Genomic DNA, 71673 nt, shown 5'->3' with positions numbered 1-71673 from the left:
CAGAATGACACTGCTAATTGAACTTGTTCATTTTCAGATTAAGATCTTAAAACCCTATAATAAGCATATGGAATTCAATGTGTTCTTATACATCAAAGTACCCACCATTATATAAAACAACCCCAAAAATAAAATGGCTCAGCTCCCAGGGCAACTACATTAAAGTTCTGCTCACACTTGTATCAGTAATGATTATCTAATGACATTTACTATAACTCAGACAGAGGTTTGTCCTTACTTTAACTTTAATACTTAAAGTAGTATTTTTAGTGTAGTTTTTACTTTACTTAAGATCTGAATACCTCCTCCACCACTGATGAGGCAAGAGGCAAAAAGGAGATACTGGCACAATCGTGTCACAGTGGTGAAACAAACAGTCCATTATTTATCCACTGACAGAAAACTGATCAATAACAGCAAGTCATGTTTCAGCATCTCAAATGCTCCTTGGTTTTCTCATCGTTATAAAGGGAATATTTTGGGGTTTTGGACTGACAGTTTTAGGACATCACTTTGGTCTGTATGATGGGCCTGTGACTGGCATCTTACTAAATGTTCTGTGATTTCACAGCCTAAATCAACGACTGAATAAATAACAAGCAAAATAATAAAAATTTCAATAAATAAAATACGTTTGGGACCTTTCCTGACTACATTCTGAACTAAGTTGAATTTGAAGCAAAACTTGTAGCTTTTACTTAAATATTATCACTTAAACCAAATCAATGACTTCTTAGTTAAAAAATAAACATACTTCTATGTTCTTAAATATCAATGCCCTTTCTCCTCTTCACAGGGGATCATTAATCTGATATGCATCAGCTCTGCGGAGAGACCAGTGAACTTCTGTGACGGAGAAACATTTAGAGTCTCATAGTCTGTGTGTGAGGTCAAGCTGTCTGCCAACTAACACACCATGCATTATGCAGACACTATTGAGATATGCACACACACACACACACACACACACACACACGCAGAGATGTGAACACAGAGAAGGACCGAGCTCCTTCCTCTATCAGTGATAAAGTGAGTTGTCTATGTCGCAGCATACATTAATACCGTTCTATCATTTTACTCTGGCATCTTCATCACTGCTGAAGTATGTATATTTGTTCCAATTCCAAAAATACAAATATAAAAGCGTGGAATTGAAAGGGACAAAGGAGTGGCGCTATATTAGAGACACTCACAGAAACTCACTTATAGGCACTTGTTTAATTCATTCACCGGGCCTGAAGAACAGTATTATACACCCCATTCATTATTCAAGTCCTCTCCATTATCAAAGTGCCCAGAGAAATAAGATTAACCCAGCCAGAAATAACTCACTGTGGCGTGATTTTTTTTCTACAAAGCACTTAGCTGGTCGGGCGCAGGTCTGCACACAAACTCAGATTAGAGTATATGAACGTATAATCGCCATACAGTCTGCTGAACATAATAATCCTCTCCAAGAAAATGTGGCTGCAGTGTAGGAGACGGACGACATGGGGAACATAGGGAAGGGAAGAGGAAAAAAGAAGGAAAGAATTGTTAGAGGGAGGTGGGAGTTGAAGAACAGAGGAAGAAAGAAGAGCAATCAGAGCCAGGAAGAGGAGATGAAAAAAAAAGATCAAGGAAAAAGAAGGGAAACACAATAGAGTGACAGGAAGTGCAGAGGGGAAAAAAAGAATTAAGTAAAATAGGAAGAAGAGATTAAAGGAAGAAAATTAAGGTATGAACCAGGTGGACCAGGTAGGAAGAAAGAAAAGCTGGATGGAAGGAAGGAACAAATGAAAAGAGAGGATCAGAGAAAGAAATAGACTAAATCCCTAACGGTCAACATGTCTGTCTGTCTGACCGTCTTGATTTAGTTCCTTTCATTTCCAACTTGATCATGTCAAGGTGAGTGCGTCCCTGCCGGCCCTAAACAGTCTGACACAAAACTCCTGTGACAGCAGGAGCACCCAGAGGACCCACAGCCAAGAGGAGAGGAGGCACAAGGAGGCTACGCCCTCCTGGACAGGTCGAACATCCAATGAAATGTCAAATTTACACAGCTTGATAATTGGCTCCTGGTTCTGCCTGTTTTGAATACCAGATAGTGCAGTGTGGCTTCTACATTTGGCCGCAATCATGTGTGATGGAACTGCCTTTTTTAAATAAACAACATGCTAAGAGCTGCTGCTTCTTCTTTTTTTGTTTCATTGGCAAAAGTGTAGATGCAACCTTGGTGTATTGCTGCTACCAACTCTTAAATGTCTCTCTCCACCACCCAGAGTCCAGAAAATAGGACAAATAAAGTTGATGTAGAAACAGTGGCAAATGAAAACAACATACTGTATGTGTGGGCAGAGGAAACAAATTATTTTGTAGAAGAAGAACCTATAAAAGGTGATGGGCCGAGTGTTTATAGGCACTGTTTTAATTACAAAATCTTGCTAGGCCCTCTTCAGAATATTAAAAGTACAGTTTTGGGCATGGAAACATGCAGGACATTGTGTATTTTGTATACCAATATGGCAACATATTAAAATTAAAATTCTAAAATTCTAAGATGAATAATTAACACTTTATGAATAATAATCCTGCTGCTAACAAAGTATTTAGGTCAAGTTTGCCCAAAAAAAAAAAAAAAAAAAAAAAATTGCAAACAAAAAGAATGCTTAATAAAATTGCATGGAAACATATCTAGTACTTTGTACATTCTGCATTTCTGATCACCCCTCCAGGGTGAAAAACATGTACACAGGGAAGCAAAAAGAAGCTTGGTGTTGACACGCTCCATCACCCCAGAATCCCCTCAGTATACAGGGTACTGACTGAGGGCACACGGGAAAATAACAATGGCAGTGCCACTATCTTCCCTTCTCTTCCCCTCTCCCTCCAAGGGGCTGTGCTTTTGAAGACAGAGATGAAAACCGAGCCAGGCCACAGTGGGGCCCCTGAAGGAGGTCCCCTGGCAGATGCAGCCACCCGCCCCCCCCTTTTGCTCCCACTGGCCCCAGGCCCTGAAGACAGCCCCGAGGCTAACCGACCAGGAACACAATAAAGAAGCAGGAGAGGCAGCCAGTGCTGAGCGAGTATTTCTCTGTGTGTGTACAGATCAGGAGGAAAAACTCAACAAAATGATATTTATCAAGCTACTCTAAATACAACTGATGCTTGGCCTATTACACACTTAAGTACACACTTAATTAGGTTTATGTTTACATGATGCTGGTCAGTGAGATTTGAACTCTGAGACGCAGAGAGCATTCTGCAGTGGATACCTGCTGGAGCTCATCAGATGAGATAGAAGAACAGAGCTGCTGTGATATAGTTGAATAACGGGTCAGGTTATTTTGCCTTGAGGTGATTCAAGCTCATTTGCATACTTGCCAACATTACCACATGGGAATGGATTGATAGCCATGATAACAGATCTAAACAAATCTTATTTTATCCTTTAATGAGGCCACATGATACTACTGGTAATGCAGACTCCCTTTAAATTACTTAATTATCAAACATAACTGTACTGTACTGATGATATCTGTGAGTGATCTTTTTGCATCCTAAATCTATCTAGAATTTTATAATTAATAATTATGCTGCCAACAAAGTAGTGGTCCTTTGTCCTCTGCTAGTTTATATATAGATATTTAGGTATAGATATAGATATATAGATATACATATATAACCTAAATGTACATTCAACAAACATTTATTAGCAGTGGTGGAATCTATCATTTAGCTTACTTTTACGTTTTTTGAGTTATTTGGACCTGATCATTTCAGACATTCCTCATAACCTGCTACAGACTACATTCATGTTAGTGCATTAGTAATAATAATTAAATGATATAATACAAAATAAGAGACTAAAAGAGGTCATTGTGCAGTAAAATGAGAAGTTTCACCTAGGATACTTTAAATATATTTATTTCTACTTAAATAACTGAAGTAAACACTGTTTGGTCTATGGTCTCTATGCAGTGTATTGGCCCACTGAGCAGGAGGTTTCTTCTCATTACATAAACTGATCTGAAAGTTTACTTGTCCTTTGAAGTCCTTCAAGAATAACATGAGAGGAGAGGTTACACAAAGTATTGGGAATATTCCAACAGTTCTAAAAAAAGAGAGTGATTCTCTTTATTTAGTAATGAGGGAGCCACGGTTCAGTAGCACACATACACACAGCTGAACGCCATGCAGAGACCCAACCACCACCAAGAGGAAGCCTACTCATAGCTCTCACATTGCATCAAGTCACTGAGTGACGGGTACATTGTCCAAGGCAAGGGGGGAAAGAGTGGTGAAAAATGTTTCTCTCAGAGAGCTCACCACAGCCAGGCAGAGAGCATCTACACAAATGTATTTCTGGGGCGCACCTATTGGTTGAGTGCACTCCACGAAAACAGAGTTCTTCAGGAGTTCTTTGTGGGCTGAATGATTTACTGAATCATTCATATTTGAGCAATCATTTGAACTTCTAAACGTTTCTGTACTGCTATTTCTACGCACACGAAAATGACACACACGGTCCAATTGAGGAGTGACTGGTCAGCTGCTCACATAGGTTGGCACCAGTGCTCACACAATTTCTAGTAATTAATGTTACAAATTAAAAACATTCAAAAAATGAAAGACAAGTAGCTTGTACATTATAAATATTAGTTGCATTCAACATCTTTAGATGTGAAAAGGCCCTAAATGAGAACAGCGGGTATACTGTGAGATGACTTGCCAAAAGTACTTAGCTGTTAAAAGTACAAACTAAAATATATAAATAAAAATATATAACTATTTAATCAGGTGCATTTCTGTAATTTTTTTTATCAAAATGACACATAGTACGAAGCATTTATCTTAATGAATACAATTTTATTTTTCTGTAAATTCTGTACAATTGTATTTCAATGCTGCATGATATTACAATAAATATGTTATTCAAATAGATTTAATAATTTATGTTAAATACAGTTACAAATTAGTAAAACAAGCAGCTGTATCTGGTAGCCTTCACATTGGGTTTTGGTGGTATTCAGGAGCTGCTATTTTTTGGTCCCATGAAAGTTTCTGTGCCGGACACAACGCTTGACATGTTCCAAAAAGCTGGATACTTCGATCTCTATGCCTGTACTTGTCATTCCCTGAAGTGTATTTTCACACTGCACCTGAAAGACAAGAAATCAGACCTTCATAAATTTCTATTTCATTTGCAGTGTTGTACTCTAAACATTTAATCTTGGTGTCAGAGTGCTCCCAGTTCTTACATTTCTGCCAGTATTATACGCATGCAGGGTTTCCACAAGCACCTTCCTGTCCTCCTCTTTACAGACATCTTTTGTGTTACGCAGGACATCATGCACTTTACAAAAGAACCGATCCTGTATGGAACATTAGTAATAATGTATTAGCTTTTATAAGTAAAACAGACAAATGCTCTACAGAAAACAAACATACTGCTTAAATATCCAACTATGATGTATATTAATTATACTCCCTAAGTACATACTTTTGCTTTATGTTCTTACTAATCCCCTGCAAAAAGATTGGCTATACTATTATATATTTGCTTTTCGGAGAGGAAAATTATAGGAGGATCATTATAATGACAATTGTTATTCAGCAGGCCAAACAAATTTTGGATTTTATTTCAAGTTATAAAAAAAACAAATACATAAAATAAAGCAGCCACACAAATAAGTAACTGTGTAAAATAACCATTGTTTTTTTTTTCTGTAGCTTATGTTGGCTGCTAAGATGTTATTATAGTGCTATCACACTCCAGTCCGTGTTTGGTGCTTTCCTTAGTTGCTGATGAGAAATTATTATAGTAATGTAGTGTAGACTAACACAAACACAGGACTGTCTTCTGTAATATTCCTGGAGATGTTTTTAGACTAAATATATTAAAATGTCTTTTTTTTAGGCCCAAAACTACACAAATTAAAATAAAAAGAACTGTATGCTATATCAGAATCATTGGCTGTGTCAAGGCCTTGAAATCACATTTAGAACATATGAAAGCGGAATTTGGACTCATTTCCTTAGTATCTTTACAATCCTGGCTACTGCCCCGAACAATGTCCGTCACAAATACAAAATACTGGTTATATAAGGTTTATAACTGCAACAATTACATTTCCTTTACCAAACAGCCTAGCGCATACAACCAAAGTTTCAAAAACATAAAACTCTCCTTACCTCACATTTTCTGCTGCCTTTAGCCAGATGTGATACATCATCCACAAATGTCTGCAGCACATATTAGAATAATGAATTAAATTAATACTTCAGGTAGGTTTCTTGGAAAGAAAATGTTTTTAAAAGATAATGCATCCATACATGGAAAAAATAACAGTAAAAGAAAACAGTTTACGCTTTTTGGTTTTTTTTTTACCTGTGAACGAGATTCAATGCATTTTTCCACGAGGTCAAATATTAGGTTTTGCTGAGTAACGTTATGAGGACGAGCACTAACAGCAGCTGAATTTACCAGCAGAGCCACAGCAGATACCAGCAGAAGCATCTTCATCTTCATGATACAAGCTGTTGTTGAGCTCTTGAGGAAGCTATGTCAGAAAGCCCTTGAATTGATCAGTTTGTTATAAGGCTTCAACTGAGAACCTTTATACTTTTGCATTGCCCACGCCTCGGCCAAGCTTTACCACTCATACCAAAAAGGAAAAAAATGCTGTCAGTCGGTAATGTAAGATAAGATATGACTGATTATTGTGTGGTTGATGAGACACTTCACCAATACTGATGTATGTTTCTCTGAACTCAGTAGCCTATGTAGGGCAGGAACCAAACCATTCAAACAAAGGTCGCTTCCTGACAACAGAGATTGTCAGTAAGAAGGCCTATAGTCTGGTTGTTTCACAAGTAATTTAATGACAGAACGTCATCCCTTCACAACGAAAATGTCAATTTTGACCAGCATGGAAATACTTGGAAAGACTAAGTATTATTTTCTATCTTTTGCCACAAAACACCATTATAGCTCAACTGGTAGCAGCAATGATTATGAGAAAGTTATTATTATTATTATTATTATTTATTTGCTTCAAGAAATTAAACCAGCTGGTAATATAAAAATGAATAACAGTCGTAAGAGAAACTTAAATATCATTATATGCTGACAATTGTACGCTTTACTAATCAGATTACATTCTTCAGTTGTGTTTTAACAAACAGAAATAACAAAGGACTCAGGATAATATGCGGGCATCGGGACTTGTGGTGCCAACAAACTGAGCAAGCTGGTGAAGAAGGCTAGCTCGGTGGTGGGTATGGAGCTGGACAGTGTGGAGGCTGTGACTGAGAAGAGGATGAGAGGGAAGCTGAAAGCCATCATGGACAACCTTTTTATTATCCACTTTCAGCCACAGACTGATCCAGCCCCAAGCCTCAAACCGCTTTGCAGACTTGTTTGTACCCTCAGCCATCAGACTCCATAACGCCACAGCACCCAGTACATACAACCCCGGTTTAACTTTCAACCCACAAAGCCAACTATTTATCTTTCAATTGCACATATACAGTTTAGTCTTTTAGTCATAGGACACTGAAAATATTTTGCACACCACTTTACTGCATATTGTATATAGTGTATATATTTTTCATATTATGTTTTTCTAATATTCTTATTTTGTGATTTATTTATTGTACTTTTACACGTTTTAAACATTTACTACCTACCATTTAAAATACACTGTAAACCCAGATTTTGATTCAACTCAAAGAGATTGAGTTCATAGTACTTAAATTCCCTAATTTATTGACATTACTTGTTACTTCTGATCATTCTGATGATCTGGACACTGGATAGGGCAGACATGTGGGCTGTGTACCTATAGAGGGTGTTTGTAGCACTATGTTGTCATGTTGATGTGATCATGCCCTGTTCCTTTTTTCAGGACGTTGATGATGAGTTCGTACAATGATGTGCCAGTGCCATGAACAGGAAAACATCACTCCACACACGCAGTCCCTTCACCATAACGCATCCTCAGTGGGAATCATCTTGGAGGGAAACATTGTGATGGATGTTGAGAGCCTGCCCCCAGGCCATGTACATTGTATTCAACTACCCAAAATACATGAAGAACACTTTTGATTTTTTCAACAGGTACTTCTGGACTTAGGTAAGACAGATCTGAAACCTAAACTTCAAACACTCAAGAATCAGCTTGCAATGTAAGATCCAGCATCTCCTCTTCCCAAGCCGTCAGATGTGAGTTTTTTTTATTAATTGGCAGTAAAAGTAAAGTGAAGAGAGAGAGGGTAAGGAGACAGACTAAAAAAAAATGTTACATGGGGGATAGAGAAAGCATGGGGGGTTGTGAGGAGGGGAGATAGAGGGAGGAGGAGGGGAGAGTACGGGCTCCAGATGGGTATCTACTGTCAGTTTTATTTTTCACCCTTATTCTGTCTCACACATGCTTTTTTATTTTACCCAGAGAAACATTTTTTGTTAATGATCAAGTTCACAATTGCCAAGATGGAGGAGTGTGGTAGAGAGAGGAGGGGGGGAAGAGAGAAAGGAAGGTAGAGGTGGAGGGGAGAGTATGGGCTCTCCATACAGGTATCTGCTCTGTTATTTTGTTCATCCTCCCATTCTCTCTTCTTTCATTCTCACACACTTTTTTGTTTTTCCATGGACACATTTGTTATTTGTAAATGTTAAGATGCCAGTGTTCAGCAGGGCTGAGTTTTATCTTGCCAGTTTGTCAACCAAATTTGAAGAGGCGCAGTACAATATTGTAATGATTGGAGGTAAGGAGGAAGAGATTTTTTTTCTTTTCATGCCATCACTGAGGAAACGACACACTTAGAAGCCTATTAGGCCATGGCTTTGTTTCTTTTGTTGCTGAAAAAAAGACATGTTCAACAAAAAAAATTGGATCAGTGTAATGTTGCAGTTGTATGTATGTATTTTACACGGCTCTATTGATTGAAAGACATACTTTGAGTTTCAGGAACTAAAAAAGTTAAGTTGGGTCAGTTAGAATATACAATTTAGTTGAATTGGTAATGGAGTAATGTGTACTTAATAAGCTGAGTTAAATAAATGGGTGGGGAATGATTGTTTAAACTAAGTATCTTCAGTTACTGTAACTCGGTTATTAGTACATTCAACTTAAATGTTCTATTCCATTCCATTATGGGCTCAAGTACATTGAACGTAGTCTACTTCACTTATTCAACTAATGCTTCATTACTTAAACATTTTAAGGCAACGAGTTACCTTGATTTTTTTAAGTAGATTCTACTTATCCAGGTTTACAGTGTACCTGCTTTGATAATTTACAATCAATTTATAATTGTGGAAGTTAAGCAAGATCTTCATGTTTACAGCTGAAAAGTTAAGGTTAAAGGGTTAAAAGAATTACAAAAAAGGCACAAGACTGCTTCAATATGTGGATTTCAAATCTGATTTATTTATTTATTTTTCTCAACTAAAGTGAAAAGATTCCAATGAAGCAACAGGATTTAACAGTGTAACCTAAACTTCATTCCACTAATAGACTGATTAACCCACTAGGGGGCCTCCTGACCCCCCTTCCACGCACTCTCTGTGCTGCCAGCCAGTTGCCTTCAAGCGCCCACATGGCAGCCTCATTTTATTTTTGCTTGGATGCCCTGATACAAACTATTCATTTTAATCTAAATCATTACTTGTCCACAGGTTTACCCCATATCAAATAATTTTGTACAATGTAGAACCATAATGAAGAATAATTATGTGTATATTGATAAACAACAAATACATACACTCATAGGAAACATATCAGTAAAATCTGACTGGGCATGATGGTTTTGTGCTCTAATAGTCTAATGCTATAAAAACTTTAATGTAGTTTGAAAGCAGAAGAATGGTAGCAGTTAAACCACTGGCACATTTTCTGAGGCAATTCTTAAAGGAAGAAAAATAAATTCAGCAATACACTCCTTATCGAACCATCTGACCTTCTGTGTCTTCTTTACGTAATTTCAAATGCAACAAGGACTTCTTGACTTAGGGCCTCCAATATAAAGAGCCCTCAACGTCAAGGAAAAATTAGAATTACTGCCATGTGGTTTTATGCCTCTGCAGTTTACATTCATATCTGTCCTGACTCATATAATGCAGTAAGTAGTGAAGACCTTCACATGGAATCTGATGGAAGGTATTAAGAGTATTTTTTGGCAAAATGGAATCCAATCCAAAACAACTTTATTTGTTAAGCACTTTAAAAACAACCAAAGTTGACCAAAGTGCTGTACAGGAGAATAAATAGGACATCATAAATGTAAACAGTGATGGTGATGATGAAGACCACTGTGATGAATATAGACAGTGATGGCGACAACACTGGAAAGTTCCCGTGACAGACAACACGGACGAAGTCCGACGGCGATGAGCTCGATGTCCTCTTTCACACAGACGTGCCCGGCGTTACACCACCTGTTGTTTATGAGCACGGACAGTCCCCCTCCTTTCTTCATGCCGGTCGCGGTGGTGTCCCTGTCGGCTCGAACCGTCTGGAAGCCGGGAATGGTGACGATGGAGTCCGGTATCTGCTCGATGATTGCAGGGATGTAGAGTTTAAAGCTCCTCTTCTTCATCCTCTGTTTAACCCCCGCTCTGCAGCCTCACCGTCTCCTCCTCAGCTCCTCCGGTATGGAGGGTCTCTCTCCAGTCAGGATGCTAGGGGGCCTGGTCGGGTGAAAACAATGCGACTCCCCGTCGCCAAGGAGACCAGCGTAAACAAAAAATAAAAAGCGCTCAAAAACGCCAAAAAAGTATTTAGGCGACGTGAACAAAGTAACGTTAGTAAGAAAGTAAGAAAAGAGTTCAAAATAGCAAAAACACACTGAAAACACACTAAAACTACAACAATGAAAGGAGCTGCCATGACAGTTGACGTTGTCGCCGGCGCCATTCCAGATCATGGAAGTTATCACTGTATTTAAATGTATGAGTCATGTGAATATTTTACTGTGAGAACCATGCGAGAATCACTGAGAGACAATGTTTAGGACTGATACAGATCTTTGTCTTTGGGGGAAGGGAAAATGGCCTGAAGGTCAGTATCAGCAAGACCAATGAGCTTGTGGTGGACTATCAGAGGAACAGTAGGCCCCCTGTCCTGGTTTGTCATCCAGGGTAAGGAGGTGAAGAGGCTGGAGTCATACAAACACCTTGGGGTCCAAATTATTAAAAAAAACTGGACTGGTCTTATAACACTGAAATCTTCCTGACGAGAATCAGGATATAAAATTGATTTGCCTTCATTTTTATTAAGTTTGGTTGTTCTTGTTTTGCTGTATGTGAATTAGTGTGTAAGTTCAGAGAAACAAACAAACAACAAAAAAAAAAGAGTAAAATTCCTTGTATACGTTCCCATTCTTGGCCAATAACGCTGATTCAAAGACAAAGTTGTAGCCATGACAGTAGACAAGACTTCAGATATGGATGTTGCTGCAAAGAAGCTACAAATTGAATATAAATGTGACATTTTGTCATAATTAGTATATCAATTTTGGAGTTATGGGATGTAACCTTGACCTTTGACCACCAAAATGTCATCAGCTCATCTTTGAGTCAAAGTGGTTTGTACCAAAGTTGAAGAAATTCCATCAAGGCACTCCTGAGACGTCAGATTCTCCTGATTATATGGTCAGACACCCGAAAACATAATGCCTCTGGTCACAGTTGTTGCTGGCGTGGAGGCATAAAAATGTGCCAAATAAGACTAGGTAAAGCTTAATTTGTCAACGAGAAAAAAAACTTCTGTTGGCATCACATTCTAATGTACAACCATATGTGGATCATGATCAAAAGCTGAATAAACATTTAATTTTTAATATGCAATGTTACAATCTGTCTCTAGGGTAAAGAACACGGCAACATCTATCCATACAAAGATTTGACAATATAGTCATTTATTGTTGTAGCACGGCAAACTACAACAGAAACAGGCCGTTTTAAACACTTGTACAATATTGGGTCCAAGGCAAGTCAAAGATATACATAAATCCAATACTTTATTGTGTGGTTCCCCACTAGTCTTACAGAAAAGGACATGATCAAACAATCACAGCCAGTGCTCTACAAACTCAGAGTCATTTGGCCTTCTTATATTGAATTATTTTTGCGTTTTGCAGTGCTTTAACTAGATCCATTACAAACATCTTGGTTTGATCCATCTCTAAATCAACTGATGTCTAATTAAATTTGAGAGTACCAAAGATATTCTAATGCCAATGAGTATGCAATGAGGTCAATGCTACAAATATAATGTATTTAAAAGAAATGAAAAGTGAAACAAAAAAAAATGGATACAGGTTAAATTGTAGTTCAGCTGCACTCATAATCTGCAGTTTAAATGTAACTTAACATATTTAAGAGGTGTGTGAGTAGTTGAATGAGACTGAATGAGAAAAGATGACTTGATAAAAAGCACAGCATCATAAAGAAAATCAATGCAACAGATAAAAATAAAAGTTATAAAAAGTCTTTCTGTAAATTCTGATTAACATGTGAGCACAAAGCATTTCCATATATACTCCACTCATGGGTAATACGATTTATTTTTCTGTAAACACATATTTCAATGCTGTATGATAGGATTACAATAAATATGCCACTCAAATATATAAAACAGCCTTAACTTATGTTAAATACTGAAAAGAATAAATATGAAGGTGTATTTGATAGTGCTCAGATCACCACAGTGATCATCACTGTACTAATTCAAAACTGCTTACCGGGCAGATAAAAGTAAATATCTGTTAAATGACTATTTATTACATTGTGTTGTTGTTTGTAGTACAAAACTATGACGGCTGTGCATCGTCTAGAGGGACTTCAGATATTAATTCACTTGAAGATAACTCCTAAATAAAAACTATCAACGACATTACGTAGAAAAAAATTAAATTTACAATTTAAACCTGGTATACAACATATTATCTAATCATATTCCCCATTAATTTGCTATTAGTCATTACATTACAGTTTTTCAAAATGTAAAAAAATGAAATTCTCTCAAAAAACAAAATGAAACTCTCAAGGACTCCACTGACAGTCGGGTCGCAGGTCTGTTCATTAATCGCTTCGTCTCATGTTCAAGCTCTGGATACAGCGGGTGAGGTGTTCTAAAAGGGAGGGTATCGGTTTTGTGACGTCTGAAGGGACCACATCCTTTAGTAACTCCGTACAGTTTGCCTGAAAGACAAGAAAACATGTTGGTTCAGGGCACAACCTTTTATTAATGTTCCTCTCTACAGGAATTTGCTATTTGTCTAAAAGGTAGCTGCAGTATGTATGCGATAGTCTGTGTTAGCGCGAAGGACTCTTACATTTATGCCATCAACAAATTTCTTCAAGTTCTTCACAAGCCCACGCTCCTCAGATCGGTTAATCAATTCTTCGTGTTCACGCAGGATCATGTACACTTTGCAGAAGAACTTATCCTGTATGGAACATAAGCAAGAACATTGTATATTAGCCTCGTTAGCACACATAGGTGTAGAAATATGCAAAATCAGTTACTATGTATCAGTTACTAGTCTAGAAAACAGATACAAAACTAATACAAATATAAGTAAAAGAAATATTGCTGTTACTCCAACTACATTAGTCTCTCTGTGAACAACTTTTCCAAAGCTTAACGCTTTCTTACCTGACATTTGTTTGCACCATCAGCCAGACTCGACACGTCCTCCACAAAGTACATCTGCAGCATAGAAACATTTGATAATTTATTACTTAAGTTGCTTTCTGATATCAAAGGTTTTAACAACGTAATGCACCAAAAATAACAAGTAAACAAGCAAGAAAACAGTTGTGCTCGTCAGATGAGCTCTTACCCGAGAGAGAGATTCGTTGTATTTTTGAGCCATGTCAAATACGATGTTTAGGTTCTTGTGATGATGAGGAGAAGGACTGGCGATGGTGGGACTGACGGCAGAGAGCAGCACCAGAGCTGAAACCAGCAGAAGCATCCCCATCTTCATGATCAGAGTTTGTTTGGCTGTCAACTTCTGGAAGAAGCTATTTCAAGAAGTCCTTGAATTGATCACTCAGTTGTCAGCTGGATGCTTGTTCTAGTGCTGGCTGAGCTCTACCTTTATACTGCTTTGCCCACGCCTGTTTTTTTCCCTCATTACAAAAAGAAAAAAAAAAATGCAGTGAGTCTGCAATGTTTTGAGAGATAAGATTTGTTTGATAAAGCTGCAGTCAACGAACAATTTCACCAAAACTGAGCAATGTTTCTCTGAACTGAATTTGTGAGGTTTGCTGAGATACAAGTAAAAAAAAAAAAAAAAAAAAAAAAGAGAAACAGCCCATGTTCTTCACAAAGAAATTTAATGACAGAACATTACCGGTTCACAAAGTGGCAAACATGGAAATATAACTGCACACTACAATATTGCCCTGATTTTTTTTTTTAAGAACAGATCCTTCTGTCCACTTTGTAAAGACTACAAACACCAGTGCAAGTCTCAAAATGACAATATAAAAAAAAAAGTCTCGATCCTTAGAATGGAAGCTGTTCATGCGATTGATTAGGATCATTACTTTCAGTCTGAGTTTAGAGGGTTTTGATTTGTAATGTCATCCAAAGGACCTTTAAACAAAGGACAGATCACAGGGTACATTTAGGAAGCACTGGATTTATGGAATATTTGCAGACGCTTCACCTTTCTAGAGCTTTTTTTGGCGGATGTAATATAGTGTAGAGCACAAATTAAGTTTGGGGTACTTTAAGGAACATTATTAACACAGTACACTTCCAAAGAGTTCCTTGAAATCTCTTTACAGTTGGACGGAGAAAAAGACAGGACAGAGATTGCCCTTGCAAGGCTGAATTGCAGATCAGAAATGCATTGTAGTTATTTGCCAGTATAAAGTTAACTGTCTGACCAGTTAATAGAAGGATGCTTCAAACAAACCCTAACATACTGTCCTAGTAGTTTTTAAACTAAATCAATTGAACATTGACTTTTCCAGAACACAATGAAAGCAAGTGGACCAAATAATACTGTGCATTTCCAAAGGAGTTCAAAGAGTCATTGTCCTCTCAGTGCAGATAGGACGAGAGGGAGGTGATGCTGCACTTTGTGATCTCAGAGTTCTGGTCCTGGTTCTTACGGATGCGGTAGAAGTGCTCGATGTAGCTGGACCGCCCCAGCAGCTCCACAAAGTCCTCGTCGTGTGTGATGATGAGCAGCTGGAAGTTTCGCTGGCGAGAACGACTCTTGATGATTCTGGGGAGATAAAGAAGTACACCAAATTCATACAGTCGTTGTTGGGAAACTGTTTGGGTGAGGGCAGGCACTTCCAAAAAAATACAGGCCAGGGGATTGGATGAACTATTTATCACCGTCTATCACAGGCAAACTTGAACCAGATCAACAAACCATATAGCATAGTCAAACTCTTAGAGAAGTCGGAAAAGGAGCAATAAGATATTTTCTTATCTTATTTTCTCCCCTTCTGATATAACTGCTGCTTTCTAATAAGACAGTGGGTGTTGGTACAGAAGGCTCTGGCAAAACATTTATTCCTAGCTCAACCTTTGCCGCAGCACTGTGCACTCTGCCAATCAAATAGCCACACACCATGTGCAGCTCAAGCTTGGTGGGGAAGGAAGTTATTGTCGCTGATAATGTCTCAGAGTTATACAGTTCTTAAGAGTATCAACAGTTGTACAGTGTCTTGGACTTCCTAGTCTGTAATTCATCTTCTCAGAGGTGTTTATAGCAACATGTCCACATAAAAGCAGCCTTTTGCATTTTGCATGTTGCAGGTCAGAGACATGGGTGAAGCATGTTGTCAGTGTGTGTATTTTTTTTTAACTTCTATCCTTGTGAGGACCTCCATGTTACATGTTGAAATCTTAAAGAGGAAATTACCTACATTAAAAATCTGTAATGAGCACATATCACTATGATTGACTTTTTATTTATCATTTATTGGCTTCCGCTGTCCATTGTGTACAGTAAACGGACTCACTGAGCTTTTATCTGCACTACCAGCAGCAGCAACGAGCCCTTGTTTGATGTCACATCGGGTCACGTCATATATTAACGGGTTGGGTTGGGATGGGTATGGAATTGATTTAGATTGATTTAATGATGGATAACGGATTGGTTCGTGTTGAGCTTTGGGGGTGTGTGGTCGGGTACTCGTTGGCAAACTGGACCCGTGCAGGACTCCAGTCAGGAGATTAAAAAAAAACATCCTCACTTGTTTAAAAATGTTTTCAGTGACATGTTTTGTTGCAGGAAATGGCTCATTCTAAGGAAATTAAGACAACAATTCCTATTCACAGGTGATCATACAGTAATGAAAACATAGCTATGAATATTATATTCAATTTCTGTCAATAGATCATCCAAAATGTTAGACACCTCAGAGGCTACAGGTTTCTGGGTAAGAGTTGGGGTTATGGCGTGTTGATATGACGGTCAGTCAAGATTAGGGTTTGGGTGAAGCAAGTTTAGAGGTAAAAAAAAGTGTGTGTGTGTGTGTGTGTGTGTGTGTGTGTGTGTGTGTGTACTGACTCTACGAGGGCGTGTGCCAGTGACTCAATGTTGTCTCGGTCCAGGTTGGTGGTGGGCTCATCCAGGGCCAGGATCCCACAGTTCAGACAGAAAGTCTCTGCCAGAGCGAGGCGGATGATAAGGGATGCCAACACCTAGAGGCACATTTGAAAATAAATTAATACAAATAAAAACTGGAATGAATGAATGTAACAAAAATCTACATGACCTAGATTTCTACCTAGTTACTGATTTTTGTTTGTATTCCACTTGCTTACACCATACTTATACTCATACAGTATTTTTAGAACATATATGCAACAGTTTTATGTGACCCACTGTATGTGCTAATTTATAAATACTTTTCTGGTACCTTCTGACCGGCACTGCAGCGTCCTCTCATATCCAAAGCTGTGTCTCCTTTCACCATAACTACTCTGTAGTTGTAAACCCTCCGCCTCACTCCAGCGGACGAGTTTTCGTCCACATCCGACCTGATCTCCACATACTCAATATCTGGAGGGGAGGGGGCAAGAGGGAGTGATGCAAACACAGAGAGAGGGAGGAATTAGGGAGGAGACCTATGTACATACAAATAACAGATTTTATAATTTTTTTTCAAGTGAGATGCACCTTGACCCCTGTAGGTGCTCCGCCATAGGTCTCTGATAATCTTGTTGATTTCATCCATCTTCATGCTGTGGAACTTCATGATGGTTCTGAAGGGAATAAAAAGAAAACAAAGGTATGTTTACCTTCCCAAAAGCCAGGAATCTACTAGACATAGTTGGTTGGTATTGTAATTGATGAAACTAAATTGATGGATTGTGTTTTCTTTTTATGTTGTGCATTTTTGAAGCAAGGGTTTGTATAGGTATATTTAAAGTGACAGGTTAAGGATTGTGATTATCCTCCTGTCTGGCGCTGTTACACCTACACTACAATCTCACTTTACCCAAGTGTCATTCACGTTTCGATAATCGGGTGACAAGCTCAAGGCAGGAGCAGGCTCATGACTGAGAGCTGTAAATAGCCAAGTGTCCATCAAACGGCCCTTAAATATTTATATATAATATATACTCACTGGGCCCAAAAAGGTAAGCATTTCCTGTTTCTGTGCTTGCTCAAGTATATTGCCATTACTTATCCAACAGTAACATTTTGTGTTACTTGTGTCCTGGTGCAATAGGGCTGCGTAAATGAAACCAGTATTCATGCTGGACATCCCGGTTGAAAAGGGGAGCACAGAGATGTGACCTGGTGCTGCAGAAGAGCGTATGGTAGATTAAACTCTGGACTGGTTCATTGAACATATGCAATTTGCAACACAGTGTGCAAACTGGTATGCATGCATGAAGGAAAGTTCTATGAACTCAAACTGACAGAGATGGATAACAATCGTGAAGCTTTAGGTAAGTTATGCATATGGCTTGGCTGACTTCCAACCAAACGTTGCTTTCTTATCATTTGCTAACAAATTGATGAGCGACAGCAATTTCTTTATTTACTAAATCCATGTAATATAGATATAAAGATATTACGATATAAAGGCAACTGGATGTTGCTTTCCGGCATACCAAGAAGCCTTTTGACTATAATCTACCAAACAGATGAGATGCTCTAATGTGGTTTGTAAACTTCAGAGTGATAAAAGTATTACTGGCAGCGCTTCTTCTGAAGCCCATATATGGTGGATAAATACACTAACCATGAAGAAAGGAAGAAAAGACAGGAGGGAGTAGAGCAGTCCTTATGCATCCATCTGACTAGCTGACTTGCTACTGCTTGAGTGTCAAAGAAACAAAAATATAATATGACTTGGTCTTAAACAGAAGACTAGAGTGATTTTATTTTTGAGATAATAAAAAGTTCTGAGTCTCTCTCTCTTTTTATTTTATATTTTTAAAGAATATTGAATTAGGATTAAATAAAAAAAAATGTATCATTCCACCCATTCATACTAGCAATTAAAAGATATCATCCTGGGGCACCCTGGTGGTTCGCCTGGTGGAGCTGGCACCCCATGTGCTGAGGTTGAAATCCAGATTCAACATACGACTGACCATTTCTCCTCTCCCCAGACCTGAACTTCTGCCAATACGCCTCCGGCACAAGCTCATAAGCCTTAAGCATAGACTATTTTGGCGTAGCTAGGGCTATCTTCCAGGCTCAAGGACAAATACGCTTCCTGCGCCTTTAACCGTGAGGACGCACTGGAGCAGCAGAGCCAATCTGCATCAGGCCAACACAAAAAACACATACTGAAATATGAGATGTGTTTGTCTGTAATGTCAGTGGTGTTCGTGTGGACGAGTGTGAGTGTAAGATGAGGTGTTGTGGAGTAAAAAAGTAAAATATCTGGCAATTAAAGCAAAAAGGTGCAGGCAAGAGAGAGAAAGAGAGGGCAATCCGGGAAGCTAGAGCTTTTATATCCGGCAAGCACTGGGCCCAAGTGCTCCAGATCGGATTGGATATGCTCAATCAGCTCCCCTGGCACCTCCAAGACTAAAAAACACACACCATGAGTGACAGGGCACACAGACAGACATAAGCAGGGCCATCACAGTACTGAGACAGCTTTATAAACAGCATTAGGATGTGGGGTTAGGTGAGTCCACCGGGTTACATACTGTATCAGACAGATCCGATCAGTCTGATAACCAGTTTACTGCAAAAACCAGATAGCAGTTCAATGTTCTTGACCTCAAATTACTACATTTTTGCAGACCATATTAAAGAAGTATAGAAATTCTGAAACACCAGAGACACTTTTTGGCTCATAAACCTACAGTGACTGCTCTCAATCGGTGACCCAATAACCTGGTAGACCTGCTTCAAGTTACTTTCAATTCTTTAATGTACTTGAGCTTCAATTCTAACATGGATTCTGTTTCAATGTCACGTGGAATATATGGATAGCTGCAACACTCGTATGAAATTGTGTGAAATTAGTCCCATAAAATATTTATTTTAGCCAGATGCCTGTCTATTGCTAACGTTTTCACAGCCATTCTTTTGTTAGAATTTGTTTACAGGCAGTCACAAGGACATCTAGAGCATAGAGTTTGGATTCTTTTTTTGTCTTCAGATCTTTGAATATGTTTAAAAATCACTGCAACATGATTTATTATGATGACAGCAACAACGTGAAGGTACACTGTTCACACAAATGAAACAAAGATTATGGGTACTTGACAGTCACAGATTCAAGATTTTAACCTATTATGCACACTCAACAATTTGTTGCAAAGTGACAGAGGAAGTTTCATATTCCACTCCCAAATCAAAACATCTCACCATGAAAACCTTTTCTGTGTATTCAGACAGAAACTGTGACCTGGATGTATGGTCTGCTGAAAGGCTGCTAAAGCTTTCAATCTTGATAAAAGTGCTGACACTGATGCCTTAACTAACCCACACATATGGGTAAATGATGCTTCTGCTCACTTCTCAGATGGTATCTGAGATGGTGACCTCACACTTCCTTAGAGAGAGCTCACTTATGCCTGTCAACCTCAGTAAGTGTCACTGTCAGACTTATCCATACATCAAAAAACAATAAAAATGGTTTGCCATGATGACTATGTATTGATTTTGAATAGATTTAAATTAAAGGATAAAGGATACAAAGGGAAGAATCTCAGAAACCACTGAAAAAGCATAATGAGGAAAAGGCCTTAAGCCATGATTCAAGAACTTACAAACTTGTAACTTATTAGTTCTTTATTTGCAATCAAAGTGTTGCAATTTCGTGTTGAAATAAATACTCCTCCAGTACAATTACTAAAAATTTGTATGCACTTTGCTACCCTGCTAATCATTTTCTAATTAATTGCACATTGTTATCACCCAAACCAACACTGCAAATGGAAACTAAATGCCACATTATCATGATGCCAATGATAGTAGTGCTCTCATGTTTCTAGGAAACAAACCCGATATTCTACGATAAGTCTTGTACTCGGAAGACTAGCATAGCATTGGGTTGGATTTATTTTCTCAAAACATTTCTACAGGCAAATTGAGTTAACTTTTGATATTCAGAATAATGATCTGATAATAATAATCTGTTGATTATTTTCCTCAATTAATCATCATTGATTAGCAATGTCAGTAAATAATGAAAAATAGCAATTATTGTATATTAATTATTATTATATAATTAATTAAAATGTGATGCGTTATCTGACCAATAGTCCATCACCCAAAGAGGTTCCGTTAACAATCATATATTAAAAAGAAAAGCAGCAGAACATTTGCGAGCACACATAGTTTCAGATTTTTTTCTTATTAATTGACTAATCGATGAATTGCCTAAGCATTTCAGCTCTAAAATGCATTAAAATATACACTGGATATATGTGACATTACTGGGAAGGTTATACGTATGAAGAAAGTGTTAAATCCAAAACAATACTACAGCTACACACTTAGCATTGAGGGCATTGCGTGTCAGAAGATAAGAGAGAGTTCAACTACTGACGTGTCTCATGGGCCCACCTACACAAAAGGACAGTCAACTGCTGCAGAGACATGTAATCCCTTTACCAAAAGTATCGTCACAGCTTTGCTTTTGATAAATTCTACAAGTCCTGGGAACTAGCTGCATGTGTAACCATCTAAATTTTAAGTTATGCATTAGTTTGTGTCATGAAATGTAGTAGGGCTCATGGATTTAAGGAAAATATCTATTTATCTGATTTCTATTGTGACTGCAATTAAAACTGCAATTATGTGGTCTACATAGTATTAAGTACATTATGATTTTACAAGTATGTACGTTTTTATTAACAAGGGAAAGAAAATTTGCTTAGTTTTCTATAGCTATCAGTATTATATTAATAATTTAATCAATTTAGCTGAAATCTTTTAAATTATTAAATTTTTGGCACACTGGACATCATGCAATAATATTCTAATGTAATCAAAACACATTGATTGAGACACATTCTATTTATTAATCACAGCTTCATACCAGTTATGACAAATCACAAACTGGTGAATCATCTCTCACTGTGTTTTGATATCTAACTTGTGACATGTAACTGAGATAAGTTAGCTTTATATTAATGACCGACAGCTCTGCACTGCAGCCGCTTGAGGCAACATTAGCCTCAATGTCTAAATTTAGAGATTCAGTTAAAATGCTGATATCATGTGTTTGAAATGAGTTTAACATTCAAGCTCCACATAGAAAAGCCTCAGCCGGTCGGGAGGTTAAAAACCAAAACCTTGTTGACGCACTAGTAATTACTAAGAGTCAAACATTTTACTGTACATCCTTTCAGCTAAAAAATTTCTCAAGCCCCCGATGCTACTGACTAAAAAAAAAAACCTTTCAAGAGAATTGACATCAGTGTTCAAATTCCCACCATGAGGCAAGCTGACGTTCTACCCTTTAAAGAGCTGTGGTGGACTTGATGACCTAATATCAAAACAGCCTGATAAGGAAGACAACGGATGCATGTCTCATAACAGGAAAACTACTAAAGATCATTAGACAGATGTGCTGATGTTGAAACCAAATCCTATTAACACTACTACCTACTTTTAAACTATATCATGAACAAAATCAAATGATAAAATTAGATGTTCTCCATTATTTTTTTCTATAAACCTTTATTCTGCATTTGTGTACATCTTTGCAATTGGAGAAATCTTTTTAAGAGCTGTTTTTATACTAGATGAATGAACATTCATTTTCTTGAACATTTTCTTTCTTTGCTTTTTTTTCTTTTCTTCCTTTTGTATTTTCCCAGAGTTGTTTTCCTAAGAATTCCCACTGTGGTGGAAGCAGGCTGTATGGTGTAGGGTGCAATATACAGGAGGTGTTAATGTATAATGTGTTTTTAAAGGATAAAAATAAAATATATATATCAACTGACTAACATTTTTGGGCACCCTCTAAGACCTACTGTAAGATTTACACAGGTTTTAAATATTTTTAAGACCACTTAACCACTCTAGTACAAACAAATATACAGTATGTCTGCTGTTGTTTTATGTAATGGTTCATACAAAACTTTACAACACTTACTGGTCAAGGGCCTTGTAGTAGAGATCCAGGTCTTTGATGACAAGCTCTGTGGTCCTCATTGTGATCATCTTGTTTTTGTAGCGCTCATCAGCTTTGTCATACTGATCTTCCCGCAGCTCTTTTCTGCAAGGAATTCAAAGAGCAAGTTTAATTCATGAAAAAAAAAAAAAAAAATCACATTAAACCAGTGAAACAATTACCTGTGTTTCTCCTGCGTTATTATTAAGTGATACAAATGTTAATGGGAAATAATTTTTCTCAGCACTACAGGTGCACTGATATAGGTCAGCCTATAGCTACTAGACTAGTAAAAAAAGAAGCATTTCAGCTGAATTCAGTTAAACTCTGTACTGCCTTTGATCTGCTTTTCTCACCTGTAATGCAGTATCTCTTCCTCAAAGCCTTTTTGACGACCCAGTGCAATACTGCGGTTCTTCTTTAGGTCTTCCACCTTGCGTTCTGCTTCACGTCGTTCTCTGGACAACCACAGTAGGTGACAAGGTGAAAACACAGCGGCTAATTTCTATTATTAGAACCAGCCTGACCATAAGTAAGCTTACACATTCAAGATAAAAGATTGGGCTTCAGTGCAGCTCGGTTATGTTTTATAACTTTTTGATCTTACATAGGGGTGTAACGATTCACCAAATCCATGGTTTGGTTCAGACCTCGACTTTTGAGCCACGGTTTGGTTCATACCGCAGTTTTCCCTGTTTCCCCATTTTGCAGAGAAACAGAGAGGGAGAGATGTTATCTGATATTACATAAAGCGTATACGGCAGAAATCTTACATTACGGAGCGTCAGTGAACGCACCACTGCAGATGTCACTCACTAACGTTAGTTTCAGTTTGGACCCATATGCGGCGCACTTGAAAACTGATTCACGGGTGAGTTTATGAAACGTACTGCAGATGGAGAAAGTCTGCAGAGACAGACACAGGGAGAGAGAGACAGAATGAGGCGGAGCAAGCGGGAGTGTTTGCCGTGAGTGACCAGAGGTCCAGGCAAGGTGTGTGTGCTGTGTGTGAGTGTGGGGAGAAGAGAAACGGAGCAGTTTAAAAGGAGTAAATAAACACTAAAATAGGGTGTAAAATGACCTAGAATAACCTACTGTCAATACAAATACGATATTGGCGTACACCGCTACCACCCCACGGGCTGCCACCACCGCCGCAGTTACACTGTCTTAACAAGAGCTCAACGGTTCAGGGAGCGAGAGTGTCGCGGTTCTGTCTCTTGGATCCATGACACGAGACCGTGGACTTTTGTGTCGCGGTTTCAGAACCGTTACAGCCCTAATCTTACACATTATTTATAATGTTGTATTGCTCTTACTGGCGTAGTTGCATGACTTGCATGTTGCCCATGTCTTTCATGAGAGCCTCGCGTTTAGCCACAACCTCCTTCAACTCCTCAACGCGCTTTCTCAAGGTCAGGTTGTCCTGCAACCAGCGCTCCTGGACCTAAGAAATATAAAGAAGTTAAAAACTTATTAACTACTAACAAAAGTGTTTTGCAACTACAGGGCGGTGTCCCCTGAGGTTCCCACAATGCACAGCTTACATGTATACTGTTCAGTGATTAAATGACCATGGAAACAAAGAAGAGTAAAGGAGCTGGGTAGGTGTTCAGGGGCAACACTGATGAAGACCACAAGTGACAACATTGGCCTGTCGATAAAGTTGTTTTTAATGCTTCATGTGTTGCCGGAGATTTTACCCTTCAACAGTGCCTCACTTCTCCAATAAACTTCTATGTAGGTGAAGCTGTGCCAGAAATACTGTGCTGGATGTTTCACAGTTAAACAACATGCAGCACAGTGTTTCAATGATCTATTGTCAAAACTGGATGCAGTGGAAGTAGTAGAAGTAGAAGTAGATAGCTATGGCCTTATTTGCACCTTATTTGCACCATCTTTGCACCATCTTTGAAATGATGGTATTACTACTTTAAATAGTAGAGGACAAGAGAGAAATATGAGAATAAAGACCATCATGACTCGGGAAACTGTACCTTTTGAGTGTCTATGTCCTGCCGGATGTTTCCCATCTCCTTGTTGATCTTCTCTTTATTTTTCTCGGCCTCATGGAGCTGAGTGTTGGTTTCTTGAAGCTCAGACTCTTTTTGCTGCAACACCAAACAATGTCAATAAAGTTGTTCAATACTTAGGAAAGCTGGTGTTTCAGTGTAAAGGAAGACAGCATACATTTTATCTTTTATGATAAGTATGTAATGACCCACGGAGGAATCAGAAACACTGATGATCAAGTGTGACAGTGGCAGACATGTTACCTCTTTGTACTCGTCTTTGCCGTCATCAACATATTTGGTGATTTCTCTTTCCAAGGTGGCGATAGTCTTCACTCTCTCTTTAATGGCGTTGATCTGTCGGTGACAAAGATTTAGAATAATGGCATGATTAAGATTAATCATACGTAGCAGAAGATGTTTAAAGCTGCTTTGAGTCCCTCCTTAACCTTTTTTGTGTGTTTTTGTAGAAATGCTTTTAAAATACAATTACTTTAATAATCATCACGAAATGTTACTCTGTTGAAAATGATTTAGTTGTTAAGCTTTTTATCTATGGTATCAACTATCTAGGGTTTTTAAAATGATGTTGACTCATTGTTGAATATTAATGTTTCTTTATGTATTAGAAAGCACAGAAAAGGCCCATCTTCAGCAGTTGCCAGCCAAGCAAAAATAGAGGAAGTGGAAAGAGATAACGAGGAGATGTGACTGAAATAACAGTTTGTGCAGAATTCACAGTACAGTGAGAGAAAGACAGAAGCGATAACGTGCCCACCTTCTCCTGCCCCTCTGCCTGCCTCTGCTTCATGCGCTCCACCAGCTCCTGCTTCTCTTGTTGTAGCTTCTCCAGAGCAGCAGACAAAGGCGACAGCTGTTCCTTTGCTTCCTTGTAAGACATAAAGTGAGAGGAAAAGAGAAGACATGGATTATTTATAGAGCACATACTTTGTTTTCTTACTACACACAGAGATAAAGGATTATTTTACTGTGAACATGTGCATGGCATCGAGATATAAGTGCATCAATGCAGGACGTGAACAGTAAAAATATACCAAATAATACTGCATGTATATGAGGAAATAGGTCTGCGTATGGAACACAAATGTTGAGGCTAACAGAAAATATATGACATGCAAAATTTGCACTGCAATCTCATTGACAGGTCTAGGTTGTGAGCTTGAACTTCAAAACATGAAAAATTAAAAATTCCATAAAATCTTGTGTCCTACATATTTTCGTGTGAGCTACAGGAATTCACACGCCTCAACAGCATCAGCATCTCCCAAGAAGTAGCTTACATAGAGAAAAACAATAAAATGTACCCTGATGTCTCTCGTTAAGGCCTGTATTTCAGTGGTGAACTCGACACACTGCTCCTCCAGCTGCTGCTGTTTTTGCATATCACTGCTCAGCTGGAGTTTCTCAGCTCTAGTCTCATTCACAGCACTTTTCAGCATCTGAATTTGATCCTGCTGGTCCTGGATCAGCTTACGCTTCAGCTCCATCTTGCTAGAGGCTGCGTGAACACAAAAGTTGCAAACAGGCAGAGAAAAAGACTTAGAAAAAAAATATTTTCTTCTATACTATATTCCCTCTTCCACTCCTGATGTGAAGTCAGTAATGTGCAGCTGTGCATAAACAACAAACAAGTGATCTTTAGAGATGTTTTCCAAAGGCTGTTAAGTTAATTGCGGCTTTAATGATGGAAGCACCTGCATGCCTCATTTAGTCAGTCACTGCTCTCAACTGTGTTGTCACATAACAGTGATGTTAAGTAATGTTATTAATGAAAATAATGAAAACCTGCTGCTCACTTTGATTACCAATTATAATGCTGTCACGTTGAGTTGAGTTTTTTTTTTTTTTACTGTGAATGGCAAAAAGACTGATAGCGGTTTAGAAGATAGGCAAAACACAATTCCTCCAATTCTGAACCAATTGACAACTAAATGGTCTACAAAGGTAATGTACATCAACATTGTTGAGATATTAAGCTTATTTTTGACTCTTACACAGTTGTGAGTTTATTAGGTACACCTAGCTAAATGCAGTCTAATACAACTGTTGAAACTCTTTTAGAAAAGTTCTGAATTAACTTGACTATTGTGCAGGATGTAGTTTGTGCTGCCACTGAAAAGTATTGCATTAAACAGAGACATGTAGCTGTTATTTAATCTACGCCCATTGGTTTAAATGAGGTGTACAACTGTTAATAAAATGCAATGCAATTCAACAGCATCATAAACTACATCTTCTATAATAACCAAAGCCTTCATGAATGTAGGATTTATGTCAGGACTGTTATATTAGAATAGTTGTAGAATAGAATAATTGCAATAGTTTTAGCTAGGTGTATCTAATAAACTGGCAACAGAGCATCATTTGTAAAACTTTGCAGCAAAAGACAAAAACAAAAACAAGGTTTTATCATGTGTTGTTTTGTGGACAATGACACAAGTGGGAAAAGAAGTGTATCGATTTAACTGGAAAACAACCCCTCGAGGGGTTTACTGGTGTTTTTCCACCCTTTTAATTAATGGCAATCTTAGATGTAATGTTTTCTTTTCATGTAATGTCTGTCAATGTCTGTTTCCCCTGAAACACTGCTGTACAAAGAGTTTATCACAGATATTACTATTGATTAACAAGGTTTAGGCAAGCAAAGCCAAGCTTCTCCTGGTATAATCCTACGTTTGTGTCTCGGGGTATGTTTGTGTCTGTGTGTATCCAACAGATTCTTGATACAACTTCCTCAGCTAGGAAATGTATGTATTACTAGTGTCTAGCTTTAGTATGGTATTAACAGGAAACTGTACAAACACAAACCACTGCACAGCTTTGAAATGAATAAAGTCTGTTGGTCTTCGAGAGCAAATAACATGATTAGATAGGAGATGATTATTCATCCTTAAATTTAGAGGTTATGATAAGTAAACATGGCTTGCCCTTTGTACTGCATTGTTAAGCTGTCTGATACCTTTGTCTCCAATATCTCAGCAATTCAAGATGAGCAAAATAACTGTGGTGACAAATCTGCAACACCAGACCCAAACTGTAAGAAAATGGAATTTCCCTCTAAGTGGGTGTATGATGTCATCTTACTTGTGTCTTGCTTGTGCTGAGTTTCTTGTTTCTCCTGACTGACTTGCTGGATGGTTCTGGTCAGGTCTACTCCCTGGAGTTTGGCTGCATGTTGAGCTATTTTCCTCTCCACCTCTTTAAGGTCCATCTGGAATAAAAAAAAAAAAAAAAAAACACAGTAAGAAAGTGAAGAAAGACAAGGGGGAGAATGGGGTGTATATAATTTTTCAGTGTCACAACTCAAATGGCAATTTTATCACTTTTCTTGTTCAATGCTGCAGCAATTTATATCAGGACATCTGATGACAAATTTCTTTATCTGGAGGAAGAGGAAATGGACTAGGGTGGTAATGGAAAAAGACAGCAAAGACTGGCAGGGACTGTTCAGTGTACAGGATGGAAAGAGACTGAGGTGGCCAAAAACAGTGAGACAGACAGGAGGATGGTACCAGGTATCTGTCCATGAGAGATATGTCCTGCAGGCAGGCCTTGGCTGTTTCCTCTTCTGACATCAGGGTACCAAGCAGAGTCTCCTGCTCCTCCACATCACCCTTCAGCCTCTCAATTTCCCTGTTCACAGTCTGCAGGCGGTTTCTCAGCTCCGGCAACTCCTTTTCCTGAAATTGTACGATGGATTGCCTGGAGGACACGAGACAATAGAAATATACTTTGAGCGTAGAATAAACCTTCTCTTGGAATTTGTTACGCCATATGTTTCAACACATACAGATACTTTGACAGTCAATTGATTGTATATGAAATTTCTTTGTCATTCTGCTTTTTTAGAACATGATCTTGTGATAAGATTATTTTGTAAAACAATGAAATTTTAAGTTTAACTTGAGGTTACGATATCTCACTACACCATAGACCCCAAAATATGATTTGGTTGAAGGCATTTTTGGGGAGGTCTATCAGTTAAATGTGTATTTATGCTTTGTACTTGGCACATTTGTTCCTTCTGAATCAGCTTTTCTCTGTGGTTTCAATTAGTTTAATTGCTCTGAATAGCATCACACTTGCTAAAAGGTTTGATATAAGACGTTCTTTATTAAAGAATAAAGGGAGAGGCTGCTGGTTTGCAAAATTCTCAGTTGGGGGGTTCTGCTCAGGTCATGAAAAGTCAGAGAGAACTAGAGAATCTAGCTCCATCTAGTGGGGTACATGTCATAAAACCTGTGCTCTACTCTCTTTATCAAACAAATGGGAGGAGAAAAAAGTGTTTACACTCCTAATATAAAAAACACACACCAATAAATGCTACAATGATGATTTGTAAATACACAGTTAATTGTATATGCTTACAAGTGTGAATGGTGTAAAGAGGCCAATCACCAAGTGACACAAATGCCCAAAATTAGCCAGAAAGGAGGTTATGAAACAAGTTATGGAAAACTATGAAAATAAATTCTGAATTATCTAAACAGCAGTAGCAGTCTTATTTAGATTTCAAAAACAGCTTTAGTAATTAAAAAAGGAATTCTATATTTGTCCTTCATGTTTTTTTCATGGTGATTTATTAATTTTCATGAATCAAATTCACTATAACAATCTTGCGGTACACAGGCCCAGTGGCCTGGAGAGAACTCATCCTCTTTTCTCTGCATGCCATGCTGCTTGAATAAACACAGCAGATTAAAGCTGACTATCTATTTTTAGGGTGACTAGCAAGTCTACAGTCTGTTGTGTGTTATGATGACTGGATGAATACAGCAGTGATGTTGACAGTCTTAGTTTACCATTTTAATTGTCTTTCGCCATCTGTAATTTATGTACTCTAGTGCAAATGGGAAACCATATCCACTAATAAAGACTATGCTCAAGTGGATTTTCAAATGTATTTATGGACACAACAGATGTTCCACAATCTTGAACACACTTGACATATCAGAGCCTTTCTAAGACTGCTGGATTTATCTTGTGAGAGAGATTTAATTCTTTGATATTTCCCAAGAGACCAGTACACTTGTTACACCATTACGCAACCTCTGTCTTGCCCCATCTAGCTTTCTCCATACCTGACAGGTCTGAGAGAAATCATGTCATCTCTCTTCCTCTCCTTCCTCTTCAGGTCCTGCTCTGTGTTTTTCAGCTTGTCTGGCACCAGGCGTAGTTTGGACTGCATGTCACTGATAACTTCCTGTAGATCAGGCTCTGAGGGGAACGTCCGCTGGCACACAGGGCAGCAGGGCTCTCTCTCCTCTGTCAGCTGACTGATGAACTGGGTGTACACTGCTGTGGCTCCAGCTAGCATGGCTATGAAAACAGAGGTGGAGGAAGAGAGAGCACATGCATCATATCTTCTTTTACAAGACTACTATCACAATGACTATGAGATTAAAATGAGTACATGTATGACTCCAACTGTTACTTGACCTGCATCTGTTACACAGTACAGTAATTAGCCCCTTTGTTGTTTTACTCAAAGCACAGAGATCAATGATTCCAATACTAAAACTAGATACAATACAGGCGCTTTGCAGCTCACGCTCCTGAGGAAAAAAAACACGAACACTAGTGGTAATGTGTAGTTTCTCAAATGTAACTCACATACAATGGTAAGCATTACATTGTGGTATGTTGAGTAAGAAGTGGTTCCATTGTGGGGATTTTTTGTTGATACTATATAATGCTTAAATCTCACACTTGGTGCATATAGTACGCAATGTAGAATTTTAGGGATTGATTTCAGAGAGAGCTGTTGCCTTTGGGGGGTGCTTTAAAACAAAGTTCATGGAGGAGCATAGGAGAGTAACAACGACCCTCTCTCATCAGAGCAGCAACATTATGCAGATTTAGTGGTGCATCTAGGGTTGCCTGGCCTTACTTGGCAGGTTGTAGTTTTTTAACACTAACAGTCTGAATGTTATCTAACCTCTCTGTATAAGGATCTTCTGCAGGTCTAGACTAATGTTAGTGTTAATGACAATATTTCAGAGCCTTTACCTCTCTGCTTGGATATCTTCTCCAGATCTTCTTGAAGTTTGCCCAGGTCCTGTTCCAAATCCTGACTGCCACACACATTGAAAAACTTCTCTTGGTCATTGGCTAACTGCTGCTCCTTCTTCCGTACCTCAGCAGTGATGTGGTTTTTATTCTGCTCACTTGATGCCAGGTCCTTACTGAGAGTTATAAAAAATCATTATATAAATCAGTGCAACAGAAAGTGATTTTTTGGGTCACATTTTCTTTTATGTGTGAGCCTTCATGTATATAGATCTTACTAACTTGAGTTTGGAAAGTCTGTCCCTGGTACCATTGATTTCCTTAGACTTTGCATAGATCCAGTCCTCCAGCTCTTTCTTGTTGGGAAAGTGGCCCAGCAATGACACCAGATCTTCACTGTGCCGAGACTTGATCTTGCGTACCTGCTCCTCCTTCTCTGTCTGGAGAAACGCAAGAAGAAAAGTGAGAGGAGAACCGACAGAGAAAGACAGATGACGGGAGAAGGTAAGGAAGAAGAGGAAAGATGAAGAAGGGAAGAGGAAAAGCAGAGAGAGGACATTAACACACAGGGTTAAATTACCCACAGCAAAGGTCACAAAGTTTTGTTTAGGGAGGGAAAGACAGAGGCTCAAGTCTGAGAGGCCAGAGAGGCAGACAACACAAGGTGACCTGGGTTACACATTACCTTGTCCCTTTTCAACATGTCCATCTGCGTGCGTGCGGTGGTGTGTGTGTTAAGCATCTCCATCTCTTTGTCGAGCTGTCTCTGTGTGCGGTCAAGTTCAGCCTTTTCTCTCTGAAGCTCTTCTACCTCGGCCTTCAGCTCCTCCACATTGGAGCTCTGAACTGCGCTCTGCAGGTCACGCTCCTGAAGAAGACAACACACACACACACACACACACACACACACACACACACACACACACACACACACAAAGTACAGCAATCAGAGGACGTGGCACTTAAGGATATAAGGCGGCTGTATGTTATGTATGAATTGTATTCTATAATGAATTCAGTTTATCTTGCCACCTGCAAGTGTCATTCAAGAGAAAAACTTACTGTAAAAAATACATAAAATATGAACTAAGAAAAAAACTGAATACAAATAATCTTTAATAACATTCAGTCACACAACATAATCTAATAGAACACTGTGTATACTCACCACTTTAGCCAGTTCATTCTCCAGTTCTTGCAGTCGGCTGGACGAACCCTCAAGCCTCTGCAGCTCAGCCCTGATGTTCCTCAGTTCCTGCTGCTTCTTACCTTGCAGGTCTCTCTTCAACTCCACAGTTCTCTCCAGACCAGTCTTCTTGTCCCTCATTTCATCAATGGACTGTTGCTTCTGCTGCTCCTTTTCCTGCAGATCCGCCTGAGTGGACAGAATAAGGGAAGTAATCAGGGATCACGATCATGCAGTTAGAATTGAAGTTTTTACAAAATGTAAAATAACACAACTGTTTAATTAGTATTAACAATGAAATTATCACACACACCAGTTTTTTTTCATCACAGGGTTCGTCTAGCCGACACACCTAGTGTGTGTATGTGTAATCATTTTATTCATTGATTTCCTTATTCTTTAAAAGCTCCCAGTATAATATAGTTCCCCTTTCACAAGTTTTAAACCTCTTACCTGTTCGACTTGGAATCAATTCTGAATCACATGCAATCCATCGTAATACCTTACTATGTGCTTTCAAGCTATTCCTTGTGTTTATTTTGTATCAGGTCTTAAGAGATATGCCCAACCACAAATTCATCTCCTGTCTAGGTGTTTTCTTAGTTTGTTATCACCTACTGTAGCCTGTATAGGGACGCCATCTGTTGTACTACCTTCAATTTCTTTCCATCTTACTGACTATGAGGGACTGCTGGATTCAACTTTGTTTTTATTCGTCCAGCCTGATAATAGCTCTTTTAAACAAGGGAGAAGTAACCATTCCTTAATTCTGGATAACTAATAAGGTTCTATATCTGGCCCTCAGTCTCTAAATGTGTATATTTCAAGATTTTGTTTACATATTTGGGGTCAAAACAAATGCTTGACTGCACTGATTCTAACTGATCTTCAAAATATCAAACTGAATCAGTCCTGACATGGCTCAGGAATAAGCCCTCCCCAGGGCAAAAGAAATGCCATATCGGACTAGTAAATCTAGCGAGTGGTAAATATTATTAAACACATTGTTCTTTCCGGAGTTGATGATAGAATTAACTAAGGGGTGAGTTATCTCACTTCCTTCTCACCTCTGTTGAGAGTTGCACATGCGTAGTACCGATCGGGCACTCATGAGAAAATGGCAGTGAAGAGCTAAAGCGCAAGTGAGCATTTCAATTATCCTGGAAACCGGACTTTAGCTAGGTGAAACTCTTGTTGTATGATAACAGCTTATAAATAAAACTATTTTATGGGGGCAAGTAAAAACTGACTTCAGGCAAGGACACTTCTGACCCGGTCAAGTGAAAAACATAAACGTTGAACCCTGACTGATAAAAGCCACATTGTGTCTGTGGTATTAAATATCCAGCATAAGGAGGAGACATGCAGTGACTTTTTGGTTGTTTTCAGAAATCAAAATGAGCATTTCTTACCATAACCTGACTGACTGTTTCTTCTTCCTGCTCCAGTCTCTGTGTGACGTGACTATGAAAGCTCTCAAGCTGTAGAGTTGTGAAGGGCGGTCGGTCGTAACCCTCCATCTCCAGATAGGATGACAAAGAGCGAACCTGAAAAAGAAATCCTGTATGTGAGTACTAACATCAAACAAGTTCAAAATGATATATATTCTTTATCTTGTCATAAATGGTTAATTGTTTATCTTTAGGTACAGTCTATGCACTAAATTTTAATAATGGCATTCTTCTTACATTTTGTAAGTTATTTTTAACATATTGCAAACAACTGACAGTTTTAGTTTCTTTATATATGTAATAATATTTAGATAAATGAACGGACCAATTGTAAAACTGTCAGTGTTGACGGTGTATGATGGAGTTCACCTGCTCCTCAGATTACATAAATTTTGCAGAAACGTTTGCCCAAAGAGACTCAGAATGAGTGCATTTGATCTTCATGGGAACAAGAACCAGATGTCGTCAAAAATGCAGGCGCATCACTTCCAAACAAACAGCTAACAGTGTGTTCACCTGAGTATCCCGGCTCTTGATGCTTTGAGTGTGGCGGTCAGCCTCCAGCTGTAAACGACCTGGGAAAAGAGAGATCAGAGAGCTCAGTCTTCAGGAAATAACTCTCTTTATGCACCTGTTCTTGAAAGAAACAGCCTCTAAAGCTGGAGTAGTTCTTCTGGGACTTGTTTGTAGGATTGATTCTGCATAGTCAATGATGTATGCTATCAAAATGTTGCAACAAAAACAATAGAATATATTTATTTATACACATGGGCGTGAGGTGTGCTTTAAATTCAGACAAAAAGTTTTTGTGGAGTTGATTAGTAACCCTGGTACATCCACTGGTATGTGTACCTTGTTCCACCAGGAGATCAGACTTGACTCTATTAAGTCTCTGACACTCCCGACCAGCTTTCTCCAGCTCCTTCTGGCACTCTGTCAGCCTCCGCTCCTTCTCCCTCACCGTCCTCTGGTGGTTCTGGTAAATCTCCTGCAACTGCTCGTCTGAGCCCTGGAACACCTGCCACGTACACAGTTCACCGACTTAGTGTGGCTCTGAAGCTCAATGAGTGGAGCTTAGTAAACCAACAGGGTCAGAGGTTTGACTTCACCGGGGCCTTCGGTGATAAAAAATATATGCACCAATGAATATTAAAAAATGATATGGATAAAAGAACAGCATATACCCACAGTGCATGCAGTAAGAGCATTGCATCATTACAACATTACATGTGCAGCATTAGTGCAACTACAGTAAACTGTCCAATTCTATAAATGTGTTTAATTGCTGAAAAGCACAAAACAGAAAATTCTTCATGGTGCAAGTCACTCTACTTCTACTATTCAGTCCTTTTTTTTTTATATCCAGGGGGGAAGCAAATGACTACAACCACAGCAAGCAAGTGGTAACTGTCATCATAATTCTGACAAACACAAATGCCAGCATCGTGTTATCAAACTAACAATTCACCTCTGTTGCTCACAAAAAGTACATGACAAGACATACACAAAAGGTCCCTCGGTTGCTGGTTCTTTCACTCTTCAAAATATAAACAAATACTCTTCAACCACTGACACAAACACAACTGAGAAGCACCAAGGCAGAGGAGCAGCAACATCCAACAGTCATAAAAGTCATCCATATCAGTAGAGCCCTGTGATGAATTGACTTGTCATGACAGAATTACAACAACCTCATTCACCATCTGCAGTCTTTCTATTAGTTTCCCATTTAGGTTAATGATACATACAGAGTGGAGTCTGGAGTATTATTAAGCAGGTGTTTAGCTGAATAACCCCGCAGACAGAGAGGCTGGCTGTTTCCCTCTTTTCATCCTCATCAGCTTTGTTCATGCATTTCATTTTCTATCTCTTTTTCTATGCATCCTTAATTGTCTTACAAACCCCTTATCAGATTTCCCAAAACATTTTTAGCCCTTGTATCGCTCCCACAATCACTGGTATCTGTGGAGAATGAGTAAATCAGTGATTTTGGTGCTAGAATCAGTGTTTAATACCATCTTTAATGAGTCATTTCTCTCATTCCTATTCAAGTTCTATTTCAAAGTTTCAGATGCATATTTTTTATGTATTTACCTGTTCCATTGTTTCTTCCAGCTCCTTGTTGTCCTGCTCCATCTGTTTCTTCCTGCTGTCTAAAGCCTTGATGTCGTTGTCCAGCTTCATAATTTTCCCCAGTTTCATGTCAATATCCATCAGTCGGTTCTGTAAATTATTATAAAACTTAATATGTAACATATGAGGCACTACTGTTATATATAACATAAGTGGCAGCACTTTTACTGTATGTATAACACAAGAGGCACTACTGTTATACTTAAGACATGCCTACACTGGAAGATTGACTTTAAATATACACACAAACACATATCATCAACCAACCTCCAGTGGATCAATCTGGTTCTCTATCTGCTGGACGCTGTCTTTAGAGGACATCAGCTGAGCCTCCTTGGTGGCCACAGTCTCTCTAATCTGCTGAGCTTTCTCCTTATTCTGCTTCAGGTAGCGCAGCTCCACTTGACACTCTTTGACTGTTTGACTCTGTTTGAGACGCAACTGGCGCATTGTCTCCAGAGCTTTGATATATCTGTAGAGAAACACAAAGAGATAGTAATACAGAGTTTGTACAGGAAACATCTGAATGGCATATGTATGTTAATATTTTTACATTTGCTTAGGATTCATTTCAGGTAATGTGATAAAACTGAAAAACATTTAAGAATAAGTTGGCTTTACTTGGTAGCGGCAAAGATGGAGTCAAACTTGTCTTTGAGTGCTTTGCCCTCGCAGAGTGGCCAGTTTGACTCTTCTTGGTGACAAAAGATGACATTATTCAGCACTGGCTTCGACACACCCAGTGAAGAAATCATCTCCCGATCCAGTTCACCGCACTTTGATGACAAGCTCACCTTCTCGCCGTCTCTGCACGAATGATGATCGAGGTCATGGGTAACGAAAGGGGTCATGTAACATTAATATCATTTCAGGAAAAACATCCAATATTAGAATTATAATATAAAATTAATAAACAAACTTTAGACTGCAGCTTACTTCATTCGGGTAATAACCTGCTCCAAGCTTTTAAAGGAGTAGTTCTTTGCCTTCTGAGTGCAGGACATGGAGCGATGAATAGTCACTTTCTCTCCGTTCACGTCTGTGAACAAGAGTCGAATCTGTGCTCGCACGTCTGTCTCATGGGCGTCCTGGAATTCGTACAGCATGAATTTATTTTAACAAAGATAGCCTGAGTAATCCTCATCTCACAGGGACTTGAAGTAAATGATGTGGTACATTTAATAGTTCCATAGAGATCTTAAACAAGAATAGAAAATGATTATGAGACATTTCTGAAAATACAAATTAACTTTCATCCCTTAATTGGACATCATTATTTTTTTCATGTAATAGTGTGGGGAAAGTGTAACTACACCCTTCAGTTCTGCTAGCTGCCTCCCTCTCAGTAATTTTTAAAAATCCTTCAGAGATTTGTAAGGGACAGTGACTTTAGGGAGCGTGGCCTCGACACTGGCCGGAGTATTTGACAGACTGACCACAGCAGTGTAGCGGAAACAGCAAGCTGTTATTTAGAGCTAATGAGCAACTGCTGTCAGACTCGCCATGTCCGCGCTGGAAACACAGAGAGCCTGCTGGAGCTTTTACAGTCACTCCAAGCACTTTGACGGTCATTTGCAAAAGTTTCTGTGCGGTACCTGTGTTGTAGCTGAGCTCAGAGAGGCTAACTCTATGTGAGTGTGTCTGTGGGGGGGGACTGTCAGTAAGTGGGATCAAGGTAAACACTGCAGTTGGCTGTTTTTTTTTTTTTATGTATAAAGGTTATGACGTAGAGTCGCCCCAAACTATCGACTATATCAAAGCATTTGTCTTAAAATGTAGAGGGTCATTTAAAACAGTAGAGGGCGTGTTGAGCCATTTTTAATCCACAAAATGCAGATTTACATACATATGGTAATACAGCGAGCTCACCTTTGGATCGTGGACAAAGGCACCTCCTTTAGATCCAGGGGGAAGTTCTCCTGATGTTGCATACTTCAGGCACTCAATAATAGTCTGGAAACAAGAAATAAAAGAGTCATATTGTACAGCAATTAAAGCGTGAGATTTGCAGTTATCACTTTTGCTGTGGCTACTTTCAGAATATGAAAAAAAAAGAGAACAAATCAGCTAGCCTAATCCCAATGCATGTGTCACCTCCAAGGCATACTGTCAACTTTCTTGTTCATTCTCTACAGGTCATGCTTCACAGTTGACCTTTGCCCTCGTCAAAACATGTTCTCATACCGTTTTCCCTGCTCCGTTGGGTCCAACCAGCACAGTCAGAGGATTGAAGAAAGAGATGACTTGTTTATCTTTATCCTCAATCCCAAAGCTCCTCACCCCGAGGATGCTCATCTTGTCTATCTTTGACATGTTTGCTTTCTGAGAGAGAGAGAGAGAGAGAGAGAGAGAGAGAGAGAGAGAGAGCACATATAACTTAAACAGGACAGGCCATGCCAAAGCATTTCTCTGTGTGTGTCAACTGAAGAACATATTGCAGCACTTTTCAGGTACTAATTTACACTGACATGTCTTTTAACAACATTGATCATAACAATACATCACACTATAACTATATAATATCACAAAGTACTGAAAGACACATTCTACTTTGTGTTTCTGCTAACAAGCCACCATTAATGTCGACCACTACACACAGCAGGCAGTATCGTGCAGCAGCTAGGCTTGAAAACGATTGGAAACTCTATGACATATTCTACATTCATCCATATATTATATTATGATCTTGGTTTCGTCATAAACTGCAGTTTCAATCAGCTCATTCATTCTGAACATTAAAGTTAGCTAGCTAGCTCATTTCTAGGCGTGAATAAAATGCAAGTATAATATAAAGTTAATTACGGGTCAGTACTTTCCGTGCGCCTTTGCAAGTTAAAGAATAATAGTCTCCAGCCGTGCTTGTGTTATGAATTCAACTCACCTCGCAGTGTTTTTACGGTTCAGACGTTAAAACGTTGAAGTACAGTTTTGGCGCTGTGGGGAATGTGACGTGAAAACAGCGACTTCTGACTTCCGGGTTTAGGAACGTGGGCATAGAATAAAAACGTGTAGATCGGTAATTCCCACTCGACAGATATCCTTTTTTTTTTGTTTTTGCCACTGAGTTAGTGGGTGGTCCGCACATGAAATCAACCTTCACTTACACAATGACTTAAATTATTGAATTAATTAGTATTACTAACTGCACCAAAGGAATGAATTAGTAATACACAATTGCAAGAGTTTCTTCTATTCATTCCTTTCTATGATCAACCAGCTTCGTCTTCAGACTGCAACCAGTGAGTTTCTGATGAAACTTTACTCCCTCTTTTTTACTCTTTTTATATGTAACATTCAGTTCAGTTCAGCAACAATACCAAAAACACAAAAATGGTTCCTTCACATATAATATACAGTACAACTATTATGGGACAACAATGCCAAAAATATGGATAATTTCATGTGCAAAGTGCTAAAATAGGATTTTTGTGCAAATTATATTCCACCGCTTAAATTCTGACTGAGATTTAAAATATAATATCTTATTAGCTGCTGCAGAAGATGAATTATGTATTACACTGTAAAATTAAACCACTGAAACAATCATATTAAAATCTTAAATAGTGAAGCTGGTGTTATTCTAGGCTATTATTTTTTTTATTTATTTTTAGTAGTCCATCTCTCTGTACTTTACAGTTTCAATATACTCAGCTCCAAGCCAAATGGCTCCTAATGAAGATACAAATGTTTAAAATTAGTCACAAATACATACTTTCATAAAAAAAAACGCTCAAGCACCTTTAAGCTTTTTAAAACCGCTGTACTGTAGTTTAAGCAGAGGAAAACTGAACTGCATTTTGTTGGGGACTATTTTCAGCAGTGGATAAATACATATTTAGTGAGTATTTGCAGCTACAGGGCAGTGTATGTGGGATCGACTCAAAATAAACTACAGTGTCACCCAGTGCAACAGTGTGGCTTATTTGTGTGTTTTTCACAGTGTATGAATAATAATTGATGTTTAAAGTACAAAGGAATATGCTATATTAGGCTTTGGCTACACAGGCACTTCTTTACACCGGTGCCACTCCCGAGCCCTCGTGTGTCCCCATGTTCAAACTCTTTGACCCTATGGTAGATAAAACATGATAAAGTGCCGGTTCGGGTCCCCTTCCAGTAGAGAAAATTTGATGAAGTGCCTTCTGGGTGCTCTTCAAGTGAACAGAATGTCGTAAAGTGCCTTCTAGGGTAATCCCAACCCTGACTAAGCTGTTTCACCATAAATACATCTCTTTCTGCATGCTCGTGCCCTTTTTATTTTTTTTTTCACCCTTGCCCTTCAAACAACCTGAGTCTGCCACTGCTTGTTTAGGATACATTTGTTGCTGGTTTTGGTATTTGTTGACATCATGAAAAACATAAAATATGCCCACATTTAAATTATTACACAACAGTTTTTGCAATGTTTGTTGCTTTATTAAAAAAGGTTGTAAGTCACCATTACCATTTATAGTTTTCAGTGCCAGATAACAAATTGTTAGTGCTTAATGCTTGAATTATATCTAGGTTTGTCTGTTTTTAATTTGACATATAGGCCTACATAAAGCATAATGTTCCCATAGTCCAGAACTGTACTCCTGGCTAGACATCTGCTATCATTCAAGTAAGCCCTTTATGTTCTTGATCGCTCATCTCAGCTCAAACATTTACCACAAGAGGACAGTGTTTCCCTGTGGGAAAGCCGTTCTGCAAAATCTCACAGATCACTCCATAGTCTCTCTCCTCTTCTCTATTTGTCAGAGTGTTTCTGTGACAGTGGTAGTGAGGCTATTTGCCATGAAGTACCTCGATTATTAGATTTATTTAGATGCAGATGTAATGCCTTTTTACTTTAGTAAACTGGATATGTTTAATACGTTTCCATTATTTCTTATTTTTTAATTTTTAATTTTCAACAGATTTCAAGCCCAAATACTAATATCATTTGGTAGAGAAACGTTTTCTTTCTTTTACATTTACAAAGAATATTCAGTTCTTAAACATACTTTTTTTCTTCTTCCACATTCACTAGAACAAAGTAATAACAGATGGTATGAGTAAGAACAGGCAACTTTCAAGGCAGCAGAGAAACTGTGTGTGTATGTGTGTGTGTGAGACAGGGAGGGAGAGAATAACCTAATTGGGATAAAGGGACATGAGTTATTTTGAGCCTGTGTTTGGGGTTGAAGAACAGTTTGCGGATGTCCACAAGGACCTGCAGGACTGGTGTTCACCACCTGCAGCTAACCCCCTAAAAACCTGAGAACATCATCTCTCTGACTTCCTCTCTGTTCTCTCCCCCTTGAAATAACACACGCACACACACACACAATCCCACAAACCTCCTTCTGCTTTCAGCCCACTGATTCAGTCTGTCTGTGTTATCAGCCCACTGACTCATTGTGCCTCAGACTGTCCAGCTCATGGCCCTCTTTCTATTTTCATCCTGTCCTGACATGAAAATGTCATGACCTTGTGTCTTGTGTTGGACCACTGGAGGTATATGTGTATGTGTGCTATCGTGTGTATGTGTTTGAGTGTGAAAGCCTAATCCCACATGCCCATGGTCACCCTCCCTGTCTAAGTGGCTAATGGAATTGGCTACTTGCCGTTTTTGATAATCACACTTACTAACTAGAAACCAGCTGATTCTCCCCTGCTTATCATCAAATAATGGTGGGAGAGCAAGTGAGGATAGAGGGGACAAAGGGTGGATAATAGAGAGGGGGCACAATGTAGATATCTTAAACAGAAAAGTGGCTTTTAGAAAACGCTATATTTGTCTTCTAAATAAATAAATTAGATGTCCTGGACTGACAGTCAACAGCAGTCATCAGTCGTAGACACACAAAAGCAACTGACAGACTTACCTTTTGCTGAACTGTCTGTTTTTTTGACATTTTATAAACTCCTTTCACAAAAATTGCAGTACCAATATTTTATTAAATCCCAAGGGACTATTTGGATGGCAAATCAGCCTTGTGGTGCCCACTCGCTGGAAAACATCTTGAGAGAGAGAGTTGATATGAAAGGAGAAGAAAAGCTCACTGATTTGATGGTGCATCAGAGGGCTCTCAGGGTTTGACTGCTGTGTGATGGACTGAAATTATACATTTTCCGGCAAATTACGTATTTCACAGCAAAGAAAGCAACAATAATACTGAAAAAAAAAGACAACAATCTTTTCCTATTTAGCAAATTGCTGGACTGGGAGTTTCTACCCCACTGAGTCCTCTGAGAAGGGCCCATTTTGGCCAGTGGCCTTAAGATGGTATTGAGCCGAAAATAGAGACAGACTGAGATCTGAGAAGCAACATTTTCCCTTCATCTCCCAAGCATCCAATGAATAGTGACTTGTCCTCTTCTTGCCACTCTCAGCCCTGCTTTACATCAATTTCCTAAGTTACAATGAAGAACAATAAGACTAAAATTATTTTTTACTCCACAAAAACTAAAAAAGAAAAAAGAATCACAGTGTTTCAATTTAAACTCTCTGGTGCAATGCCTGTCAAATAAGTACACACACATCTGTGTGTGAATCTCCCTGCGAGCTATCTACAGTACATTCTAGTGCTTTCATGAGGACTAGCTTTGTGATTTTACTTTGTCACAGGGTGAAAATTTCATCTGTTTGACTTCACATGATGTGTTCAGGGCTTGAAGGTATGGAATGTCTTAAAACATTTTCTCCCCCCTCTTTTTCAATTACTGCTGCTTGTGCATATCTAGCACCTCCCACACAGTCAAGATTTGTCAAAATGAGTTTGACTTTCACTGGAAAAGGCTGTCTTCTCTAGTGAGCATTTGATAGGTTTCAGTTTAGTGGGATAAAAAATAAAAATAAAACAGCATGAAAAAGTACTACTTGGCTCGCACCTCATAATATGAAAGTGACTCCAATATAAGTTTCTGTTGCATTTTTGCCTCCTTAGTACGCTTTACACTTTTTTTGACCTCACTTTACTCCCATCAGCTTATATGAGAACCAAAATATTCCCTGGGCCAATACCAGGCAGTTTTTTAAGCCACTTTCAGTGAGCACTTCAATAAAGACCCAGCTCTTTGTTTTCATGCGTGGCTACACATTTATTCACTCAGTTTGGGTCAAAAAGGCAGCCAAGGACATGACTGATGACAGCATTAGATATTATGTAAGATAAAGGCAGGATACATCTAGAAACTGTCCCTAGCTGAATCAACGAAACAACTTTTCAAAGTCTGTTTTTCATTTTGCCCCTCTGTATCGCTGCAGGCTTTTCACCCACCTTTGAGTGTAGCTGTTTGTAGCAAATAACACGTTTGCCTTCAGATGTGGTCGGCTGACACCTTGGGCAGATTGTATTTATTTGTACCGAGTATAATGATGTCAAATTATGTCACACATGCCAATTTCTACCTACTTAACATATCCAACATATCCATATTCCATCTGTGTACTTCAAAGATGTCCTTCGCATCCAAATAAAGTCAAATCCATAATTTAACAATGAAGAGCTCTTGAATAGCAATAGCAATTACACACTTCTTACTAAGCAACTGCTTATCAGGGAGAGAAGCTAGCATGCTTGCTTCTATGCCCTTGGGTGTGTTTCCACTTCTCGTGACTTTCTAATCAGGAAGACAAGTGGATGCTATTGATTTTGAACCAGGCAATTATGAGAAGGTGCAGAGAAAGAGAGTTTGGTGAATATATGCAAGTGAAATTGGTGAAGAGGTGGAGGGAGATAATGAATATACAGGTCCTGGTTGTGAATGACAATAATGAGGTCATTGAAGTGTCCTCTGTGTTTATATGTCTGTATTTCCAATTGGCAGTCTGTCTTTATGTCACTCTCTGTGTAAATTACTGTGTGCTAGCATTAATAACAATGTAATCTAAAATCCATATTTAAACTCTAGCCGTATCTAATACATTTAATGATGGGTATTGATTTAGGAGAGCCAATTATCAATATTTGCTTGACAATAAAACTGACTATCATCAGTGCTGCATATTGGCACACCTGAATCACACACACCCATTATTTATCTTTTCAGCTGCAAAAAAAAAAGCGTCTGTCTATAAGCCATTCTGGGGTGATAGTAGGTGTTGAATATGACCGTGCCAATATTACTGTCCTGTTTCTGGCTGCACCCCTGTCACTTTTGTTTACTTTGTATGCTTTATTTCTCAAATGTTATATTCCAACTCTTTAACAGTAGCTGTCTGTAGGATACACAAGCCAGAAGCTCATTTATATTATATGTGTCAACAGCTGTAACACTATTGTTGTTCTTGGAAACTTTCATAAGCCATGAGACATTTTTATTTTATAAGAATACATTTTGGGAAATATGCTTATTCACTTTGCCAGGAGGTAGATGAGAAGCTCCATGCCAAATGTTTGTGAGCTTAATATAAAGCTTAAGGCAGTAGACAGTTAGCTGTGCTTAAAATACAGACTGGGAAAAATCTGTCCACCAGCATATCCATTTATCTCAAGCCAGGGCTTCCAGTCTTTATGTTAAACTAGCTGGCTAGCTTCATATTTAGCATTAATACCTGGAAGTGTTATCAATCTTTCCATCCAACACAAATGAAATAAAGCAAATAAGTGTATTTCCCAAAAAATATATTATATTGTTTCTGTTCACTTTGTATCTGGTTTCGATATTACAATGATATGCAAAGTAAAATTACCACCTTTTACTCTGGAGTCAATAGGCGGTGCTAGGGAGGGGCTTGGGGGTGCTATAGCTACCCCTAAAATTGCCATAGCACCCAACTAGTACCCCCAATAAATATCTGTGGCTTATTTAATTTTTTAATTGCTAAAGTGCAAATACTATAATTCATAATTAGAAAAATTTAAAAAATACATATAATAATAATAAAACAAACTGATCATATTTAGATTAAAAAACATGATCTAATCTGTTGATCTGATTTGGTCAATGGATGCAGCACACATTTAACTTTTGCCCTTACATCCACCTCAACTGGTGTGACTGTCACTGAAAGGTCGAGCAACCCCATAGCACCAGCAAAAGAAAATCTTGCCGTGACTGCTGGTTGTTAATGATAGCAATATCATGACTGTTTCTGGTTAAACACAAGTTCTACAAGTTCTACAACAAGCACCTTTAGTGCACATTTATCCTATACATTAACATTACATAGCAGTCATAGCAGTTCGTTTTGTGGCTATTTTCTCATCTTACTCTGTGAAGGCTTTATTTTGACCAAACCAGCATTGGTGATTGCTGGAAATACTGTGGAAAGAATGTTTTATTTTGTTTCAGTCCAGTTTGGAGTATGAAAATCAAAATTACTTAATTACTTACTTGGTGAATAAAATTGTACCTAGTCATCTGTGAACAATTTCTGTCAGAGGCAAGTCAGTTGATTTTCATCAGCAATCGTGGTTGCTGAACAACACAACACCTTTCATTTCCCCACACTTCACATTGTCGTCAAACTACATATTTTGATAGTGTTTTGATTTGAAAGAGACCCCAAGTGGCAGAAAATTACCAACATAGGCTATAGGCTAAACAAGCTTCTGGATACATTGTTAATTCCATCCACTGGATAGTAGCTGTCAAACTGAAGACATCCAAGAGGCTGATGAAGCATTTTGAATGAATGCCACTCTATACAGCTCAGTGGAGAACTTTATTTTCACTTGAGTGTAGTCAGTACCAGTAAACCAGACTTCAGGCAACAAACAAATGCTGTTCTAAGAGATAACTTCAATATCTACAAAAAAAAAAAAAAAACCTACATCATCTTTGAAAGGGAAAGAAAACAGTCACGACAGAGACAAAAACAGAGAGAGCAAAACCACCACAGAGCAGAGGGTTCACAGATACCTTCCTCCACTCCTCTTCTAATAACAGACAAGGTGCAGATGACAGGAGTGACTGCTGGGAAGGAAAATTATATTGAATGACAGCCTTACTATCACTAAACACAGAAGTATAAAGCGTAGGTGTCTCCTGTTACACAGGTGTAACTAATGACATTAATGGTGGCTTGTCCAACTGAGTCTCCAGCATGCACAATAGAGCCTTTTCACAGCAGCTATTTTGACATGGAATAGTAGGGTAAACACAGGGGTTACCAATGATACTAATTAAGCTTCTGTTCCATTTAGTGCATAAGAGCTTTTCCAGCGAGCCAACATGCAGAATAACAGCACCCTGACTCTGTTTGACCTGAATGGAAGAGTTAATTAGTATCATTGGTTTACCAGTGTTTACCAGTGCTGTCCCCGATGACAGATTTTCCTAGCTGACTAGTAGTTGTTGGTTCAAGCCATCAGTCCGCTAGTCATCGAATGTTTATGATATTCGTTGAATTATTTAAACATATGCCTGTTGAATGATAATGGAAAAATACAAAGTAATGAATCTGAATTTGTCAGAACAACCAGCTAGAATTAAGTTAATTTATTTTAACACAGTGTAACATCTAACTCTCATTGTTCAAAACAAAGAATAAATAACTTCCAACTTCACATAAACAAATATAATGGATGATGTGTAACGTAACTTACAAATCAACTCGCTACAAAGTTGCTTCATGCCTCTCCTGTGCCTGCCTGAACCCTCCGTGTCTTTGTCGCCCCAGAGTCGTAGTCCCGGTCAGAGCTGCTGTAAATGGCCTCCGATGATGTTGGTGTGTTTGGTCACTGGGAGGCTGCTGAGCCTGGCCCCGTTGCCTGTTTGCCCCTCTCTGGCTGTGGTGCTCATTCCGGCTCCGCTCCCTTGCAGGCCAAAGCTGCTATGCTAGTGGTGTTAACAAACCTTTCCCGGTACTTCAAGCTTGCAGTCCTGGTACAGACAACTAATAGAAGAGTAGATAGTAGTTGGATAGTAGCCTCATGGAATTCAGCCATCATTTATTTTATTATTTCAACCTGTATTTTTCTGACCATATCAAAATGTCTTCTGTGAAAAATGACAATAAAAAGGCTTGGAGTGGTACAGCTACATGGAATACAACCATTATTGATGTTATTAATTACACCAAGTTAACGTCCTCCATGAGAAAGGCCTATTGCAGAGATTTTGGAGGCACTCAGCATCTGAGTGAATTATGGTTCAGGCAAATTTATAATTTACCAGTCAATTTATATATGGCAAACTGCCCAAAAGATAAAGGTCAGTATAATTATGATAACACACACATTACTTGTTGAATAAGAAAAACGGGTGGATAACAGATATACGTGCATATTACCCAGGCAAACACACACACACACACACACACACTGCTCTCTCAGGCCCTATGGCACCAAATACTCATGCAAAGAGAGACCACTGCAGACAGAGATAGAGCGGGTGAAGCAGACACAAGCACACAAAGCCAGGAAGAGGGTGGTGGTGGTGTTGGGGTGGGGATGGTTGGACCTGGTAATGGGAGATAAATTAGCCTCCCTCAGCTGAGGCGTAGTGGTGTCAGGAGATACACCGCATCGATGGCACAACAACAGTGAGCAACTGGACCACTGCAACAAAGCAAAGGAAGGAGGGAGGGAGAGGGGAAAAGGGGGAGGAAGACAGCAAAGGAATATGAATCTGCTTGGAATTAATTTGCCCTGAAATATCAAGTTTTTACATTACATGACCTGTTACAGAAGTACAGTTTTACTGCTAATCTTAATTGTAAAACATCATTACAAATCATAAGCTCCTATTAAATCCATAAAATCTTATGGATTATTAAACCCATAACATCTTCTGGATTTAATATTTCTAGCTTTCAGGCAGGTGCTGGCCACTATTAAAATGGACTTGAAATGTGCTTGAATAAAGTAATCACTTTAAACACAATATCGACTTTATTATGGTTACGGTTTCAGCTGTGTGGTGGTTCAACGTGGGAGCCCTGTGGATAGACCTTGTACCAAGCATGCATTTGGCTACAGCTGAACTATTTTTCTATGCGGCAAATGATGAGAAACAACCACTCACATCAAACGATAACAGAGATCAGGGAGGTTTGTTAGAAAACCTTCTGTAAATTACTTCCAACTCTGGTATTTGTTGACATGACATGACAGTTTTGTACTTTTAAAAAACATTGTTTCTATCACAACATAAAACAGAATGACAGCTGAGTGTATGCTGTTTATTTGAATATTGTTTTCAATTTCAACTCCTGCAGACAAAAAAGGGTTCCAAGCATGGTTTGGTGAACAGAAATATGGATGTAGTGAACAGACGCATCAGGGCCCATTGTTGGAATTTCTCGTCAAATTGTTTGTTCCTCCCATCTTATCTCGGCTGTGAAGCTCGATGCACCACTTTGATGGAGCTTGTATGATGGAAAATGAGCTGGTGCGTGAAATCAGCAGAGGTAAAGTTGCTGAGCGAGCTCACCTAAGACAGCTAGAAAAGGAGCAATTATTATGAACAAGAGAGGTGACTATGCTGTCTGGCTCTTGAGATGGTTGCTAGTCTAAGGCAATCATCTGTCCTTTGTGATTTCATGAATAAATTACATGGTTGTTTATTTATGAGTTATTAATTCTTTATCAGTATTATAAAAAAATACTGATAACACTTTAATATGCTTGTGTGTTAGTGCATAGTTGCAGAATCCATTGCCATTAATAATGAATATTAAATATTGTGAATATTTGTTGACCAACCCAGTTGGTTATATTTCCCAGGAAACATGATTTCACATACCACATTGCTTTGTGTAGAAATAATACTATTTCAAAATCGACACATTTTTTACCCTTTCTTTTCTTTTGATTGCACTAAAACCCAGTACGTAGAAAAATATTGTATTGGTAACTTTCCCTTTTGCCACAAACTGAGCATGCGCAATTGATGAAGGTGACAAATTCCATTCAATAACATCAAAGGACATATTCCATATACTATATAGACTATGCATGAACAAATATATATATATATTACTTTTTGCCCAAAAAAGAAGATATTTATTTGATATATATATTTGGTTTGGTCTAGGTTCTTACCTGGAAGTAAATAAGTAAAGCTTTTACATAAAACAAAACTATACCGGTATACATTATGATTAGCCTCACTAAGAGTAGAAAACATTTTGCAACATTGTTGTGAGGAGACTCTCCCTATGTTGAGTTGAAGATAATGTACATGTTCATCTGCCATGCTTATACATCTTATGTTCCTTTGTAGCATTAAATTACCGTCTGTTTCTCATAATTTCTCTTGCATGGATTCATTATTTCATGTTGAGGAAATACATTTCTCTCAGGCACTGAGCATGCTATTTTCATTTTAAGTGCACATATTCAAGTGATTACAATGATTATTGGAATATGTGAAACCGGGCTGTCAGCCTCTAACATGATTCATCACGGTATGATGTCACTCTTTGTATTCACCATCCCAAATACAATACATTTCAGTGATTCTGCCAACTTATTTGTTTGCTATTCGCATCAGTCTTACTGGGCATGTAGGTGTTGACAGTTCCCCTGAAGCTTTATTAAAGACAATACTTCTAGACATACTGTGATGGCTGGTATCAAAGTGACAACAGCATTGATCAAAGTCTGGCAGTCGATGAAAACAGCTGTATTGGTGTCTCTCTGAGTGATGTTTTTATCTTCAGAGCCTAGCCTGGATCAATCCCTTCCCTTGAGTAAGTTCAGACCAGATAAGAAACAATACTATCATTGAGAATGTGATGGATGAAGCCATAGGATTGAAGCGCTCACTTAAATATTGTCAGATCTTAAAAGCTACTAAAAGAAATAAGACTGATGAGATGGTTGCTGGATGAATATATTCTAAATAAAGTTTATCTCATAAAGTTCAATCTGGGTTCAGAGTAGTTGATACTTGCTCAAATGTTGGTTATCACCTAAAATAGATCAAAGCTTTCTAACACACAGAAACCACATAAGTGGAACGCTGTCAACTTATTTTGAAGTAATCCCGTGCCTCATTTATTGATTATTTATTTGGTGTCCCCCTCTCTCTGGTGTTTCTGAATCCTTCTTACTGTGTGTGTCTGTGTGTGTTTGACAGCATGCAGATGTGTGCTGTGGTCCTGCAACAGTAGATCACAACTTGATTCTAAAGCTGATGTGCTCATCCAGCTACCAGCCCAGGCTCTCTAATGGAGCAATTATTTTCTTTCTGATACACTTCCAGCTCCTAACGGCACATGTCACTTCCATTTTGTTTATTGTAATAAACTATCATCCGGTATAATCATCTCTGGAAAAGTTATTCTCACTTCCAGTGTCATTACCAATTCAGCTTTTTTTTTCTATGAAAGGACTGCCCAAAGCTGCCTTTTCTCCTTTCATTGCTCATTGCTGATTATACCCCATGGCTGCTTCTCCCCAGCCTCCCTAGCTGAGAGGCGCAGATTTGATACATTTCAGTTTGTACAGCCAGAGGCCACACTGCAAGATCCTTATTAGAAAGAAACATATTACGCTTGTCAAGAAGGTTTCCAACAGAATAGGGTGTTAATATGCTTCATTCATCATCCTTTTCTGTGTAATGCCTTGTTTCACGTCACTGCACGCTTGTCTCCTTCATTACTGCTGCTTTAACAAATAACACATACGCACATGCCACCTAAAGCAGAACATCCCTAGCTTGGAGTTAAGTGAGGTTAAACTGTTTGTGTTCATTCTACAGCAGGATGTACGTTGCACTGGCTTGGATTTAAAGCTCTGCTCTCTTAAGCTGAGCTGCAAAGCCTTTATGATAAAAAGGATGCAATACTTTGTGAAGTGTCTGGTGGGAAGCAGTCTTACTGTATACTGTTGTGTGGGGGATATAAGAGAAAGAGCAAGAGAAGCAGTGATAGACAGATAAAATGTGCCAAACACAAATTAATCAATTCCCTTTAGCAATTAAAATTCATAAAGAAGGCCATGGAATAATCTCAAAGCAAGTGGTGGTGTCCTGCCAGGATGCCATAGCAAGATCAAGTTTCTTATTTTTTTTCTAAAAGTCTGATCCTTTGGTGAAATCTACCAGCATATGATATGCCACTGGACATCTCTGGGACAAACTGAACAGTGTTATTAAAGATACAAAACATATCAAGTTATAATAAAATACAGACACTGTCACATTTTGGCATCAAAGTTTGTTCCAATGAAACCATATAATGCAGTCAAGGGGAACACAAATTTGGAGACAATCATGAAAATACATTAAAAAAATAACTGAAGTCAAGTTTGCATAATCATATTTCATCTCTTTGGGCTTGTGACACAAACATCTAATATCTGAACATAGTAGTTCCATCAAGGGAGGGTCCCCTGTCTTAGATGTACTGGCAGACAAGACAATAAATGACAAAAATATTTTTCAGAGCCATTACCTAATCAAATGTGACATTTGAAGGATGAGAAATGCTTCTCTATCTGTAGCACTTGGGAACAAACAATTAAGGGCATTGAACAAGACAAACTACATAGGCTCAAAATAAAAATATCTTTTAAAATGTGTAAAAAGCAAAACAGCAAATACTTTTGCAGGGCACTGTTTATATTAACAAGACTGTGTGCCATAATGTCACTGCAATGAATAAACTCACTGCAATCCTGCAAATGTATGTGTAAAACATGCCACTGCATGAAAAGAAGTGTATAACCCCCTGGGTAACTGACTTGGGTGACTTGATGGTTACTATTGAAATGAAAACATCTCATACTGGCCTATTAAAATACTAATTTACTATTGCACTGAGATGACATTTTTAGAATTTGAAATTAAATTTGGTTGGATAACCCAAAAGCAAATATGCAATTATTATTCTGTCAGAATGCCAAAAAAAACAAACATTTGAATTGAATAGATAGATGGATGGATAGATGGATGGATAGATAGATAGATAGATAGATAGATAGATAGATAGATAGATAGATAGATAGATAGATAGATAGATAGATAGATAGATAGATAGATAGATAGATAGATAGATAGATAGATAGATAGATAGATAGATAGATAGATAGATGAATGATAGATAGATGGATATATAAATAGATAGAGTGTGTGTGGGTTTTTATTTGTGCATGTTTGTGCACACGCCATATTTAGAGATTAACCTTTTGCGTGACTGGTGCCTCTTGTTTATAAACCTACTTTATCAAATGAAACTGCAGACAGATGGTACAAATATCATCAACTGCACTGAATCTTTTATCCTCTGAAACAAGGGAGAGTGAGAAGAAGAAAGGGAGATAAAAACCATAAGCGCTTGCCAGTGTGTGTGTGTGTGTGTGTGTGTGTGTGTGTGTGTGTGTGTGTGTGTGTGTGTGTGAGTGTGTGTGTGCATAACTGCAATTGTGCTGCAATATGTGCACTGCAGAGATTAAACACACATTACAAAGATACCACAGGATGGAAGCTTCCACCAAAGTGAAGACCTTTTTAAATAGATGTGAAACTAACGGTGGCTCTGAGTGCTCCACGCACTGCACCTTAAGAAAACACATGCTAATAGACAAAACACAAGCTCTGAAACATTTTATTTTATTTTGCTGCCATTTTATTGCAACAACTAATGATAAAGGCCTGTCATCCCTTTACTTGCGTGTCTGTCCTCATTATCTTTCGCAGTGTAAATAAATATCCTTTTAGCTCTGAGGGAATTCAAGCATAGCACTAATTAAGGGCCTCAATGAGATCAGTTTGAGGTCCGTTTGGAAGCAGCAATAAGCTTCTATCACTGCTGTCACATACTGCAGGGAGCAGCAAATACATGTGATGACGCACACACATGCACACAGATCATAGGTTTTGATTAAACCGCCTCAGATTACCACATTGAGGGTAATTATGTTGTTACTGGTAATTGTTATAAAGCTGTTGTGTGTGTATCAGCTGGTGAAACTCAGTGGTGGAATTATTTAGCGCACAACATTTACTTCATGCTGGATGTCTGGTGATAAGAGGCTTCACAACAACAACCAGAGACCTGATGGATTTCACACTGACAAAGAGGATTTGGAAGAGGGAAGAGAAGAGAGAGGGAGAGAGAGAGAGAGAGAGAGAGCGAGTGTGTGTGTGTGTGTGTGTGTGTGTGTGTGTGTGGGACATCTCTATCGCGGATTAGTCTCCACTTGATCCCTGGCCCTTTCTCTCTCTCACCTCTTACACATAAACACACACGCAGAAGCTGCTCCATGCCCTGGAACATGTCAGTAAAATATTTGAAAAGCATGACTCAGTCATGTCTGACAGTTCTTGTTTTTTAATGCTATTTTCATGTGGTCATTTCACAGAGAATAATCTAATGCAGTTGACAGGCTTGAAAAACTGTGTAATCTTGCAACAATCACCTGGATAGAAATCTTATCAGTTTCCACTTATATTTTATTATTGCTGTTTACTATAAATTTGATTTCTTGTACTACACAGTAAAACCAAAACGCCTTTAAAAAGCAATCTCTCTTGATGGTAAGCATCATGAAAAGAATTTCACGTTGTTGCTTTTTTACTACTTTGTTGACCGTTTATGTCGGCCAAAGCGCTTCTGACTGTATTTATGGTTGTTTTACTCTCTTAACTTTAAAGACCATATCATTGATATGACTGGATATATAAATATACATACTCTAAACTGTACCATTCCTGATACCAATTTTTATACTTAGCATAAAAGGTTGATGGGTTTGAATCAGGGCCACAGCATTTTCACACATTTTACAATGAATTTCTAGCCAGATCTGTATCACTGGAAGCAAAGTATTCACTGTTGTTTTGAGGTAACTGTTCCGCTTCTTGAAGAAGAAAATAAATAGGACCCATCAATTGAGAAATGAATACTGCCTCTGGTAAATTTCATTAAAAAGCTATAATTTTAATTGGTTTCTACATTAACTGCTGTAAATTTACTGCACCAGATTTGAATTTCAAATGGAGGCAGTCGCCTAACAAATGGTAGATACACTCAGGAATACCCTTTAAATATGTTGTTACACAAAAGCTTGCCTTTAATTTAAAGAACTAGCTTTAGAACATGAATCCCAATTTTAATATACATTCATCTGTGTGCTGCTGAATGATGCAGCTTGGCTTTACACATCCCTCCTGGCAGCAGTTATCCTTTACGATGGCACTAATATAATATGTGTATAGATCATTGCCTTATTTAATATTCAAGTGTGTTATGAAACTTGTGGTGAGTGCCAAAGATTTCTCTTTGAGCTGCCCCCCCCCCATAACAGCCTTAAATCTTTGGCATTTCCATATTGGCTAGAATGACTGAATCTCCGCTTGTGGTAATATTTTTGGACTTGGTTTAGGCTGAATGCTTGAAAATTAAAGGGTGGCCCACAGAGATCAACGTGTACCATACAGCGAAGTGAGAGACCTCTCAGAGTTTTCAGGTTATCTACTCCAGTTAGGAATAGCTAAGGGTCAGCAGAACGGCAAATAGAGGCACTTGATTAACTTCCTGTCAGGAGGCGAGCTGCCACACACTCTCTCTGGGCATCATGAAAAGTTACACAAACTTTTGTGACACCGGTTCATTAGCAAACTTATTGCATTAATTTCAATTAAACCAGCAGACATGTGTCAGGAGACTCTTACTGCTCACTTCAAATGCATCTCAAACATCCAATTAATCAGTGAGACTTATGCTGATTTTAATTTTGATTTACAAAGCAGAATGGTTCAAGGGTACGCCTTTGTTTTGGCTGTTGCTAAAACTATAAAGCCATGTTCAGAAAGATTGAAGGACAAATTAAACATCTGACCCATATATGTACGTGGCCAAAAGTCATCCCAAAAAGACATTTCTTTCTATTCTATTCTGTTCTATTCTATTTTGTTTGCTTTTTGGAGCAGACATAAATTACCCTGCATGGCTGGTTGTGTGTGCGTGTGTGAGTGAGTGAGTGCGTCTGTATGTGTGTGTGGGATTGCGTGTGTGTGTTTGTGTGTGACGTGGTCTTGGTTTGAACTTTGTCGGCTGCACGCACACCCTGGCTCTGTGCTACAGGGAAATGTGGGCGTTGTGTCTGCCAGGCCTCTTACACTTGGCTTGTCTACATGCATTACTCACACACACACACTCACACACATACACACACAAATACATGTGTACACACATCGACAAACACACATATTTACCACTAAGACACAGACATGCCCGGGCATTCAAACAAAGTCACACGCACACACACACACACACACACACACACACACACATACACAGGGGAACAGAGTCCATTGAGGATTTCATCTAGCTAAATAGTTAATATGCAAACTGGCCAGGCCTGCCAGGCTGCTGGCGGCATGATAACATTAGGTTCTGTAATTCACACACACAAACACACAAACACACACACATCTCAACACTCAGTGTCTCTCTTACTTCATGGGTCTTCCTGCTGCAGCCTGGCTCATGGGACTCTAATCTAATTCAGAGTTGTTCAGTCATGTTTATTGAGGTGACGTTAATGCAAGGAGCGCTGCAGCTCACTCTCACATAATAATCTCTCTACAATCTTGCATCCAGTAGATGGCCTCATTGTGCCTCTGTGTGCATGCCTGCTGGCAAGAAGTTCATCACAGGCCATCGAGGCACCTTCATTTTTTAGCTCCTCTTTTCTTTTTGTGACTTTACAGTAGCGATATGAGGAGAGTGTTTGACAGTGTAGGACAAGTCTGAAATAAAGTACAAGCAGATAAAGGGAATTTTATCACTGTTACTGTAAAAAAAAACAAAAAAAAAACTTTATGTTTATGATTTAGCCTGTTCACCAAAGTCACCAAAATCTGGCACCAACTGGGAATCAGATTCCAGATAGAAATTTGAGAAAAAAAAAAAAAAAAAAAATCTATTTAGATTTTACCATATTAAAACTTCCAACAGTTTTGGCACGCTGCCATAGATTTTGCTCATAAAGGTTTTTGCCATCATAAATCATGTGTCTGAACTCTCTTTAGTAAACAAAAGGTGCGCCGTGCAGTGAGAATTTGGCTGGCTTCACCCTCCACAGCCTCCCTGGATAGATGGAGCAGTTGTGGCAAAGACCGTGGCGCACAGCAGCAGGCAGCAGCTGAGCGGAGAGAGAGGAGCGCGCATGGAAAACGGTCTTGGAGAGACCAGAGTCATTCCCATCACTCTCCGCCGGCCAGTCAGACCGCAGACACATCACAGGGTAACTGAATGTTGCACAACAAAGGAAGAGATAAAAAAGGAAAATCATAAGGACTGATAAAACACCCGAGGACCGTCGCAGCAGGGGGACTTCCTATACCTCCTTCACATGGTACCAAGATACAAGTTGGATGTATGCCGGAGAGATGTGGATTTTGGGGGACTGAATGATTTCACTACTCCGGAGTTTCATTTTGGATTCAGTTATTTTTCAAGCCACCCCAAGACGTTGCTGTGGGTCCCGAGCTGTCCACATCCACAGAGCGGAGCGCACGCTGTCTAAACATTTTTAGAAAACAAGAAAATTAACTGCGCCTCTGTTTCAAAGACGTCAACCCCAGAGATTTTGCACTGCCAGAGATCATTTAGGTGGGTGGCCAAAATAACTCTTGAATGTTTATGAAAGCTGAGGGGTCGTTTTGCTGCGTCCACACAAATGGGCACGCAAACTAAATAAAAAGGGGGGGAAAAAATGACATCGCATCTGGATTATAGCGACATGTCAGCATAAAGAAAGAGCCGTGATATTGATGCGCTTTCCTACATACGATGAATAAAACATTTAAGATGCGTTTCTCTGATATGAAAATCGACTGTTGAGACTTTTGAATGATGTTTTCAGCCTAATCTTTTGGCTTACCGCTCAGGTGGAAACGTTGGCCGGAGGCTGTGCCATGTAGTGACAGGGAGCTGCATTCAAAGAAATAAAATAAATAAATAAATAAATAAAACGCAACACCTAGCAGCAGGGGTGGATGAGCGTCGATACAGGCACCAATATAATCACACGGACACGCCTCGAGGATCATTAAACAAATCAGATAAACGCAGCGCGAAAACCATCAATAGAAGTTATTGATGAGGCGGTATATAAGGCTAATGATTGGCCAAGCCTCTGTTTACTGAACAGCTGGGCAACAATATGTTGTGAAACTTTCACTGAGGGCTTTGACAGCAGAGGCACACAGTGAGGACTTTTAATGTAATTTTTGTTTTTTTTGCTGCTGCTATTCATGACTACATCTCTGACTGGAAAGATAATTGCAAACAACAGCTGGAATACTCCTCATCCTCTTCAAACTAGAATGTCTGCTGCCTGTACTGCTGCTGCAGGAATTTTTAAGGGGAACCTTTCCGAAGAGATCTTTTTGCAATATTTATAGCAGCTCTTGTGTAAGGATGGTGGTTGTGACAAGGAGCCTATGGATGACCCAGTCCGTTGGAGAGCTGGTGCCGAGACAATTGACCTCTCCACCAGCCACTCCATCCGTCTAAAACTCCTCCCCAGAGAGGCACAGCTGCTTCAGGCTGGGGATGTGATGGGGTGACTGTTGACACCCCCCTCACCCACCCCCTCTCTCACTTTATTAGCAGTGTAATATAAACAATGGATCAGAATTTCTCAACGGTTCGAGATGGCAAGCAGCTGCTACCCGAGAAAGACTCGTCCAAACGTGTGCTGACAGGATGCTTCCTCTCCCTCCTGATCTTCACTACGCTGCTAGGCAACACGCTTGTGTGCGCTGCCGTCACCAAGTTCCGACACCTGAGGTCGAAGGTCACCAACTTCTTTGTCATCTCGCTGGCCATCTCTGACCTTCTGGTGGCTATCTTGGTAATGCCTTGGAAGGCAGCAACCGAGATTGTGGGGTTTTGGCCATTTGGTGCTTTCTGCAACGTGTGGGTGGCGTTTGACATCATGTGCTCAACTGCCTCCATCTTGAACCTGTGCGTGATTAGTGTCGACCGTTACTGGGCTATCTCAAGCCCATTCCGCTATGAACGCAAAATGACCCCTAAAGTGGCATGTCTGATGATCAGTGTGGCATGGACCCTGTCCGTCCTTATCTCCTTCATTCCTGTTCAGCTTAACTGGCACAAAGCTCAGACCACCAGCTACGCAGAGCTAAATGGAACATACCCAGCTGATCTGCCCCCTGACAACTGCGACTCAAGCCTTAACAGGACCTATGCCATCTCCTCCTCCCTTATCAGCTTCTACATTCCCGTAGCTATTATGATCGTCACCTACACCCGGATCTACCGTATTGCCCAGAAACAGATACGGAGAATATCTGCCCTGGAGCGGGCAGCAGAGAGTGCCAAAAACCGTCATAGCAGCATGGGGAATAGTACGAACATGGAGAGTGAGAGCTCATTCAAAATGTCGTTCAAGCGAGAAACCAAAGTCTTAAAGACGCTCTCAGTCATCATGGGAGTGTTTGTGTGCTGCTGGCTGCCCTTCTTCATCCTTAACTGCATGGTTCCGTTCTGTGAGCCAAACTTGCCGGACGGTGCTACGGACTTCCCCTGCATCAGCTCCACCACCTTTGATGTGTTTGTGTGGTTTGGCTGGGCAAACTCCTCGCTCAATCCCATCATCTATGCCTTCAACGCCGACTTCCGCAAGGCCTTCTCCATCCTCCTGGGCTGCCACCGGCTCTGCCCAGGGAGCAACGCCATCGAGATAGTCAGTATTAACAACAACATGGGTGCCCCTACCTCAAACCCCAACTGTCAGTATCAGCCCAAGAGTCACATCCCAAAGGAGGGCAACCATTCAGCCAGTTATGTGATCCCCCACAGTATCCTGTGTCAGGAGGAGGAGTTACAGAAGAAGGATGGATGTGGAGGGGAGATCGAGGTGGGGATGGTAAACAACGCCCTGGAGAAACTCTCCCCAGCCATCTCTGGGAATTTAGACAGCGATACTGAGGTCACACTGGAAAAGATCAATCCCATAACACAGAACGGACAGCATAAAGTCGTGTCATGTTGAGGAAAGGCAAAGATGGATCTGAATACACTGAGGCAAGTATGTATGCACAAAGGGAACAGCAAAATAAACAAAAGAGACAGACATTTGAGAACATGCCTGACAGGGAAACAGTGAGTGCGATATACAGGACCTTAAGACTCTCAACAAAAATCTACATGGGAAAACCTACAGAATGTTTTAAAGTAAAGGCACTTTATCCTGGATATAACTATCTGCAAAATACTTTCAGCATTTATTGATGAAATTGACACATTTGATGATAAATGTTGATAATGTGAATAATAAAGCAGAACACTAGCTGTGTGCACATGTATACATTTTTTTATATTTACAAAGATGTATACATATGCATGTGTATACTGTACAGTACTGACACAATCCTGCAAGGACATTAACACAGTATATACAGTGGAGGAAGATGTAGTAACTATTAGCAAAATGTCTCGTAGGTAGGTGCTTTGTATGTGTTTCATGGAAAAGAGAAAAATGTGGGTAAATTGGCTTTGGTGCAGTACAATTTAGTTTATTGCAGTTATCTATCTTCAGTACATCATTAATAACTTTTTTTTTTGCAAAATCAAAACACCTGTATTGCAGTGGGAATTCATTTGAGTTAAAACTGCTTCAAACACCAAAGGAACAATGATTCAAACGAAACAGGCAGGGGGCAGATAATGGAGTTCAGTACCATAAGCCAAGTTGTCATACCCATTTTATCTTGCTGTGTCTTCAGATTTATATAAAACCTGATATGTCCAGACTCAACTGACCTGTGTGTGAGAGAGAGAAAGAGAGGGGGATAGAAAAAGTTACTCCTGTGGTTTTCTTTCCTTTCCCTAGTATCCTATTATGATCCTTCCCCAGTCATGCACACCTGGGACAGATCAGACTGGCTCACCTGAAGTTTCCTCCATTTCTTCTCCTCACTCCTGGTTTTCTTTAGCTTTGTCTCCCCTCCCTGCCACTCTTCAGCAAACCCTCTCTAGGGCCCTGCGGTCTCCTCTCTTTTCCATTTTCCTGCTCTCGTTTCCTCAGTCAGCAAAGTCCCTTTCTCCCTCGTGATGCCCCTATTTCTTCAGCGTTGTCAACCTCTTCCCTCCTCTCTCCTCTCCACCGTTCCACCAGTCAGCATGGTCGTCTAAACCTGCATCACATCTTTCTTTTGTGTTTTTCTTTTTCTGTCTGCCTCCTCCTCACCATCTCCTTTGGCAGCCCTCCCAAGTCCTTACTCTGCCTACCTAAAGTGGCACTAATGATTCTATTTTTGGTAAATGCCATCAGTCCATGATTAAAAAAGAATGTAAAAGTGTAAACTAAAACTCCTGCACTTGGACAGAGGAGGCAGAGCAGCAGCAGAGTTCACTCAGCCGTAATGCGAGTGACACTTAGTGACCTTTTGCAAACTTGCAGATATCTGATTTTGTAAATTGCTCATGCTGGGAGCCATGCTGTGCTGTAGTAGCGATGTGGAGCATGCAGTGTGACAATCGCTCTGTTTGCAGGGGTGGAATCCAAGACAAACCACCATGATGAGGATTACCTTCAAGATATTGGACATATTTTTGTTGCCTCTCCTCTCCGTGTAATTCATTTTTGCGCTGTTGCATTTTAAAAAATACAGACACAGCAAAAATTACAATTACAAATTAAGTGTTGAGGTTAGTCAGAATAAAATCTTTTATAAAAGACATACTCCTAATGAGTTCCTAGTGATTTTATACCACAGATTTGCTGCAAAACAAATTGATTGTGTAAATATTTTACAGTTAGATTAGAAAAGATAAGAGTTTACAATTGATAGCTTCACAAGCAAGGCTGAGTTTAAAGACTATGTAACATTTGCCTTATGTTGGCCAGTGTGGGCAAATTGCCAATTATCGTATGTGTTAATGCTAAAACATAGTGGAATACTACAGTGATCAAGTCTGCTGTAATGCCCGTTATATGACTGACAGCATGTGCTCAATCGACCTACAGTTTGCTAACATTAGCTAACATTAGCCACCATAAGCTACTAGTCATACTCGACCAAGTAAGGCTGTTGCAGCAGAACTACTGATTGTATTTAATCGTATTTTATTGCTTATGAATTGGAAAATTGTGTTATATCTTCTTTCAAAGGCAGTATAGTCTTGCTTTTATGTATTTGTACTAGTTTAAATGAACATGAGGACAAAGCATATATTATGAATGTAGGAAGAGGGGTTGTCTATTTGTAATTTTTATCTATAATTTAAAGAAGAATTCATTCTGTGAAAGATATATGTAGTTTGCCCTTATTTCTATAGGTTGTTTTAAATTAAATTGTATATTTTTCAGAGTATAAGTAAATGCTAAATCTATGTGTTGTGCCACACATAGATTTAGCATTTACTTAATACTCTGAAAAATATACATAGAGCCAGGCATAATTAGTTCAAAGTCTACACAGCTAGTTTTCTGTTGAGTTCAGTGTTGCTGGGGAAAGAATGCTCAACAGCATGCTTTCTGACATTGTATGCTGAGGGTCCACTGTGTGCTGTGTGTGTCCATGAAGGCGTGAAACTGTTGCACATCAGGGAAAGGAAGAGCTGATCCAATAGAAAGCAATTGGTCTTGAACGAAGCATTTGATTTTCCTGCTCTGGAAAATCCAATGGCAACAAGGGCAGGGGGGGCTTTAGCTCAATATGTGGCTTGGCTTGTGACACAAAAGCAACTCTTTGTCCTCTCTGCCTCCCTGTCCTCGGCTTTTGCTGGTTGCTGCTCCATCAGTTTAAAATGGACACTCATGAACCGGAATTTTGATTTGCTGTCTTTAATTATAAATTAAAATTTCCATGTTCTCACATTCTTTTTCAAGTGCCACAATATAAAACTATATATTTTTATTATTTTATTCTAACTTCCCTCTTTAGTCTGAGCATTTTAGAAATTCTCAACCATATCAGTTCAATCTCCCTGTTCTCTCCTCATCAGTTCCTCTTAATTTACTCCCTAATTATTTCCAAACACAAGCCATCTGAAACATGTGATAAAACATGAACTGCACATAATCTGTCAGGATTGGACATGGAAGGGAACTGCCTTGGGGAAGATTTGTCCCCTCCCTGCTCCTCCGCCCCCACCCTCTACCCTCCTTTTTCTCTATCTCTCTCTTTTCTCTTGGCTGCCTCTGTCGACTTGATGAGCGTTCCCAATGTTAACACAGATTGAATTTATTATTAAACAGACAGGACCTACGGTTTCCCTTCTGTGGTTTGAGTCAAAGCGTTGAATCAAAGCCCCACCTGGCTGTTTATTGTTATTATGATTATTATTATTATTATTACCATTTTAGTATTGTTGTTGCCAAAATTCCAATTTTTGGCTGAATGTGGCTGTACTGTATTTTATGCTGTGATTTAACCAGTGTTTTATAAGCTGAAACTTGGGGGGGGTACTCTTAATGATATAGAGATTAATCTGCCATTTGTTGTGACATCATTGGCATTTACAGGTTTACCAGATGTTTTTTCATATATGTATGTACACATTTATAGAAACATACCTCCAGCTGAGAGTTGAAATGTTCGTTGCTGTATTGTGGCTCCATGTAGAAAACCCTTGAGCCCTCACCTTGTCAACTCGGTGAGTCATCTTTCCAGATGCCGCTGCTTTGATTTTGGAGAAGGGTGATGTCAGGCAACAGTCCCACAAGCAAAATGTTTTGTTTGATCCGGAGCATTTCCTCTAGGCTGCCCTACAAGTTGCTTTGGGGAGCTATGTTGACAGTACACGGACTCTCAATCAGTGTAGTTACTTGACGTATGACAACTTAAGCAAATCTGACAGTGTAGATTCTCTCCTCTTCCTCCGATGGCGGGCCAAGGAACGTTGGGCAGATGTTGGGCCAAACAACACTCCCAGAGCCTGGGAATGTGGAGGCATTTTAATGATGATGTTTCAGCTTACTTTAACTGTCTAGGGAAATGATGGAGTCCCTACCTCGACATCGATTCAGTGACAAAGCTTCATGTAAAAATTACATTGCAGTATTTAGGGTTGGGAAATGTGCAGGGATAGAGTATTGTACAATGATGTTCAAAATGTAGTCGTGATGAACACAAGTGCTTTTTATCTTCAAAAATCCTTAATGTGTGTAGCAAACTTACATGCTGTATGTTTTCTCCAGTGTGGGATTATAATTTACAGTAAGATGCAACAGTCACTGACTATTTATATATTTATTTATTTACATGTTTCTGGTGTTCATTCATGAAAGTGATGTCAAAGATTATAACCCTCAGAATAATTACAGTATTTTAGTTTACAGTTTGTACAAAAAATGTGCCCTTCTTGTAAAATAAACATGTATGTATTTTTTTTTTCATCTGTGCCCACTGAGTTATGTTTATTTGAGAGGGGTGTGTGGATGTGAGTGGTGTTGTACCTTTGACACTGGGTGGGTATTGGAAGATCATGTCGCTGCAGAGGATCGATGGAGATTGATTTTGAACAGTGACGCATATTTTTTTCCAGCTCCCTGAGCGTGGTGTCCTCGCAGTGTTCCTGCCTTCGCCCTGCATTTACATAACCTGACAGCCTCTTGACAGTTGACATGTCCTCTTCCTCTACTCTCTCACCCACCTCATTTGTTAACTTAAAAGTGGGCACAAACACATACAGGCTCATAAGCACAGGGGGTAACATCCCAAGAGCTAAAACCCACTACACTAAATATTACATCTTCGTTATTGCTGCTAATGTTTGGGAAATAGGTTGCACGTGTCCCTTTTAGATTACTTAAACAATTTTTCAAAATGTTCCTTTTGGACTTTGTATTTAAGTGTCTGAATTGGATTTAGCCCACAGGTAAGAGGTCCTCGCCTTTTTATTTTGCCTCTATAGAAACTAGAATAATCAATAAACTCTTTTCAGCTCACTTGGTTTGAGCTTGTTTCATCAGCCTTTTACTTGAAGGCAAAAAAAATTAATCAAAATCAATATGGTTTGACTTGAAAAAAACCCACAACCTCCAAGTTAAACTCGCTGGGTTATACTTCAAAGCATCGCTTTACATATCCCTGGTGAATTAAGCAAGGTAAGAATCAACAGCAAACAGATTAGTTTAGTGCTTAATCTCATTTCACACATCCGTGAATTTGCTTTGTATAAATTAAGTAAGGGTCAATATATTGAAATTGGGAAATGTAGCTTAAAATTAGTTTCATCTACAGTTTTCTATTTGTGTTAAAATTTTTGGGCAGTCTACGTTGTTGTTCGAGAAAGTCTAGAGAAAAAATACAGAGACAAGACTGCAGTGTCCCCTTGGCTGACCGCTCTGTAGCTGCCAGTGCTGCTTTAACTAACATCTGTTTGATTTTGTATCACACACACACACACACACACACACACACACACACACACACACCCACACAGACTCTCTCACACATAAATAATTTCAAAATGAAATTGTATCCTGACAGGAGAGCTCACAACTCAGGATTGAAATAAAGGTGTCCATTTGTATCCAGCACATTACATACATGTGTAATGTAAATATTTCCATGCTTTGTCCAAATTCTTTCTGTCATGGGTGATGGGTACAGATAATACTAATTTAGTTTATCTAGTGCTTTTAATTTGAAATCCCACCTAACCAAGAGTACATTCTCGCAATGCAAAGTGGTCACAGGAGCAGTTGGTTGATATGTGGTATGTTTGCACAAGCCAATCAGGTTTTCAGATGCACAGACCACCCTTTGGACACGCCCTGACATAGTAACAGATCTATATGTTCTCTAAAAGGTTTGCGGGCCAAGCTTTCTATCCAGTTTAATTGGCCTTCTTCTGAACAACATTTGCTGGAGATGTTGAAAAGAGAAAACCTCAAACCTTAAAAAAGATTTATTGTGGTGTTCGGAGGCCTAATCAATTTCTTCAACTGCTTCAACTGATTAAGGCTGGTGAGATGCTACAGCAGAGTGGTATGTGTACAGGAAATAAAGCTATCAGTGAGGTTATGTTATTCACAAGTAATGGAAAACAAGTATTCCTATTATTTCGGACATACTGGCACATCCCATATCAGCCGTGTGTATTGATATTTAACCTATCCTGATCCAGCCTGTGAGAGACAGAGGCAGGAGTGGGGTCACAGTGGAAATACAGTCAAGGTTAATGATAGACTGCAGGCAGCAAAATGCAACATAGTGTTGTTCTCGTCTGTGTGTGTGTGTGTGCATGCATGCACACCGCTGTAATGCGCTTATGTAACTACACCAGCACTCATTCGGCTCCTTTGCTCATTCCAAACTTAACAGAAGCAGCAGGCAACATCCTTTCGAAAAATCCAGAGCCCTCTGCATTTGCTGATAAAATTGATAGAGATGGAACAGTTTAAAGTCTAAACTGAGATAATATTTTATTTTAGAATTGTGGGGAATTTAGTTTATGGACATTTGTCTAAGCAGAGCCCAGCGAGTATCAGGGCTTAAATATTTGATAAATTGTGTGCACAAATTAATTATTTCTACCCTCAAATGAATAAGTCTAAAATTGCTAAATGAATTAGCTCAAATTAGTACAGTCAAGTTATTTTAACTAGAGGGGGGCTGAATTTACAGGCTGTTGCTGCTTTGGTCAGTCAGGGAGGAGCAGCCATCAGAGCATTATCAGCAGGCAAAACAGTTCAATGCAATCATTTCTATTAGTCCTTTCCCCCTCAACACTTTCTTTCTCATAAAATTCTGATGCTACTGTGGGCGTTATCTCCGCTCTCCTTCATTATTATCTGCTGGATTCGTTTACACATGCTGCTGCATGCAAATTAAACAGTGAAGGTTATCAGGTCCTGTACGATCTGTGAGCCATTTGCGTTTAATACAGTTTGATATGAGACTTTAACATGTAGGCTTCAGGTTTTGGCTGCTTAATGCATATTAAATAATTCATCCCTGATACCTGCTGGGCTCCATTTATTTCTGATTACAAATACTTGCGATAGGTTTAAACAATGAAAACTACAAAAAACTTAAACCGTAATTTCGATAATGTGGTTGTGAAGTAGAAGATCACAAATACTCTCATACATCCTTTACCATTTCTGTTTCACAGAGTTCCCTGAAGGACATATGTTTTCCTCTGTGATCTCTCTGGCACACCCAAGACCTTTCTGAACTGCTGATCTTGATTATGCTAATGATTCATGATTTTAGTAACAGCCTTGTATACCAGCCGTCACCCATGGGTCCTGGGTTTGATTTTATTCATCTTATTGCATCTTTTCATTTAATTCATTGTAGTCAAGCATCCATTTAAAGGAACATGTCCTTGAGCTGCGTCTTTACCTCCGTCTCTGCCAGCAAATTCTCAGAGGCCTTTTTGACAGCTACTTCCAACATTACTCAAGTACCTCTGTTCAACACTGAGGGGCTGGGGCTTTTGATCACTTTTATAGCATCTGCTTGACTCTTCTGCTCCCTTGAGGAACAAAGAAAATGGAAGAATTATAGCCCTGCTATGGTTAGGTGACACCATTACAATGCTGTAAAAGTTGTAACATTGAAATATCATAAAGTCTTAGGGATCTGAGAGTGACTCTGACCTTATTCTGAGGAACCACAAACAACCGGTTAACAGAATCACTTCAGTAATATTGATTCAGGTACGAGCAGTGACTCTGTTTCAAAGTTGTGAACAAAGTCTCCCCTGACGAGACCTCACCGTTAACAGCTTGGCTGTGTTGAGCTGTTTTGAAGCCATAGGTCAGGGGTGCCTTACATGAAGACCTCCATCTGTACCTTGCATATTGTTTCTGTAGAGTTCCCCCCACGTCACATGTTTAAACTTTCTTTATCCGTAGTTTTCAGAAGTTGACTGTAATTAGATTTTACAGAATTTGAGTATGACATGCAGCTAGGCAAGATTCACCTTTTGCAGGCTTCTTGTTTTCCTCAGATCAAAAATCACAAATTCTGTCATGAACCTTGTTTTGCCAAGCACACACTGTAACTGTAACCAAACAAATTCGCAAGTCTGACCGTAAAAATATCGCACGCTTATACTTAATTATACACCCAATCAACTATATAAAATTGAGGAAAATTTTATTTATTTTTATTCCAAGTTTTTCAGACACAAACTTAGAAAAATGTATCAGTGTCATCATATTCACAGCCTAAATTACATTTCATAGCTCTCTGCTGATATTTACTTAATTTAATACTAACTCAACCTCTCCTATCATCTCCTGTCCTCTTGTCTCCTCTCCTTTTCTCTCCTTCCAAACATACCCTTGACTTCCTTTCTCATCCTTATTCTCTATCTCCCCTCCTCTCTTTTCCTCTCCATCTCTGCAAGCAGTGAAAGGACTCACAGTCCCTCTGGTGTGAAGTGCTTTATCTCATCAAGAAATGGATCAAGCTGGGCATTTTTTATTACTTCACTAAGACGGCTTCACTCAAGCAATACAATAGTAAAACATTAAGTAGCCTATTTCTTGAAAAGAAAGTTAATAAAAACAGACACTCTTTCAAAATAAAAGTCATTAAGCTACACTGAATAATAATAAAATGTGTCACATTACCAAAACAAAATCCTACCCTGGGGCTAGTGAGAGGGGTTTCTTTTACATTTTGGATGATCTGCAAAAGACGAAAGAAGTGTCTCATAAAGAGAGTTTAAGTAATCACAACATGTCACATGTGTGAACAAGTCTTCTTTCCCTAAAGAAGAAACAAAAACAAAAAACATCGTATGGTTCGAATGGCAGCTGCCCAGCTTTTTCTTTATTATCACAGTGGCAAATCCTATCGAGTCTCTTGAAAAGACAAGGACAAAAACAACTTTTCACATCCTGGAAAACTGAGGGCAGAAGGAAGCCCTCTATCTCTGTAAACTCTGGTTTTTAGGAGGAAAGTTTTACTGTCTTGTTATGATACTATGTTTTATTCATGCACACACTCTGCTGCCTTTCTCTGCCATGTCTAGGTTGTACCCTCGCTTGAAACATGGTGAGCCCATGCAGGTTGCTTTCCGCTCCTCATTATCATACTGTCACAATGCTAATGTATGGTCTTTCAAGTCACATCAGCTCTCTATTCTAACTCTATTTCCTACCAACCTTTGTTTTTGTGGAATATTTTATTGCTTTGTCACTGAAAAATAATGTTTTCATATCAGCTTTTGCCATCTGTGTAACTAGTATGTGTGTGTTTTCCCTCTATTAACACTATAACTATAAAACTTAAACCTTATGTATAAAATCGCTCAAGCAATAACTTACATACAATTTATTTAGTATAACATTTAACTTGCAACATTGAAGATGAGCATGAAAGTAAGTTCAAAAACAACTAAAATAAAATAAAGACACATTTACAGATATGTATACTACAAATCAGTGACTCTGACTCTGCACAATCGTTCTGCTGATATCAGTTTCAGTGCAATTTCTCTCTGCTATCAGTCAATTTTGCAATAGCTAACACAAACTAACTGGTGCCGGCCACTGTGCACTTGAAGAACAAAGACAGACGGTATTGAAACTCAACACCTCAGAAAATCTAAGAAAGGAAGCAAAAACTGATGACTTTGTATTTTGTTACTGTAATTTGGAAACTGTGTAGGTCTGCAACTTGGTCTAAACCTAATGGGAGATGAGAGTATTGACATAAAATTTGCCATCGATTTTAGCTGAAGAAGGCTGTTGTCATTGGCAAAAAAGCTAAAAAAAAAGAGGCTACGCTACCTGCTCAGAACCAAACAGCAGACAGACAAAGTTAGCATCTAGCTGATTAACATAGCAGGGCATTTAGCAACTAAAGACCCAGACATTTCCCTCAGGAGTTAGTCCAGACCACAACAGAACTACTGGTGGAATTTTGCTTTTCCAAGGATACACGTAACACACACAGGTGAATAATTACTGCTATTTATCAGGTGCCAATAGAGCCTCCTAAATGTTACACACTGGACCTTTAAAGATGAGGTCTCTCTCACTCTGAATTAATTGAGGCAGAGGTATATGGATGGCTGTGATGAACATTAACTTTATCAAAAGATCTGAAAATACCAGTGAATCTTAGAACACTGTAAATGGCTCGAGTGTGATTTATTGTGTTTTGGTTTCACTTTCTTTTATTTTCTTGTTTTTACTTTCAAGAACAACTGGTGGGTCAAAGTGCTGTCATTCTGTCAAGCTGTCAGTGGGTATGTACCAGTGGATTATAATGGGACGATGGTGTGAACATACATACATGTGCGTGTGTATTGTATGTATCTATCCACAGTGTATATGTTTGTATACTGTGCAGCTGCTGCCATTTATCTGCTCCTGACCAGTGCTGTGTTTGCTATGTTCTGTGCTACACTAAGAGCACCTGTCTCTTCCTTGCTTCCATTCATTTGTAATGTAATGATTTATGCCCAAACATCCTGAGGCATAGCCGGTGTGTCCTACTTTAGACTGAGCAAAGATGTTAGAAGGAATTAAATAATAATTCATAGCAGTTACTACTCCCTCAAATCAATTGCTGTCCTGACAGCCTTTCTCCTTGGAAATACCTTATACATTATATTACATACATTGTTTCTGCTTGAAATTACGTTCTATAATTAGTCATAAAATATCCCACTGAGATGTTTCCCTTAGATTTGTCATAAATCATTTAGACTATCCATTAGTTCTAATGTTTGTGGTATGTAACCATATATTCACAGAGAAGGCATGCATCTGAGTTTCTGTTTAAACCTCACCATGATGTTCTCCCATAGCTCCATAAAAATCCACTTACATTTAGTTAATTTGCATTTGGCAGAGGAGTAGTAAAAAGTAAAAATAGCAGATTCTTCAAGTTATTATTCAAATAAATATATATTGCCATCAGCAGCAGGAATATCTGCAGTCTTTTTTAAATGTGTTTCCTATGATTTTACGCACTGCTTGCACAGCAGGTACCTTCATTATTAATTTAAAACTTTCTAACACGTAGGGATCTAATGATAGTTTACCTTAGTGCTTTAAACAAAATCTCCATAGCCCATTTCCTCTGCATAATCAAAATATTATAATTCTGTCACATCAGCAGGAGTATAACTGATACTTAATATAAATATTGTATTATAAAGCATTATGATTTAGATGTAGCCTTAACTGTTTTCTAAAACAACTTTATGCATGCTGACACAGGTTTCAGTCTCCTTTTCATTCAACATCCTCCTCCCTTGAAACCATATTTGAAATTCTGTATATTAATATTCAGTACATTTTTGCCTCCCAGACATGTTTTCTCCAGAAGGGGCCTGAACTCTCCTTTTGGCTCATTAAACCATTAAACTGTCTGTGGCTTTTCAAGGGTTAAAGAGGAGTAGCAATATTTGTATCACTTTAAAGAAGTGTTTGTTTAGGTTTAGGTTTTTTTGTTAATGTACCTGTAAGATTGCTCGAGCGGTGAAGGCAGGAGGGAAGGGACCTTGAAACTGTTCAGTCAGTCCAAATTTCTTTATTTCCCTTTTTTCCCCAAGCAGTGGATCAGTGCAGCTTATTTACAGTGAGGATCAGCTTGGCCCATACCGAAGAAAACAAGAAATTAACTAAAAATGAAATCAACATAGGAAAAAGGTAACTAGAGGTATCAAAAAAAACCTCAACTCTGCTCAGGGCTATACCCCTTTTAAGCTGGGTCCCCTCGCAGCTACCAAACCGTGTGGCCTGCTCACCAACATCCTCAAAAGTAGTCTTCCCTGGAGAACCCTCAGCTCCTGCTTATATGTGTGGTAGCTCCTCCTACCACAGGAAGCAACAATTAAGAAAACAATTAACCTTTAGCATTCATTTATCTAATACCCAATAGTTTTAGTTTTATTTAATTTTATAGGTCAACAGCAGAAAGAACTCACTACACATATTAAAAGAATAAAATAGATCCCAACTGTTCAAAATAGCAAATCTCCCAAATGCCTCCTAAATGTCCCTCATCTATACTACACTTGGCACATTCCCCCAGGAACCTGACCATAAAATGAGTCCACATGGGTGGGGACTGGTTTGCCAGTTCCTGGGTCCAAATCAGAAGATAGTCAAGTGCAATCATGTTTCAACCCAACATCTTTACGAATTACCAAACCCCAGACACCTGCCGGCTAGATGGTATGTAAAAAGTGGCTGAGGTGGACAAGCACTCTATGTTGTGTTACATTTAAGTTACAGGTCACGGGGCATCCCCATGACAGTACCAATTGGAAACAATAAAAAATATGACACTGCTAACCATGGCTGGTGCCAGGATTTTTCTCTTCCAGTGCTGAGGAGGAGGTTGAGCAAAAAGAAAAGTAAATTCTCATGACGTCAAACTTACAATAAAATAAGTTTAATGGAATTTGGCCAGAGAATATTCAGCAAAATAGCTATAAGCCTAATACAAGTGACCACACGGCAATGGAAAAAATGTCTTTCACATGCAAAGGTGACTTCAGCACCATGCAGCCACAATTAATAACAGCACAATACATCCAAAATGAGAATAAATCCAGTTGTAGCCCCATGTCTTATTTATTCCTTGTCTAACATGGACATCACACAGGAAACATGGATGGAGTTTTTCCATATTTACCACTCGGCTTGTTGTTGTTAATGCCTTTAGGCAAGGTCACCAAGCACATCCTCAGCTCATTCACCTGCCTTGAATTTTTTTTTAACATATTCCTATCATGAGTTTTCATCGGTAAATCCAAAGAAAATAGCTTTTTTTTATGAAGAAGGACTTCAAAGTCCACTCTCTTAATGTTGAACTTATCACCATTGCTTGCTTACCTTGCATGATGCTTACCTTGTACTCGATTAAATCAGTTTCAGCAAGCATAGGTGTTTTCTCATAATTCTGGTATTTACAGCTGGCATCCACTGTAAAGTCAGCATAGTGTTAGGTCAACACAGTTACAATCAGGGAAGGCAGAAATGTATAAAAAATATAGCTGATGGGTGGAAAAACCTCTTATCAGGAAGAAACCAACTGTCTGTTCTAATCAGGATAAGTAATCTTAATTAAAATCAAATAACTGGGCCTTGTCCATAATCATACTAACTGCATGGCCCACAAGTTCAACTGGCTAGCAGAGAAAACTCCTGCTGTTCCAGATGACCGGACTGGTCCTGCTGATTTGGTAACTGTTGATATCTTGCCATAACTAATTGGCCGGCTAATTCATTAATTAAGAAATGATAAATCCATGTGTTTGTCCATGTATATTTTATTAAGAGCAGAAATACAGCTCTACAGTTTTGAGGGAAAGAAAAACCATGTTATGTGCGGAGGCACTATGCATATGGATGCATAAACCAACCGAGTGGGTTGAAACAGCCACTCGTTTTCTCAAAGCCCATCCAGAGTACACTGCAACAGCCCAGTTGTTTTACAGTGATAGACTGAAACAGCAACTTAAGGAAA

At 38.9% G+C, this 71673-nt stretch overlaps 4 protein-coding genes across 4 annotated transcripts; 1 reads left to right on the top strand and 3 right to left on the bottom strand.

Moving 5' to 3' along the window:
- Positions 1-4827: 4827 nt before the first annotated feature.
- Positions 4828-6720, bottom strand: LOC127364149 (uncharacterized). The gene is made up of 4 exons (XM_051401395.1): positions 6371-6720; positions 6175-6225; positions 5241-5354; positions 4828-5141 (listed from the first exon to the last, which is right to left on the bottom strand). The coding sequence occupies exons 1-4, from the start codon at positions 6509-6511 to the stop codon at positions 5019-5021; spliced, it is 429 nt and encodes a 142-aa protein (XP_051257355.1). The 5' UTR covers positions 6512-6720; the 3' UTR covers positions 4828-5018.
- Positions 6721-11984: 5264 nt separating this feature from the next.
- Positions 11985-14253, bottom strand: LOC127364299 (uncharacterized). Its single transcript, XM_051401712.1, has 4 exons — positions 13831-14253; positions 13644-13697; positions 13321-13434; positions 11985-13186 (listed from the first exon to the last, which is right to left on the bottom strand). The coding sequence occupies exons 1-4, from the start codon at positions 13975-13977 to the stop codon at positions 13067-13069; spliced, it is 435 nt and encodes a 144-aa protein (XP_051257672.1). The 5' UTR covers positions 13978-14253; the 3' UTR covers positions 11985-13066.
- A 57-nt stretch (positions 14254-14310) lies between these two features.
- Positions 14311-38347, bottom strand: rad50 (RAD50 homolog, double strand break repair protein). The gene is made up of 28 exons (XM_051401710.1): positions 38258-38347; positions 37561-37698; positions 37246-37329; positions 36313-36464; positions 35998-36183; positions 35644-35848; positions 35338-35466; positions 34096-34261; positions 33760-33818; positions 33205-33339; positions 31775-31981; positions 31292-31474; positions 30889-31046; positions 30607-30782; positions 29679-29916; positions 28110-28299; positions 27682-27808; positions 25902-26095; positions 25355-25465; positions 24841-24933; positions 24562-24675; positions 23884-24011; positions 22921-23022; positions 22547-22669; positions 17143-17228; positions 16883-17025; positions 16531-16664; positions 14311-15231 (listed from the first exon to the last, which is right to left on the bottom strand). The coding sequence occupies exons 2-28, from the start codon at positions 37687-37689 to the stop codon at positions 15045-15047; spliced, it is 3939 nt and encodes a 1312-aa protein (XP_051257670.1). The 5' UTR covers positions 37690-37698; positions 38258-38347; the 3' UTR covers positions 14311-15044.
- Positions 38348-55352: 17005 nt separating this feature from the next.
- On the top strand, positions 55353-62615 carry drd1b (dopamine receptor D1b). The gene has a single exon (XM_051402109.1). It carries the CDS (start codon positions 56874-56876, stop codon positions 58263-58265), a length of 1392 nt encoding a protein of 463 aa, XP_051258069.1. The 5' UTR covers positions 55353-56873; the 3' UTR covers positions 58266-62615.
- The last annotated feature ends 9058 nt before the right edge of the window (positions 62616-71673 follow it).

This window comes from Dicentrarchus labrax, unplaced genomic scaffold (genome assembly GCF_905237075.1).
Source record: "Dicentrarchus labrax unplaced genomic scaffold, dlabrax2021, whole genome shotgun sequence".
NCBI classification, from domain to species: Eukaryota; Metazoa; Chordata; class Actinopteri; family Moronidae; genus Dicentrarchus; species Dicentrarchus labrax.
Note: the sequence above shows the minus strand (reverse complement) of the source record. Positions and strands in the feature narration are given on the sequence as shown.

What these genes read in the sequence shown, in the direction of transcription:
- LOC127364299 (XM_051401712.1), bottom strand. Translation starts at nt 13,977, where the DNA reads ATGAAGATGGGGATGCTTCTGCTGGTTTCAGCTCTGGTGCTGCTCTCT. An exon ending in ACAACGAATCTCTCTCTCGG is followed by an intron (nt 13,698 to 13,830) that starts GTAAGAGCTCAT and finishes TCTATGCTGCAG; the next exon opens with ATGTACTTTGTGGAGGACGT. An exon ending in ATGGTGCAAACAAATGTCAG is followed by an intron (nt 13,435 to 13,643) that starts GTAAGAAAGCGT and finishes TGTTCCATACAG; the next exon opens with GATAAGTTCTTCTGCAAAGT.
- rad50 (XM_051401710.1), bottom strand. Translation starts at nt 37,689, where the DNA reads ATGTCAAAGATAGACAAGATGAGCATCCTCGGGGTGAGGAGCTTTGGG. An exon ending in TGGAAGAAACAATGGAACAG is followed by an intron (nt 34,262 to 35,337) that starts GTAAATACATAA and finishes TGTACGTGGCAG; the next exon opens with GTGTTCCAGGGCTCAGACGA. An exon ending in AAACAGTCAGTCAGGTTATG is followed by an intron (nt 31,982 to 33,204) that starts GTAAGAAATGCT and finishes CTGTCCACTCAG; the next exon opens with GCGGATCTGCAGGAAAAGGA.
- LOC127364149 (XM_051401395.1), bottom strand. Translation starts at nt 6,511, where the DNA reads ATGAAGATGAAGATGCTTCTGCTGGTATCTGCTGTGGCTCTGCTGGTA. An exon ending in GCATTGAATCTCGTTCACAG is followed by an intron (nt 6,226 to 6,370) that starts GTAAAAAAAAAA and finishes TATGTGCTGCAG; the next exon opens with ACATTTGTGGATGATGTATC. An exon ending in AAGGCAGCAGAAAATGTGAG is followed by an intron (nt 5,355 to 6,174) that starts GTAAGGAGAGTT and finishes TGTTCCATACAG; the next exon opens with GATCGGTTCTTTTGTAAAGT.
- drd1b (XM_051402109.1), top strand. Translation starts at nt 56,874, where the DNA reads ATGGATCAGAATTTCTCAACGGTTCGAGATGGCAAGCAGCTGCTACCC.